This window comes from Raphanus sativus, chromosome 3 (assembly GCF_000801105.2).
Source record: "Raphanus sativus cultivar WK10039 chromosome 3, ASM80110v3, whole genome shotgun sequence".
NCBI lineage: Eukaryota > Viridiplantae > Streptophyta > Magnoliopsida > Brassicales > Brassicaceae > Raphanus > Raphanus sativus.
In genome coordinates this window covers 3808409-3880497 of record NC_079513.1, presented here as the reverse complement: position 1 = coordinate 3880497, position 72089 = coordinate 3808409, and the positions used below count along the sequence as shown (strand labels likewise).

General features: G+C 32.8%; 4 protein-coding genes, 1 long non-coding RNA gene and 1 other non-coding gene across 7 annotated transcripts; 4 read left to right on the top strand and 2 right to left on the bottom strand.

The window, feature by feature from the left end:
- Positions 1 to 11482: 11482 nt before the first annotated feature.
- LOC108844220 (V-type proton ATPase subunit E1) lies at positions 11483 to 13008 on the top strand. Its single transcript, XM_018617441.2, has 6 exons — positions 11483 to 11704; positions 11787 to 11887; positions 11988 to 12144; positions 12230 to 12426; positions 12577 to 12676; positions 12760 to 13008. Exons 1-6 carry the CDS (start codon positions 11603 to 11605, stop codon positions 12793 to 12795), a joined length of 693 nt encoding a protein of 230 aa, XP_018472943.1. The 5' UTR covers positions 11483 to 11602; the 3' UTR covers positions 12796 to 13008.
- A 4911-nt stretch (positions 13009 to 17919) lies between these two features.
- On the top strand, positions 17920 to 25720 carry LOC108846839 (uncharacterized). Of its 2 annotated transcripts, none has more exons than XR_001948829.2 (7): positions 17920 to 18010; positions 18093 to 18427; positions 18521 to 18635; positions 18783 to 18835; positions 18937 to 18997; positions 19111 to 19185; positions 25507 to 25720. It is a non-coding gene; the product is annotated as an uncharacterized LOC108846839 (long non-coding RNA). The 2 variants fall into 2 exon arrangements; XR_001948828.2 differs by having other exon boundaries at positions 19101 to 19185.
- Positions 25721 to 26293: 573 nt separating this feature from the next.
- LOC108844979 (replication protein A 70 kDa DNA-binding subunit B-like) lies at positions 26294 to 28607 on the bottom strand. The gene is made up of 10 exons (XM_018618258.1): positions 28464 to 28607; positions 28130 to 28373; positions 27917 to 28013; positions 27701 to 27825; positions 27541 to 27625; positions 27329 to 27458; positions 27031 to 27224; positions 26836 to 26959; positions 26546 to 26761; positions 26294 to 26443 (listed from the first exon to the last, which is right to left on the bottom strand). The coding sequence occupies exons 1-10, from the start codon at positions 28605 to 28607 to the stop codon at positions 26294 to 26296; spliced, it is 1509 nt and encodes a 502-aa protein (XP_018473760.1).
- A 3445-nt stretch (positions 28608 to 32052) lies between these two features.
- LOC108844212 (myrosinase) lies at positions 32053 to 35012 on the top strand. The gene is made up of 12 exons (XM_018617435.2): positions 32053 to 32269; positions 32371 to 32431; positions 32523 to 32584; positions 32679 to 32754; positions 32860 to 33025; positions 33128 to 33389; positions 33486 to 33601; positions 33686 to 33906; positions 34034 to 34068; positions 34187 to 34301; positions 34416 to 34518; positions 34610 to 35012. The coding sequence occupies exons 1-12, from the start codon at positions 32093 to 32095 to the stop codon at positions 34860 to 34862; spliced, it is 1647 nt and encodes a 548-aa protein (XP_018472937.1). The 5' UTR covers positions 32053 to 32092; the 3' UTR covers positions 34863 to 35012.
- A 5656-nt stretch (positions 35013 to 40668) lies between these two features.
- Positions 40669 to 44301, top strand: LOC108838623 (uncharacterized). Its single transcript, XM_057005610.1, has 8 exons — positions 40669 to 40796; positions 40961 to 41010; positions 41466 to 41601; positions 41707 to 41776; positions 41858 to 42215; positions 42488 to 43540; positions 43615 to 43752; positions 43830 to 44301. The coding sequence occupies exons 2-8, from the start codon at positions 40984 to 40986 to the stop codon at positions 44259 to 44261; spliced, it is 2214 nt and encodes a 737-aa protein (XP_056861590.1). The 5' UTR covers positions 40669 to 40796; positions 40961 to 40983; the 3' UTR covers positions 44262 to 44301.
- A 12342-nt stretch (positions 44302 to 56643) lies between these two features.
- Positions 56644 to 56750, bottom strand: LOC130510361 (small nucleolar RNA R71). The gene has a single exon (XR_008944033.1). It is a non-coding gene; the product is annotated as a small nucleolar RNA R71 (small nucleolar RNA).
- Positions 56751 to 72089: the final 15339 nt, after the last annotated feature.

Below are 72089 nucleotides of genomic sequence, written 5' to 3'. Positions count from 1 at the left end.
TATCCAGCCCTTAATCTCTCTGGAGATAATTATTTAAAATAGGCCATGAACACTGCAATTGTCCTGAAGATAAGAGGACTTGACAGATGTATCTTCAAAGGCGAGTATGCAACTGAAAATGAAAAATATGGGGCAGTAACAATTATTCGCCAACATCTCACTGAGGATCTCAGAGATCAGTATCTAAATATTGAGAACCCTCTAGACCTTTGGACAGAGTTAAAATCCAGATACACAATAGTGTTATTACCAAAGGCTAGGTATGAGTGGATAAATCTCAGATTTCGGGACTTTAAGTCCGTAGATGAATATAACTCAGCTCTAATCAAAATCGTTTCTAAATTGAAACTATGTGATGAAGAGGTAACAGAGGAAGATTTACTGGAAAAGACATTCCTCACAGATGATCCAAGGGATCTATTGTTACAATATACCTACAGAAAAAAAAAGGTTTCACCACTGATACGAATTTGATCTCGTATCTATTACAAGCTGAGAAGAATAATGAGATACTAAAGCAAAACCAGTGAGATGAGACTTCCTGAAGCCAATAAGGCTGGAGAGAATAAGGATGAATCCAAAGAAGCCACGTCCAGAATAATAAAAGGAGTGGCCGGCATATACATTGCCTAAGAATCGAGATTTCGACATTCTGATTTTATGTTTTGATTTGTTTGTCATTTACGATTTTTTTTCTATATAGTAAGAGTTGTTTTAGTTTTATATTATCATGTTTGACTTGCTTGATAATTTCTTTATTGATAAATGACAAATGAAATTTTTTAAAATGAGTATAGTAATTAAAATTATCCGACCAAAGACATTGCCTAAAGGGGGCATGAATTATTCACCCAAATAAAAGACCCATTTGAGTTATAAAATTTTGAAAATGAATGGTTTCCACATTGAACCAATGAGCAAAGGAAATAAAAAGTTCCTTCAAAATTATAAATAAAAATCGCCCAAGGCATAGAAATGGTCGAGACTGTACTCCCGACTGATCTAAACTATGCTAAAAGATCAGTATGATAAAGGCAAAAGGCCTAGGTAACCAGAGAGGTTGACCCACGAAATTTTATACACTTTATGGCATGACTGGACTAGCCATCCAGGTCTTTAAAATTGATGCAAAGATTGATATCGAAAAAGGCACAAAGAGTTATCCCATAGAATCTCACGTTGTGTAACATGTACACAAGGGAAACTCATAAGGCTATAATGTTCCAAGCATCTAAAAGATTTATAGCATGTTCATGAGGGGGAGAAATGACACTCCTGTGGTCCAAGAACAACACTAAAAATCCGAGTGACATGGTATATGACCATGATAGAACTTGGCCGAATTCTTTGTGATACAAAGATCACTAGCTAATGCTTGGGAACACATGGATTTACATGTAATAAAAATATGCATCAGGCCATATAAAGTGAGCATAGATATTCCCATCTAAAGATGATAAAGGGTCATGATCCAGACATAGACCATCCTAAGAGATTATGTTTAGACCACCACAATAATATGTGCCGTCTAGGATGGAACCTCATAAGATGAGATAAGATTGGGAATATATGTTGGATATGAGAAAGCTTTCTCCCACGATTTTATAAGAAACCTTTAGCCAAATATGGGTGATCAGATTAAGGCAAGGTTCACGGATTGTATGATTAAATCCAACTATCCAACATCAGGGGGAGAAAGAAATAAGCTGGTACAAGTACAAAGAGAAATGGAATGGTATTAAACCATCCTTGTCTTGGCAAGATCCTCGGACCAGATAATATGATTTAAGACGTCCAAAGAAAGATCATACAAAGCTAGCTAAAAGAATGCCAGACAGATTAGACCCGAAAAGAAAAGAAAAAGAATGACTAAGTCATACCAGCTTAAGCACCACGAAATTAATGTCCTAGAAGATACATAATCGAGTTGCTATAGAGTCTAAAGATATATCAATATGTTCCATAAGATAAGGAACCTCGGAAATGAAAAGAAAGGTGCATAGAAATGACATATCCGAGGTCATAAGGGAAACCATACCAGACATTGAGATAAGGCTGCGCAGCTAAACATCTAAGGAACCAGACCATGTAGTTTGGGACGCCAAACTGCAAGGTAAATGAAGGTTCTTAGTAAGAATGAAATCTCTAATCGATTAGTTCATGTCTGGAACACAATGGAACACTATAAAAGAAGTGTCGACACATAAAAGATAAAGATGCATAAGGAAATAGCACTTGAGTTTAAAAGATATAAGCAAGGATCAGAACCCACGAGAATACAAGAATGCATTCATAGACTAAAGGAAACCGTGGGGTTCAAAGAAAGATTCAAAGAATCTATAAAAGAAATGGGTGTATTGGCCATATATAGAAACACCATCTGATAAGATAAAACCAGTGAAAAATAGGTCATGTGTGGGAAAGGAAAAGAAATCGTGAGACATGGACTAAGGTGTTCATATTCCTATTTGAAGCATTCAAGGAATGGCTTGATTACACAAGGATACTCACAGAGACCAAAGGAACATATTATAAGGAGATATACTCCTATGTGGTGGATGCTACCACAAATTCGAAAAGGTCTGGATATAAGTAAGAAAGAAATGTAGTAAGTAGCATATTGATCACTGGATAAAGAAATGATAAAAGTATCAAAAAGATGAGAAAGAAATTCTCATAGAATAGTTTTGTTCCTAAGCTATTCATGGACTGAAACAAGGCAGCTGCAAATGATAGACTAAGAAAATACTTAGTACAATCAGTCCGTAGATCCTTATAGAGGATATTATAATTCCTTGTGTTTATGTTTATACCAAACCAACCTAAAGAGAGGTTCAATGGTTCAATGATTTCAATGATACAAGTTATCGATTGATTTTGGACAGAATATGATGGGACTAGAAACCTTAGCCAAATATGAGTATATTGGCGTGTGATGACAAGGTCTATGACTTAACATGTATGTTTTCGAAAACATAGCATTGTCTACGACAAAATGAAAGAAGTCATGAGATATCATCCAGAGATAGTGACCAGAAGAATGTCTGAGTCAATAATAAAATAAAAGTGTCCACGGTATAGCAAAGCCATGAGACTAGAAGAACCGTGGGACATGAGAGGACCTTCAAGAAATATTTAATCGCAGGATAGAGGTACATCCAAGTACTAGTCGAGTACTATCCGAGTACTAATTGAGCATCATCCATCCGACCAGAACATGAAGCCATTGTCGAGTGGTCAGCATCAAAGGAGCACGTCTTGACCATGTCCAAATGAAGTTCCAGAAGGCCGGCGAAATTACAAAATATTACAAGAAGCTCATCGACCAGATAGGAATGCATCGTCCAAAGATCTACAGTGATGCATTCATCAGGGGGAGTTCATGTGTTGTACTCTTTTTCCTGTCCATGGTTTCCCATTTTGCCACATTAGTTTTGGGGTTTTCCAGGAGAGGTTTTAATGAGGCAACATTAAGCATGCAACGAACCAGTACCGGATGTGTCGATCAAGGGGGAGTGTTATGTACCAGATTGTGATCGACATAACCGGACCGACCATGACCGTACCGACCGCAGGAGATAATGCTTATCGACTGTTGTACTTATCCACTTAGGATAAACACGACATGATGTATATATATATATATATGTAAGACCCCTGGTCGAGATTAATAACAAGAAACACGTTTCCCCACTTAGCTTCATAGCACGTCAATCTCAAGAAACTTTTTTCTGTAAAGACATGTAGCCAAACATGAATGTCTTTTCATCCTTTCATTTGTTCTCAAACTGTAACAACACATTAGAGATAATGACAAAAAGTAAAAAAGAAAAAACTAATGAGGTCTCAAGAATCGAAAATTCTAGGATATCAACATTCATGTTAACCCTTTAATCACATTCATTTTATTGCTTTGGTTTGGGATCCCACGAATAAAGAGAGATCTTAGCTTCAACAAGATAATCTCTATAATATTTGATTGTCATTTTCCTACGCTCACGTTAATTTTCACGGTGATTGATTACGATGATATCTTCAATGAATCAAATATTATTTAGGTTTCCTTTTTCTTTTTTATTCAAATAACCTATATAAGAAAGAAATTTTATAAATTTTAAAAAAGGAAAATATCTTTTATATGTAGTGTAATTTATAATAAGGAAAGTTCACAAATAATCTTGATTATAAAGTAAAAAAATAATCTTCCCTTTTAAAAAAGATAATCTTAAACAACATAATATATATTTTAACAGTATTAAGCATTTTATTTCAATCAATCTATTTATAAAATTATTACAAAATAATTTAAATAACATAAACTAAGATATCTTTAATGAATAAAATTTAATTTAATATTTTTATTTTCCCTTTTATATTTTTCAAATAACATATATGATAAAGAAAATATTTATAAAGAAAAGTTTAGAAAAATAATCTTGATATTGAAGTAACGAATTAATATTCCTTTTTAGAATGTATCAGTCATGTTTTTATAAAATTTTGTACCTATCATCACTTTATTTTATACTTTTATTTTTGAAAATTAACATATATCAAATTAATAAGTCCTATAAAATTAACACAGTCACGGGGCTATTTACAACTAGCCAATTCATAAATATATTTACACATATAATATGAAAACCAAACTAATGCAATAAATAAAATAAATATGATTTGGTTGAGTTAGATTATAAATAGTTATACTTGAATTTGACGGAATATATGTAAAAAAATATATCCACAAATGAGTTACTAGACCAATCCATTTTTTTATACAAAGTCAAACATTAAATAAAAATAATATATTTTTATTTATAGTAATATTTTTTATACATATAAATATAGAAAGACTCAACATATTACTAAATAAATATGAAATTCTCAAATAATACTATAAATATGTTAACCAAGTATTACGATTATGTATCATTTTTATATTTATTTATGTAACTTTAAATAGATCAACACTTTAATTTACTTTTACTATTTGATTCTAAAAACAACATATTTTAAATTTTACTAAAAATATACATATACAAATCTAAGACAATAATCAAACTAAATGAAAATAATTTTTTTATCAAGATTTTAATATTTATAAAAATATCTTAGCTGAATCGAAAAATTAAATGTTATCTAATACATCCAAATAATAACCAAAAAGTCGAGATATTTTATATCCAAAATTATACGTCTAATTAAAATCACATTACATTATTTAAAATAAATCATGCATATTCATTACAATATAAATAACAGTATAATTACAACCAAAATATTAATAAATTATTATAATGTAAATAATTTATTATAATCTATTTAATTTATAAATATTTACATATGTGCATGGCACGGGAAAATCACCTAGTGGATGTTAAAACTGAATACTTTTTCACAGTCCTCCCCATGGAGAAACATTTTAAAAGTTCTAATCTGTAGTTTGTACTAATTTTTTTGATGAAAAGTTTGTACTAATTAAAAAAGTGGCATGATGAGTTATCACGTAATTAGAATGCTAATTTTGTTTACGTGGCGGCTTGAGAATCTATTGAGAATTTTGTTAGTCCAAAACTAAATTGCTAGGAAATGTTATATTATATAGTATGTCCATTATAGATCATTTATTTATCAAATTAAAATTTATTATCTATTATTTCCTTAAATAAAACCTAGGGAATCACCTAATGTAATTTAATATATATATATATATATATATATATATAAGGAAAATTAATTATTTTAAATAATAAAGATTTGCTAATAATCTGTATACTTTATATCATTTTTGTTCAATTCTTTATTATTAAAATAAGTTACACAATCGAATTGAATGTGTTCACTAGGTTTCCTAGATTAACTGTCGTTTGTTTTTAGCACTACTAGTTCAATGAGAATAAATTCTGGTAATAGACCAAGCCGTCGTTTGCGTCTAATTATCTAAGATCATAGTTCTAGTTGGCTATTATAGAACACAAGCAATAAGAGCAATTCTAATGATTGATATTAGGTTAAAAGTTATTGTGTCGCTTTCCCAAGTCATAAGCCAAGAAAGTATATTTCATTATATTCAAGTTAATCTATCATATTCTCATAGACATAAATCGACTCGACACTTGCAAGTATAACCAAGCATGGTTTATTATTCAAACAAATGGCAAGCACAAATAAGAGCTTCAAAAGTATAAGGAAAATCGATAAAATAAAATAAAAACAGTCAAGTGTTTAGTGGCAGAAGAAAAATGTTCTTGGGAATCATATCAATGTGGAACTATTGTCCTAGTTTCAGCTTAATAATTTCCTTGCAAGAAAAGACCTCTACATGCAGTGAATACATATATTTACTAGTAGTTACGGACAGATGAAGAAGCAAGACACAACGACTGAGCACATTGGCACATTGCACGTCTAACAACTGAGCACATTGCATATCCATGACTGATAAGAGATGGGTTAATAGTAGTCTGATCATTTATCAGAGTGAAATTCTGTAGGGACTCATTGTCGGCACAACCCTATCCACGAAACATATGAAACTCTAGTTTAAAAAAAAAACCATTTCGTCTCGAGGCAAATAGTTCTCTAATCTCTTCATCTAGGCATGGATATTCGGGTACCCGTTGGCGTTCGGATCGGTTTTTCGGATTTTTCGGGTTTTCTGATTTACGCCTTTAGGTCCCATACTAAAATTTTATTAGTACGGGTCGGGTTCGGATAATAACACTTCGGGTTCGGTTCAAAATTGTATTGCTTCCTAAAACCCATAAAGTAACCATATATCGTTTGGATTCGAATTATATCGGTTCAAATATAACCAAACTAAAAAACAAAATCTTAAAGCAAAACATAAAGAAAAAACCTAAATTAAATATAAATTAATCTCTCACACATAAAATTGATAAAATAATAATAAAATGTTAGATCAAGCATGAAAACAAACATCATTTATAAATAATATACATTATCTTATACAGAGTAGACATATTATTTCAATGAGTAAATTATAAAGTATCTATTTATAACTAATTGTGTACTTAAATCATTTACAATTTTTTTAATATTTACTAGATTTTGATCCGCGCTCTGAAAGCGCGATATAACATTTTGGTTAAATTTGTTTAATTGAAAAATTACTAATTTGTTTTAATGTCTCATAGTGATGACCATTTGGGTTTTAGGTCCGTGTCGGTTTGAGTTATTCGGTTTTAAAGTTATTAGGGTTAGAGTGTTTGGACCCGTTTAGGAATTTTGAATCAGATCGATTAGGGTGATGTTGAGTTTGAGACGGGTTTTTATTTTTACATAAAACCCAAAGTGAACCGAATTAGAAATAGTTTAGGTTTAGTTTTGGTTTAAAGCCAAAAATTCCAAAAATTTAGATTAAATCTAGTAAAACTGAAAAACCAGGTAGTTCATGTAATTTGGGGTTTTGGATATTTTTATTAATAGATTATATTATATATATATAATAAAATTTTGTTATGTTTAAATATTTAAATACCCATTTGGTTTTTAGTTTGTCTTAGTTCTTTGGACTTAGAGAAAGAGGAGCCATTCGGATTTTTGTAAATTTTTATCCAATTTTGGTTCCGTATTTTTTGTTCGGTTTTAGTTTGTTTTTCAGATATCATATAATATTTCCATGACTAGTGTCTCATTAATTTTCTTATTTGTATTTTAATATCTATCTTACTAAAACATGATCACTTTTATGAATTTCCTAAGAATACCTTATAATATTACTTTTTGTAAGGATTTTTGGTCCTTCATCAAATATAATTTTATTATTTTTAAATTGATTCCATAGTATCATTATGCCTTAAATATCATATTTCACTTGTTATATTCAAGGAATGTACGTAACAAATGAACGTGTGACAAACATTTTGCAGTATACACATTTTTTCATATTAATTATCAAACGTAATATTTCTTTTATAACTTTAAATGGTAACTTATCCGACATTAAATACAGTGAAACCTCTATAAATTAATAATGTTGGGACTACACCAAAACTATAATTTTTTATTAGTTTGTTAAGATTATTAATTTATCGAGATACTAATTGAACCAAAAACTTAATTTGGAACTATGAAATTATATTAATTTATAGAGATATTAATTTATAGATTATTAATTTAAAGAGGTTATATTGTAGTATAAATATTTTATACCGACCTATAATCTGAAAATATAAACAGAGATATTTGGTTAGTTGATATCTAAGATTTGTTTGAATCTTACCATAAATAAATTAAAATTTTAGGGTGTTTATTTTTAATATTATTTAGTTGACCAAAAATATTCAATTAAATAAAATTTAATAATTTATTATTTAACTTAGATTTTGTGTCTATGATCTATTTGAATAAGTTTGTAGGTAAGTTGTTGTTAGATTTTGAGTTTTTTACTCATTAAATATAAAATACAGTTATCTATACTATTAAAAGGGAAGCAATCTTAAAAAATCGACTTATACAAGTTGTTTTGGACCCTTTCATTTTATTTTTTTTGGTCTTACCTTATATTTCTCTAACAATAAATTATAAAGAGATAAATCTTATTTTTGGTATTACCTTATTTCTCTAACAATATTTTTTTGGTCTTATCATGTCTTTATTTATTTTAATAGATCTTATTTCTACAATTAACCCACCCACGTATATGATCATATATAAATAAAAAGTCTTTAACGAGAAAGTTAAAAGCTATAGGTCTTTGTTATATGTCTTATTATTTTCTATATTTTATTGTTGTCATAACTATATTGTTTTCAACCTCAGTGTAACGTAGCTTCGCCAGTCCACAAAATCATGATTCCAAAAAAAATGAAGATTGGGCATGTATATATTTTTAGTCGATTCTGATTTGGAAGCAAGTAATTATTAGTTAGAAGCATAGTCTGTATTTTCCATTGCCAGTGAAACAAGTATAATTTCAACGAGATGAAGAGATTGACTAGGTAATAATCATGAAAATAAACAAATACTGTCATATCAATAAGTTTTTTATATTTTTATTTGGATGACATAATAAAAATTCCATAAAAGTTTAAGGAATCACAATTTTATGTAATATTAAAACCTATATCAGAAATTTAATCAAAAAGAAATTATCGAATATTTTGTGTTTTTATCAGATCAATGATATTAAATCGCGGGCTAACAGCGAATTTTTGGGTTTTTACTAGATTCTATCAAATTTTCAATGCTCAATCTACTTTATTAAAAAGGAAGGAGTTCTGATAAATTTACCTAATAAAAGTTGTTTTGAAGTTTTTTTTTTTGGTTTTACACTCTATATTATAAATATGCTAAGCCATCCAACGATTAGTTTCTATATTTATGCATTTCATCATTTATTATCTTTACATTATTTTATCGTCACACGATTTCAAAATCTATTACCCATATATTTTTTTTACCTAAAGGTCAAAATTAAATGCCTCCAAACTACACTATTACCATACATGCATACACACATTTCATCGTAGTGATCTCAGGCTGTCAGCGTTTGTTTGACATCCTTTTCTGGGAAATCAAGATTCATCAAAGACGATAAAGTGTCGTCATTCTCACGCATAAAGAGAAGAAATGGAATACATATGTGTAGTTTTAGTTGATGCTGCTTAGATTTTCTTTTTATTGGACTTTAGATTGTATTTTAATTTGTATATATATGTATATGCTGACCTATTTAAGATTTAAAATATTAATATTAATATGAACGACAAAAAAAACACTAATAGCTTTTACAATATTATCGATGTATTGATACTGTAGTTGTTACAAAACTATATAATACATTTTATATCAAGCATAATACTATATAATATGGAAATTTTTAGCTTTTTATAATTCAGATTATATCTCAATATCCAATAATACTGCAGACGGTTTATGTACGCGTTTTTTATTTGAAAACATATGTTACTGAAATTATTATACAAAAACAAAACTAAATTAAGTTAAAACATTTTATTTAGTTTAAAATAGTATACCCGCCGCTGATACTAAAAGTATATTATAAAACTACATAAATAAAATTTTGAATATTAATTTTTAAAAATTAATTCTTCAAATATCTACACAAACAATCTAACAAAATTTTGAAAATTGATTCATTTTCTTTCAAATATGTATCTAAACAAACTATATCTATATTATAAAAATGAAATCATTACCAAAAAATCTACTTAAAAAAGTTGTTGGACCATTTCACTAACTAATTATTATTGGTCTAACTATTTTAAAATACAGAAATTTAAAAATAATAGTTTAAAATTTAAATCATGTTTTTATTATAAATATACTTTTATAATAATTAAATTAAATATTGAATTAAAAATATGTATATAACCCCCGGAAAACAACAAAATTAAGCGGAGCAGATGCGGGTACAAAATTATTTGTTTGTGGGTTGTGCAGATCATATTTTTAACAAAAACAAACTGAAAACCCGCGGGTTGGCGGGTCAGCGGGGCATGTTCGATCAGCAACCCAGCCTTTACTGTGTGTATACCGGATTAATTTTCAAATTGCTATTATTTAATAAAATATATTTTGATTAAAATTTATACACAAACATGATTACAAAAAATACAAATATAATCAGAAAGAAAAAACAAATATCAAAAACTAAATTTAAAACAAAAATAAGGGTCAAAATCTAGTAATTATGTTATAACTTTAACCCGTATTATAATGTAATATTATTAAAAAGTTGTTATAGTTTCAAAAGTTTGTTATGATTTTTGTTTACATATGTTAATTTCTTTATTTTAATCATATTTGAGAATTTGTAGATAATAGCAAATTTATATCTGTTTATAGTTTTATATATAAGAAACCAGATATATGAACATTCATTACTTCTACATACATACATTGTTTATTGTTGCAGGTTCATGACAATCGAATTATGATTAAACAATGAACATGTCATTGCTGATGTAAATTGATGATTTGAATATAAATTTTCATTTTTTTCGTGCCTATAATGTTGAAAAGGTACAGGAGTCGATGCTTTTATTTTAAAGTTTCACATGGTATTCATACATATAGCCAGAATAGGATATATATTTAAAGTATTATTAAACATAATCATGGTAAAAGTCACGATTAATTCTAAAATGGTTAATATATGCAGCTACATTAAAGCATCGAAATACTTGAAAAAATCAAAATCCACGATTAAGCATCTGAAATGGTTTATATTTCGGGTCTGATAACGGGTCGGGTTTTTCGGTTCGAGTTTGGTTTGGATTTCGGGTTCCGGATTTTATGTCCATGCCTATCTTCATCCATTTCAGAGAGCAGAAGTCAAAGCCGATTACATATATGGGTCTTGGGCCTCTCGGCCTCTAAAATGGCTCAGAAACAATGTCTTCTTTTTAATTTAGACGCCTTGTCGTTCTTTTATCCTATTCAAAACTGTATCCCGTTTTGTTTCTTTCAGTACGCTACAAACAAACAAGTTCAAATAACTAGTCTCCACGTTGCGAGAACCCGATCTACGTCGTCCCTCTCTCCAATCTCCCTCTGCGCCACAGATTTCTCGAAATCTCTCCAAACCTCCGACCGTCAACGATCTCCGGCAAAGATGAACGATGCCGATGTGTCGAGTCAGATCCAGCAGATGGTGAGATTCATCCGCCAAGAGGCTGAGGAGAAGGCAAACGAGATCTCCGTCTCCGCTGAAGAAGTACGTTTCCATTTCTCAGGATCTCTCTATTTATCAATCGCGATTCGAATTTCTGATATTCACCGATCTGAAAAATGTATAGGAATTCAACATCGAGAAGCTGCAGTTAGTTGAGGCGGAGAAGAAGAAGATCAGGCAAGACTATGAGAAGAAGGAGAAGCAAGCCGATGTTCGCAAGAAGATGTGAGTCTCTGATTGATCTTGATTTAGTATTAAGAAGCTGGATCGCCTTGTGCTCTTGTAGATTTGAATTGTTGATTACATTTTTTGTTTTTGTATTCAGTGATTACTCGATGCAGCTAAATGCGTCAAGGATCAAAGTTCTTCAGGCGCAGGACGATATTGTCAATGCTATGAAAGACCAAGCAGCAAAGGATCTTCTCAACGTCAGCGGCGATGAGGATGCCTACAAACAGCTTCTTAAGGATCTCATTGTCCAGGTTTGATTGATGCACTTGTGCAATCTCATTATTTTGTGATTAGTAGCTACGCTGATGTGATGTTTATCTCTTGTAATTGTTGCAGTGTTTGCTAAGGTTGAAAGAACCTTCTGTGTTGTTGCGTTGCCGCGAAGAGGATTTGGGTTTAGTTGAATCTATCCTTGATGACGCTAAGGAGGAGTATGCTGGTAAAGCAAATGTTCATGCTCCAGAGGTTGCTGTGGACACAACCATCTTCCTTCCCCCTCCTCCTACTTCTAGTGATTCTCATGGTCTCCACTGGTATAAAATTCATCTTTCTTATCATTAACTTAGCATCATACAGCAAGTAATTTTAGCGGCTTGTAGTGATTAGTTTTAGAAACGGATGTTTATGGTGATCTAGATCTCTGTTGACAAAGCTGATATGTAATGGTGAACTTGTTATAATAGCTCTGGAGGTGTTGTGTTGGCTTCTCGGGATGGGAAAATCGTGTGCGAGAACACACTCGATGCACGTCTTGATGTGGCATTCCGTATGAAACTTCCAGTGGTATGAATAGCAAATTTCAATTCTTTGTGTTGATGCTTTTTTGTGATCCATAAGCTCTCTGATTCAGTCATCTCTTTCCACAGATCCGCAGGTCGTTGTTCGGCCAAGTTGCTGCCTAATGAATGAAAAGAGACAGAGAAGTGATTCAGACCGGTTTGTGTTTGGTTTTTTACCCATCTGGGAAAGATTTCTATTTGATGTGATTCTTTTATGTTCTCTTTCATGCCATAAAACCCATCGAACTCTTTGTTTATGCATCTGTATTTTTTCCTCATGCCCGAGTGTTATCATTGGCTATAGAAATAAATAAAGAAACGAAAGACTTTGTTTTTTTTTGGTTCTGATGATGACCCATGATGCTATATGTGGATTTTAGGCTCTTATTTGTGTTGACTGAGAAAAACCGAGAAGACAAAAATACTAGGGGTGTGTAGGGGTGGGCGTTCGGATATCCGTTGATCGGGTATTTCGGATTTTCGGGTACAGTTAGGAATATAGAATCCGTTTGGATATTTCAGTATTTTGGGTCGGGTTCAGATATTTTTAGTTCTGGTTTGGTTATTTCGAGTTTGGATATTTAGATTTTAAAAGAATTTTTTTTTAAAAGTTTTTTATATTTAAAAATACAGATTTCACTTAACTGGTTTTCTATTTTATAGATTAAATAATTAATAAATTTGGAGATAATATTTGAATATATATATATATATATATCAATTTAGCTACTTTTTTAAATTTTGGATGTAATTTTTGTTAATACATGAAACAAAATTTTTGACATGCATTTTAAATGAATTTCAAATTATTTTCTTCATAATTATATATATACTATATGATCTTAAAGTACGTGTAACATCAATATAAATATTTTAAATAAAATGAGAGATGTAAACTAGAAATATAAGGGTAAATATACATATGTTCGGTTATCTTCGGATATCCAATTTCGTCTAACTTAATACCCGTTAAGATATTTTGCTACTTTGGTTCGGATTTCGGTTCGGGTTTTTCACGTCAGGTTCGGATGCGGCTTCAGATATCAGGTAAAGTGTCGACCCCTAGAGAAGAGTAAGAAGTTGCAAAAGGTTGTATTTTTGACAATGTCAAAACATAATTGTTTGGGATAATTTGCAAAATACCCTATTTAGGATTTGAAAATTGAAAACCGCATTTCCTATTTTATTTTTTGAAAAATACACTTCTTTAATTATGAAATGACTTGTTTACCCAAGATATTTCAATAATTAATATATTAATTCGAAATTAATATATAAATTGGTAACTAATAAGAATAATATCATTAAAATTATTTTGTTTAAAATAAATCTGTGTGTTGAGATAAATATGTTATTTTATTATTTTAAAATCAGACCACTTCATTTAGATGGCTATCCCCTGCGTATATCATCACATATTTACCAAAAATATTTCATAACAGGAGAATGATTTTTTCAGTGAGACAAGTCAAACAAAATCAGACCAAAAGGCAAAAATTTCATCACGACGGAAATATCTTATCTACTTCCAAACCGAAATTGACGAGCATGAGCTAAGGCAATGCCATCAATGAAAGTGAGCAAAGGATTCCACTAGTGTCTCTTAGTTTCACAAAAACGGAAAAAGGTTAGTGTCTCTTAGTTTCACAAAAAAAAAGTTAAGTGTCTCTTCTTCACGAGACAAGGACGACGAAGAAGACAAAGAAAGAGGGAAGCAAACGAGAGAAGAGAGTGTAGAGGAGAGAGAGCACTCTCTGTTTGGATTCCAGAAAAAAAATTCTTACCTGTCTTTAACCAAATACATATCTTTTCTTTATTCATTAACCAAATTCATATTCAGCATCATAGAAGAAAAAAACATAAGCGTGAACGTAATCAGTGTTCTTTAAACAATATATCTGAATTAGAGAAATATTAAGAATGGCAATTATGTAAATTTATATGTATATAAGTGTATTTTTCTAAAAACTTAAATATAGGTGTAATTTTCAAATTATTTTCTTATTTGAGTGTATTTCTCCAAATTTTCCCTAATTGTTTATCTAAAGGTTATATATTTACAATTCTTGACAATGTTGTGTCCTTGTCGATGTGTTTAGCGTCCAATTATAAAATATGATTGTTGATTTTACTTGAAAAACTAAAATTAAAGTGTAAAATGTAAAAGTTTCATGTATACTTGTTAGTTTTATGGAATTATAATATTAATATTTAGATATAAAGTTGAATATGCTTATTAAAAAAACAAATACATTACTTAGAAAAATATTAAAAATAGTGCTTGTGAAGTACGAAAAAGAACATACAAAAATAAGTGCAGATTTTTGGAAATTTTATACATAAAACTAATTTAAATTAAACAATTGACTCATTTTATTATCATTAAAAATTTGGTACTTAACAAATTTACAATATGGATTGTAGTGGGCTATAAACATGAATCAAAGAATGTTTTGTGAAATAGAAAAAAAAATTATAATGTTGTTTTGTTTTCGGAAAAAGAATATCTAGTTATGATACGTATATTGATTGAGGTTTTCGTAAACTTACGATCAGTCGTATTTGTTTTGTAATGAATTAGGTAATTAATAAAACAATTTGTCGTAGCTTTCTTCGGTTTGGTTTTTCAATAATATAAATAGTAATTTCAATATGGGCCATCGAGGCATAATAAGCCTAAAACAATATTGTTACTAACTAATCCCGTTCGAAATGGAATGGCATAGCGAATATAGTGGCAAACGAAGCAAATTTAGATAAGGATTGTATTTAATGCTAGCGTTTAATTTCAGTGACATAGAATTGTAATTATTGAAGAAAACTTAGGGTCAATTATTTTTTTGTACTTTCGTTTAAATATTTTATGATTCTCGCTCATATCATAAATATACATGGTTTCTAACTTATCAAAAGCTAATTAGACTCCTGCAAATGGAAAAAAGAAGAAGATGAAATAATCATCTTGCCCATGACAGAGTTGAACTGAGTAGGCAACAGTGGTCTGTCAAATTGGTGGTTCGAGCATATTAATTCTTGACAGAACAACAGATTATAAGTTGATGAACTCGCAAACCTTTTAGTAAAAGAGTTTATGGTGAAATGAAAATGAAATGGATATTTTGATTTGTTTCTTAAGGAATTTTTTTTTATGCTGAGGGGTTTTGTTTCATTGCAGATACTGATTGACGTATGAATGCAATATTAGGGAAGAAGGTCATTTTCATACTCTCTTTGCCTTTCAAATTAATCGTTTTTTCTAATCATCAAACTTGCCAATTGTCCATTTAAATAATTACTACTAATGATTATAATTATCAATATTTATATTTTTTTTCCTTTTACTAAGAGAATTAGGAGAGAGTAGATAGTATAAAAAGAACAATAATCTCACCTTTTGTGCTGAACTTTCAAATTCACTTCAACCTTTATCACCAACCACATAAATTAATAATTAAAAATATTTTACTTTTTGAAAAGTACAAAATAACTAGAAAAATATCGATACCAACTCTAACGACGTTAACACCACCCCTAAAATATAGATCTTAAATTATAAATCCTAAACTCTAAATCTAATCCTAAACTCTAAACCAAATCGTAGACCCTAAACCCAAACCCTAGATTCTAAACCCTAAATTCTAAAACGTAAGCCCTAAACCTAAACGTAAATCCTATATCCTAAACCAAATCATAGATCCTAAACCCAAGCCCAACATCCTAAATCCAACTTTAGACTTTAAAACTTAAAATTTAAATCCTAATTTGTAGACCCTAAAGCTAAACCCTAATGTTGGTATTAATGTCAACATTGTTTTTTAGGGTTGTGTCTAGGGTCTAGATCAGTATGTTTTACGTTATACGGTTTGGGTTTAATGTTTAGAGTCTAGGGTTTGAGTTTAGGGTCTATGATTGAGTTTAGGCTCTATGATTTGGTTTATGGCATAGGACTTAGGTTTATAATTTAGAATCTAGAGTTTAAGGATTTTCTGGTGACATTAATGTCGTTAAAATTAGAGTCATTCCCTTTTTTAGTAAACTAGATTATGGACCCGCGCGTCCGCGCGGGTGTAAGTTATCAGAAAATATATGTTAACATTTTTCTTTTTAATATCTGGAATACTGTTTTAGTTTTTTGGGATGATGTATTTTGTTAACTTTGTTTAGTGCCGAATTAAAAAATAAGATGTTTTAGAGGTTTTAATTTTATTTTGTAATGTATACATTAATTTGTTATTAATTTCTGAGTATTATGAAAATAGAGTGGTTGTCTATTTATGTATTGTAAGCATTTTATTGTTTTAATAGATTTTAAAATCAGTTGAATTATATAGTTTTTAAACATTAATAATACAAACTATTTCAAAGTGAGAATAAATATATTTGTGCACCAAAAAATATATTTGTGAATGGGCCAGATTGTGATAATAATATGAATGATTTATCAAATTTGAAATAGAGAAACATGGCGCATCTTCATTCTACAGGAAGCCCATATTTTTTTTTCCGGGAAAAAAACAGAAAACATTGTAGATATCGACGATTTTTCAGTTTCCAACTGAAACAACTCTTCGTCTCTCATCTTTGTTTCTGGAAGTGTCGTATCTTCGTGTTGCTCTCCTCATCAATCGCTTTGTCGAAAAAAGGTCGATTTACTGAAGCATGATTGAAGATAGATCGATTAATAACACCATCCGAATTTTGCTTCCAGGTTAGAGATTTTTTAATAGGGTTTTTTTTTTCTTTTTCAATATCAGTCGCAAGTTCATCGAGTTGTTTTTCTGAGTTATAACGCGGGTTTAATCAATCTCAGGTTTGGAAAAGCAAGAGTCAAAACGTGCGGATAGATAGATCCTGTCTCCTGTTTACTCATGAAATAGAAACATCGTAGAAGCTCTGTTTTGAATCCAGCTTGGGATTGTTATTGTTCAGGAGACTTTGGATCTGAGAAATTTATTCAGGTCAAGGTAATTTCTGTTTCAATCAAACCGTCTTTCATTATCTCTGCACGTCTGATGAAAATTCATTCTCTTAGACCAATTTCTCAACCCAAACTCTTCTCTTCAGTTGACAGTGATGGGTTTCTTCCCGACAAAGCTTTGGAGTTGAATGATGAAGCTGGATATCGGGTTATGGTACGTTATGTTGTGGTTTGTGTTGTGAATGTTTCTTGCATTATCAGAGAACTGTCACTTATATACATATATATTGGAGCTGACTGATTGAGAATTGAAATTTTGGTTTTGTTTAGGTCCCTGAGGAAGCTCGAGAACTTGAAAGGCAACTCGGACAGGTCAGTAAGGAGAAGAATGAAGCTGTAAGAGGCCAAGACTTTGAGAAGGTATCGTCTTAGAGTTTTTCTTAATGTAGATCAAATCCAATTTTACTGTTTTTACAATTCACTGAGTTTCTTCTCACGACAGGCTCGTTCTCACCGTCACCGACAAATATAGGTTAGAGCCGAGATAGCTGCTGTTTTAGCGACAGGCAAAGAAGTGAACAAAGCTGAGACCGAAGCTGGCCAAGAAGGAGGAAGTCGTGAAAGCCATTAGCAGAGCCATCAGACGTCCACATGTTGGTCTCAACTTTTGCGAACCGCCCCATAGCAAGTTTCATCTTCTCAGAGGAAGCAATTACCCGTCTCGACGTGAGTGAGTTCATGGAACGTCACAATATTTTAAAAGGTCAATAAAGTTACACGGAAGGTGGTCAGCTCGGGAGGGCTCTTTGGACGTTTCTGCACAGTCTTGCTGCGCAGGTTGAGTTTTACACTGTCTTTACTATCTCTAAACACTCTCTTTACTTTTTTCGAGTTAAAAGATAGGTGATAGTGTTTTATGGTTCACTTTAGGTTGCCCTCTGTTCAGTAATTTACAGTGATATAGAGACCACATCAGAAGTTTCTTTATTGTCATCTGTATCCAGAAAGACAAAACAGGGAGCAAAAGAAGGATGTTTAAGAACTGGTACAACTGTTCCTACTCTATCTAATTTATAGATGTCAGTTTATTAGATCGAGTTGAAACTGGTAGTAATACAGCCTTTTAGAGAATGATTTATTTCATGTGTTCTTTTATCATTAAGCTTCTTTTGATTTATTTTCGATCTGTTAGATGGAGATACCTTGTAGAGAATATGCGCTCATCACTTCGAACTTCCTCCTGGGGTAAACTTTTTTAAAAGGATAATTACCATTTGCTGTAGTTGATTTTAATCAATAGTTAACTCTTCTTTGTTTGGTTCATGATAAATCGAATACTCCACAAGATGAATCTCAGGAGGAGTTCTCACAGTGGCTTTGCCATGTACACAACACCGTAAATAGCAGGTAAATTTAAAGTACACAGTTATAATATTGTATGTGTTGTAAAATAGATCAATTTTTTATAATTTACATATTATTGTACTAACACTCTAAAACGTATTGTAAGGTTTATGGAGGTGGAGTAACCGAAGTACCAGTAACCAATCTAGAGAAAAACACAACAACTTACGGAACAAAGCACTTCTAATACGGTTAGTGTTATTCTAATCTATTATAACTCTTTTCTAAACTGAAAGAAAAGTAGGACAGTGTAGAATATGTTATTAGGTTGACGAACCCAGGATTTAGTATAGGACTTTCAGTGATGTGGCTTAATATTTACTTGCCTCAGTGATGCATATAGGAGTTTATGATATATAGTGATAGTCTTATATGGTGGTGGTAGTTATGTAGAAATCCAGTGAATAGCAAAGCTTTATTTCGATTAGTTATTGGAAATAAAAAAACAAATGTTCTTCGTATTTGAAAAAATAAAATTTCTGAACCAGCATAAATTCTTGAACGACAATTTCCATCCAACCCATCTTTTGACATCTGCAAATATCAAAAGTTTAAATTTAATTAAAACCTCAAAATTACACAGCAAACATAAACCATAGCAGATTTCAAATTCTCAAAAACACATACCTTATGATCTAAAATGTTAAAGGTTGTTGAAAACTTGTTTGAAAACTACATTCATAGTTTTTTCTGAGGTTTGCCATCTTCATCAAGTATCAAAATTTTCAAACATTTTTTCGAAGTGACTCTAGATACAGCAACATATAGCTGACCATGAGAAAAGACAGGTCTTGGTAGATAAAGACCAACTTTAGATAGTGACTGCCCTTGGCTTTTGTTGATTGTTATTGCAAAAGCCACAGCTAGAGGTAGTTGCCTTCTGCGCATTTTGAAAGGCAATCTGGTGTCTGATGGAGTTATCAACAATCTAGGGATATCAACTGTTTCACCAACTCGTTCCCCTGTTAAAATCTTTGCTGTAACCATGAAATCCATTAGCTGAGTGATCTGCAGCCTCGTCCCATTCATCAAGCCATCAGAAGGCGCTATGTTTCTGAGAATCATAACCGGACAACCTACCTTTAGTCTAAGAGAATGATTTGGTAAACCAGAAACCTTAATCGTATTCAGGAAATCAGGACTTAGAGCTTCGTTGTTAACAGAACTTGTATCAGAGGGATCAATGCTATCGGCACTGTTATAAATTTTCTCCTCACCTGAAAGCAAGTAACAAATTTAGGACTATATGATACACACATATTAAAAGCCACATAAAATAATTTATAAAAGAAAGTTACCATCTAACTGATCGAGCATATACTCATTTACTCTGTTAACATCCTCGTTAGTTGGACATAGGATAGCTCTCTCCTGAAAAAACTTGGGGTCTTTGTGTTCATGCAATGAATTTGAATCTCCATATATCTCATCGCTGATTGCTTGTATAGGATCATTAGATTCCGTAATCAAAAACTCAGAGGGGATTTCAATCTCTGCCTCACCATCATTAGGCTCAGCAATTTTTCCATCACCGACCTTTAATATCCACTCTGAAAATTCCTGTAGATCCTTTGACTCTTCTATTGACAATTCGGCTGATAGCAATCTCATATTCTTGGTGAGGTTGAGCACTTTGCAGTGCTCCCATAGATACGATGAGTTGAGTGAGGCCATCACAACTTCAGCTCGGCCAGCTCCATTTATAACAGGCAACACCTGTCTAAAATCACCACCAAAACAATAACCTTTCCACCAAAGGGCTGTGTGTCGTGCTCCCCACAATATCAGATAAACTTCTATCCAAAGCTTCAAAACAATGCTTGCTCATCATAGGCGCTTCATCCCATATAATAAGTGAAGATGCTTTCACTAAATTTGCTTGATCAGATCCAGGCTTTATAGTGCATGACGAAAACTCGTCTGGATTAAGGGGAATACCGAATCTGGAATGAGCTGTCCGACCCCCTTGCAACAACAACGATGCAATGCCACTGGAAGCAACGTTTAGGACAATATCTCCCCGAGATCTGATAGCTGCAGAAAGCAATTTCCAGAGAAAAGTTTTTCCAGTCCCACCAAAACCGCTAACAAAAAACATTCCACCATCTCTTTTATTAACTGCCGAAAGAATCTGGTCATATATGTTCCTTTGCTCGCAGGTCATTTTTGAAATATCTCTATCCAGAGTTTCTAACAAAGATGAACGGCAATAGCTGCGCTCGTCTAACACCAAGACATTATCATCGTGACTGCTTAAGACTGGCAATTTCGGCATAGTTGTGAATCTTGTTAAAGAAGTACCATTACGCTTCAAAACTTTCTCTATCTCGAGCAAAGCATACTTCTTTTTATCATCATCACTCAGCAATAGACCTACAATAAAAACAAAAAGAAAAGGCGTGTCAAGTAACTTATATTTCACAACATATTAACCACGCATTATGAAACAATCTGTGCCAAAATAAAAAGCTAACCTGGTCTATTTAAGTCTCTTCTCCTGTTATACTCTATATCTTCAGATAAAAACTGCCAAGTGCTTTCCCATACAGTCTCTGGTTTCGATAAAGTGTTACTCATAAGCATCATAACGAACACTTTCCTTAGCTCACTTGCTGTGCTTTCAAAACTTCTTCTTACAATGTCATCAATGTACTCCTGATCATCATCTAATAACCCACGAGCATAACATGCTGCTTTGTAGCTCGGATACAGAACATTCTCATAAGTCTTGATGTCCTCATAACTGGTGGGTCATTTGACAACATTCAACAATACACGCAAGAAATATGCATCTTCCTGCGATCTAGGAGCATAAGTAATCCTTCCTAGAGCAAAACCTCGTTTCCTTCTTTTCCACATCTTTGACTTTTTGTTGTAAGTAAAGAAGTTTGGAATCTGAGCATAGGTCAATGTTCTTGCAAGCTCGTCGATTTTACACAACTCAAACCAAGCTAAAAACATGGTATTTTTAATGAGCTTGCGACTGACGACTGCTTTCAATTTATCTTTCCCTCTGAACGTAACCAGTTGCTTATCGGGGAGGTGGAAACTAAGCTTCTCAACAGCAGTTGAATGATAGTGAATGGGAAATTTGAAAACTCTCCACGTTCCTTCACATGTGGAGACATACCTGCAAGATCAAATTGAAGGTGATGTAAATCGCAGGAAATCTCAATAAATTTGGATACTGCAACTGTCTGATGTTAATATACCTGCAATCGAAGAATTCCTTGAGTTCATTCCTTTTTTTTTCCATCTTCTCCTTAGTAAGCTCAACATCTCCTAACTCACTTGCAACAATATTGTCTGGGGGTTCCACGGCAACTGTGACACGATCCTGTCCTTTATTAATGTATTTGAATAAATACTTAATAGACCCAACTTGGTTGCACCACTCAACGTTAATATGAGCTCTGAAAAGAAGAGATAATTTCCTGTTATAAGGAATGACATATCGATTGTCACACTTCACCCCATTCTTCAAAACAAAGTGTTCCGACTCTTGACGCCTTCTGTAAACAGGAAATCCTTCACTATTAATAGTGGTCTTCTCAGCAAATGGCTTAGGATATGACTTAGAGCAACGTCTATTCTCCATACATGGTGATTTCATATTAGCTGGTCCACATGGTCCATGAATCATCATATCCTTAATCACCTCATAAAGCTCGGGTTCATCTTTTTTATTAGGAATCTCTGCCGAAATGATATTATCAATATCGTCTGTTGTAGGAAGCTTAATTTTCTTCATGAATAAGAGAATGTGAGCATGTGGTAAACCACGTTTCTGGAACTCAATGGTGTACATAGCTGTTTCAAAGGAAAAAAAATAATGAAAATCATAGATACAGAAGTTAAAGATAATCAGCAACTTTAAACGAAAATTTAAGCCAATCCTGAACTTACCAGATCGTGTCTGTCCCAAAATATTCTTCTTGGTTAATTGATCCATCAATGAATCAAGTTTGATCTTGAAAATCCTACAAGTAATGTCTGATCTGTCTTCAGCCTTTAGCTTCCTTGCCTTAACATACCTTGTGATCTCTGGCCATTTGGGATTACATGTAAAAGTGATGAACAGATCTGGGAATCCAAAATGCTTACATATTGTCATAGCATCCAAGTAATTGTTCCTCATATATCTTGGACTTCCAAGAAATGAAGCTGGTAATGTGAACTCTGATCCTTGGTCACTCATATCCACTTTCCCTGCATTCTCAGACTCTTTAATTGAATCATAGCTATCTGATCGCAAGGAAGGTTGGTTTAACTTCAAATATCGCAGCCGATTAGACTCAATTGTCGTGAATGCATCCACCACAAACTGCTGAAATAGCCTTCTAGAATGTAGGAGAGAATGAGACTCATTCTTGCGTTCATGCATCCGAAAAGCAAAGAATTGCCTCATAGAGATATTAGGCTTCTTATGTTTCTTCGTCTTTTGTGTAACTCCTTTCTTAATACCGAGTCTGAATCCATCTTCTCCATATGTAAACAAAAGAGGATACTGAAGCGCAAGATAGGCGGGATGAATCTCGTTTATTCTCAACAGTTTTCCTGATTTTTGTTGTAGAACAATATCCCTTCTGTCCATATCAAGATTAAAATCTCCAGGAATGAGCGCAGCAACCTCTGAGGCTGTCGGTGTGTCATATGTCCTTCCATCCTTTAACCTCTCACTCACAATCCTTATATGAAAAGAATTATCAGGATCTGTGTTAAAGCGATCCCTTGCTGATCTAAATTGCTTCACGTATGGATTGACTTCATTCAACATCTTCATCAATGCTTCAATAATATCATTCCTGAGTTGATCCTTCTTCTTGACGCTGAGTTTCTGTTTAGCAGAGCTGTAAAACATATAAATAAGATCAATTGTTAAAAAGAAAATGAAAAGGTCTGTTAAAGATGATTTCAACACTCGGGTTTCAAATCCATACGTGATCTTATTTTTCATTGTGGATACTTGTGAAAATAGTAATATACCTTAAACATTTAGCACGATTTTCGACTTCATTCTCTGTGTCAACTATGTATAGCTGTCCAAACTTTGGTTCGCCTCCATCAGGTGGTGATAAATTACCCAGTAAATGGTAATTTTCTCCTTGAAGCTGAAACATATCAGGGCCTGTACCTTTTTTCAAAGACCTCTCTACTTTACCACCAAGGGAAGTGAAGGAAAACACCATATTATAAGGTCTTATATGTTTATGGAAATGTCTACTTCTTGGATCATCTCCTTCCAAAAGCTTTTTAAGAACTGGTGGTGGTTCTTTCAATAAAGGTAATTGCACTTGACCTTCCATACAACAGAGTGAAAAGGTAGGATTCTTTGCATTTCTCCGTTTGTTTAGGCGTTCTCCATACCACATGATAGCACCACAATGAGAACATTTGTAGTCAGGATCACCTTCATCTAAATAGTCTGGAAAATTAGAAAAAAAAAAGAAAAATGTAAATAAGACAATAATTGTAAACTATAAATAAGGCATTTATTTTATGATTCATAGTAAATAACACACGGAATTGATACCATTTTCATCGAAATATTTCTTCTTAGCTGAATTAGGCGCCATTACAACTTCACACCGGGGTTCTGAGATACTGTCCTTATTACTGTTTCTGTTTCTGTTTAGCTCAACCTCTGTTTCGAAATCCACAGTATCATCAAAATCAGAATCCTCATCTTCTGTATCAGTATTCTCTAAAGAAGAACAATCAAAAACTTGTTCGTTATCTGCATCAATTAGCCCTGGAGAAATAAAAAGGAGTTAAATTTCCAAAATATTAAACTACAACATGTAAAAAAAAAACTAATAAAAGGACTGACTACCTCCAAACAAATCAGTTCCAACTAAGCCATCATCTTCATCCAGAGTCTGGGACGATGCATTTAAGTTTGTTGAGGTTGCAATCCTTTTTTTTTCCTCAGATGTGTTATATTAGTAATGTCTTTCAATACATTACATGAACTTTTTGATTGATGGCATCCTTTAGATTTCATAGCTTTGAAGCTCCTCTTTTGTAGATCATCTGTTATGAAACCAATTTAGATTGAAGTGAATATAAAAACATACAGATTAGACTAAATATTTAAGCCATAAACAGGCTAAAAGAACATACTCGACAATGAGGTTAAACAACTTCTGTCGAACTCTGGGGTGTCACTGACTTCGTCTATGATGGTATCGATACCTTAGAAAAAAAGAAAAAAAAAATAACATGTCAAATTTTGTAGATTCACCTCAGACTATTTGTAATAACCAAGATTACATGAAACACTTACCAAGGACACGTCTTCTTTTATTTCTTGGTGTCTGAGGTGAATACTTGCTTATTTGTTCATGAGGTGGAATTGTATAGCTTGGAACTGGGCGGTTTTCAAGGGTTTCGAATAGTCTATAATAAATAGAACTTAATCGAATAGGCTGTTTTGAGATGGAAAGAGAATAACTCAGAGTCCTACCAAGATCATGCATATCATCTAATGGTGTGGGTTTTTTTTTTCGCAGTGTCAAATCCGATTTTATCATCCTCTCTTTTCCGGTTCACCATTTGAGAGAGACGATGTAGAAGTGATGCTTCTGTGACGGAAAGACTGAGCAAAAGGGGGAAGGATGAGATTGATTTTTACCTGATTTTTTTGGAGGTAATGATTTATTTTCGGGTAGTAATTATTGATTGACAATATATGGTTAGCTAAAATTTAGGAAAGTAGTTAATATTAGCGGGTCAATTTAAAAAAAATGATTTGAAAATTGATTAGATTATTTCAGTAATAAATGTCTCTCTTCATATGTTAATTAATAAATACACTATAAATCCATCTAATTTAGTTTAAAAATTTACACTCCATGTAAATTGTGATATCGTCATTTATATTATTTTTAATCATTTTTGAGAATCTTTGCAGTCACGTTAAATATAAAAATGGAGAAGTGAGGAGAAGGAAGTTTATTGCACAGATTCGACCATGTCAAGTCAGGCTTAAACAGGTAACCTCTGTTATTAACTCATATACAATGTTATTTTGTGTCTTTAGTTAGGAGGAATGTAGTATATGAGTTGATTGGTTAGTTAGGCTTCCCCTTAACTTGTGTTTAAGACTGTTCAGATTAGTAATTAGGATATTTTCGATTTTAATAAAAATGGAATAAAAAACATCTTATTATTGGAATAGAACTTTAAAAAAGTAAAATCGAAAACACTGCAAATAATGTATGAAAAATCAGAAAGTAGCATAACTAAAAAAACTTGAAATCATAACACGAAAAGAAACTTGGTGAAAACTCGTTGACATTAAGCTGTCTTTGTCATTTCCTGTTTGATCATCTTGGTGCACGGTTTCTTGGAAGTAGATGAATGGTCAAGAAGATCAGCATCTTCTTCTTTGCGTTTTGAAAAGGGAGTTTTAGGATCTTCACTTGAAATTGAGTCCAACATCAACACCTAAAATGAGTAAGAGCAAACAAAATAAATTATCCTTGCAATACACGGTTAAAGTTATAAACTTATAAATATAAAATCGGTTTGCAAATCTAATAAACTTACACCAGCAGATGACATGGTAGATGAAGATGTCCCAATGTCAGTAGTTGCAATAGAATTGGTCTCAATACTTAGAACTTTATCCCCAGAACAAAGCTCTAATACCATGAAGGTATCTGATCCATTTGTGGTATTATCCGCGCATACTGAGACACCAAAACAGAAAGACTTGCCAATCAGACCAAGAATTGGTTCTGGTAGTATCTCTGGATTTTCAATCTATTACACATTTGAAACACTCTGTCAGATTTAGAAGATGTATATTCACTTAAAAACATACAGATCAAACTTACTTCCGCATAGGAGCCATCCCATAGGTCTTCAGGCGAATGGCCAATGATAGACTGTGCAACTGAGCCTAGTAACATCAAATTACATGTCTCTGTGTCATCTTTGACAACCAGATGAAGCTTGAACCTAATCAGGAAAAATAATAATTAAAATTCACTTCTTCTGAGCAAATAAATCTAAAAAAAAAAAAAACTTACTTAGGTCCCACATTAATGATATTAGCATTACAGACTTCACAACGAAACATAGGTTTGTCAAGTTTTGTAAGCTTCTCATAATCAATATTTGGGAGCTTGTTCACACGTTTCCTGTGACGGTTGCAGCCAATGTAAAACCATGCATAATCAGTGTCAATTTCTTCAATACTGCAAATGATTTTACAAATCTCCACCTACAAATGTATTTCAGTTGATATTAAAATTTAGTAATTGGCAAGGAAGCAATAAGATATGCGTTTAAAACATGACAATAATAATAAACTGAAAAGTTTTGAACCTGACTCCCGTCTATGATTTCAGAAATGGACCTGATCTCAGCATCATTCCAGTCATAAGCTATGCGTTTACCATCCTTCTTTCCAATAGATTTCTCAATAGGAGCAAGTTGTAAATGAGCATCAGATAGGCTACAAAAAAATATAAATCATTAAGCATCATTAGCGCAATAGTTTGTGTAAACAATATAATGTGAAAATACAAATCACAAACCTTTCTGTCAACTCCAAAACTTCAGGTTCTGTTGGATTGAGATAGAGGCGTGATGCACCAAAGGCGTTTGTGATTTGTGCCTCGCCTAGTTCATATTAAAAATTAAATTTAAACTCAAGCAGAATAAATCGTACAACAAACTTATGATGAATCAAGTTACCTCTGAAAAATTGGATCTTTGCAAACCTTAGCAAACAAACAATAGTTTGATCTTTAAACTCATCCACAAATGCTTCTATTTGCTCAGCATAACTTTCCCACAGACAACATGCAAGGTCGTTTCCCCTGTATAATTAAAGGTTTGACATCACGATCTGTAAAGGCAAAAATGTTTTATTGGAATGTCAAGTCAAAATAGAGGTAAAATCGAACTTACTGTGAGTCAATTAACCTAAACTCGACCCTTTTCTTGTCTACACCTTGTGCTCTGACGGTTTGAACATTACCAAGCTCATGAACTCTACCTATCACATCTGAAAGAAAACCCAAATATATCAATTTTCGCCATAGTAAATACATCTTACAAAATAAGAATAAGTAGAGAAAATATAGATAAATTTAATACATATAAGGTAGGGAACCTCTTTACTTGTTGCCTTTTGAACGTCCTCATAATTGGCAGGAGAGAGGAAGAGACGATCATCCTTTAGATCAGAACCTCTTACCACAGTGTCATCAGCAATGGTCATCTTGTAGCGATGTCTGGTTGTTTTGAACTTGCCACCAGCTGGATTGAGTTGCATATTTTCAATAACTCCCCATTTTCCTTGAGATAGCTCTCGTTGAACACGGTACATAAGGGTTTTTTTGCAAGAGGCCTGAATTTTATTTCCCTATGAATCATAAAAATAGTATTATTAGGTCATGTTCTAAAACCGTTAGGTGAGTATAATCGAGAAAACATATAGAAACTGATGACTTACCCATTGGTCTGCTAAAACCATCTCAAATGTATCACCAAAAGCAGTGTTCTGCCTCCAAGAATGTAAACACTTGACCTGAACTCGCCAGTTACTCTTAAAAGGGCGTAGTTTTGTGAGAGGATGAAAAGTAGTGAGAGTTGACATTTTGAGAGAGGCTTTGTGAATGATATGGTTGAGACCCAACTTTATCAAAGGTATATATAGGTATGTAAAATTAGGTTATCAATCTTGCAAATTACGCCGTCGGTAATTATTTATTGCATTAGTTTTTATTAATTAGCATTATACAGCGAATATACTAACAGATTTTATTCCCAAATCTGTAAATTTGTTAGAAAGTTAACGTAATAAGAGGAAGATATGATTTAAAGGTATTTAGTTAGGCGTGATTTGCAAGTATTGTAATCAAAAAAAATATTCTTTAGGTAGTAATGTAAAAGATATGATATTGTATTTGTTAGGTTGATTGGCTATAATCTAGGAATTATTTGTGGAGGACAATCTAGTTTAGGAAAATCGTAAATATAGAAGATTTTTTCAGAATTTAATACATGCAATTGGTTAAGAAATATATTGTTATAAAATTTTAAATATAGAAAATATGATATCTCGGTTTACATTAATTTATATGTTTCTAATTGATTGTTATGATTCTTCAGTGAACCGATGCAAACCGGAGGTATGACATCTTCAGAATTGGAGATTGGCAAAGAGGAAGGTAATATCACAAATTTATACAATGGTTGGTTTAGCAACGATTTCTAATTGAATGGTTTAGTAATATTGGAAAACTTTGTGTTTTATAAATTACAAACAATGATATGTAAGGAACCAATGATGTAGTGGTTTAGTGAAAGGTTATCAATAATTTAAAAGTGGTTCAATGATTTAGCATGGTTTATTAATTATGAAATCGATTTTGGTTTCATAAGAAATGGGCTTCATCGATTTTAAAGGAAGCAGCCTACGATTTTTTAAAATTTAAGTCACTCAGTGTTTTAGTATCAGTGGCACAAACATGTAATTTTTGTGCAAAAGTCTGGGCTAAGTACATTTTGTACTCCTGTTTTAATAGTTTAGATGAAATCGATTTTGGTTTCATAAGAAATGGGCTTCATCGATTTTAAAGGAAGCAGCCCACGATTTTTTAAAATTTAAGTCAAAACTCAGTGTTTTAGTATCAGTGGCACAAACATGTAATTTTTGTGCAAAAGTCTGGGCTAAGTACATTTTATACTCCTGTTTTAATAGTTTAGATTTGTATTTTTTAAAAAAATCTAATATTTTTATTTATTCATCTAGGTGGCACATTGACTGGTAATAAGAAATGAAATGAATTTGAATGTTCATTATAGAGAGGGAATCTAAGTATTGTTTGTATAAAAATAATAGTCAATAGAGAGAGTTAATAATTTAGTATTCGTGGTTTACTCTTAACTCTATATATCTGTGAGATGCAATCATGTCGTCAAAAGTTAGGGCAAGGAAGGAGCAATCACCGGATAATATCCACAGTCACTGATGATGTCACTTCCAGGTGATCTCATTATTGATATCATGGCACGTGTGACGTGTACCCATAAGCTATTATCGACCGTCTCTCGGTTTCTAGAGTTTCCAATCAATTGTCGCATCCCCTGAACTATACATGAGATATCCTTGTTAGGTTGCACCGAACAATGTCTATATGCTATTCTTTTCAATTTTGAAACTGAAGACGACCGATTGTATATTCTCCACCGGAAAGTCAACAGGAATTGCTTGGTCCTCCTAATCCCATCGCTTCCTCCTATGGAACAGTTTGGATTCTATATTGCCATGGGTCCCGAGATATATGAGGTGACTGATTTATGCATCGACTGTAGATATCACACAATGCAGTTCTTATCCGACATCCCTATGCTCATGAGGTATGATAAGGTCGCTGACACGTAATAATTGCGAGTCAATGTGTTTGATAAAAAACAAGCGAGAAACAAATAACACTTGTGTTTGTCTAGTTGGATAATACAAAGATAACGGCTGCTTGTTGTTCCGTTAAGATGATTGTTGTCCTTAACTCGTAGCTTATTTTTCATGGCAGTTTGAACATGTTAGTATTTACCGGAAAATCCAGTACGAATTCGTAACGTAAATGTTACTTTTTTTATCATGACCTTGTATCCGAATGTCTTGAAAGGAATCCGACTATCGCCTATTGACCGTTTCAAAAATCTGGGCATTGCCCGCCAGAGAACCCGTCGAAGGCATCCATAAAGGCTAATGATCATCCCATATTAAGTCATCAGTGGCCACGCGCAGCAGATTTGAGCTTCTCTTTATTGAATTCAAAGGTCTCTCAAGACAATCACCACAAATTTACGAGAGATAACCTCGAACCCTCGACCTTGCGGACAACAGTAGGAAACACATACCACTCAACTACTGACATGTGGTTAACGTAAATATTACTTAAACTGAAACTATTATTTATGGTCAGTTTAAGTGTTTTTTTTCTTAAAATATGAATAGTTTATTTTAATTCATGTTTGAATTATTTTATTTTCTTCTTAAAATATGAACAGTTTATTTTGTGATATTTTTGACTGAATGTATTTTTGAAAAGTAATGGTAAATTTAGGATATATTAAGCAATTTCTCTTAGAATAAACTATACACTTATTTAAAATTGAAAGTAAAACATTAATTAGTTATTATATATATTTAATTCATAAATACTTATACTCATTGTAAGAGTACATGATAATCACCTACTGCAATATTACTAAATACGAGTTAGTGTGTATATATGTGCTACGTTAATAATTGATTTCAAACTCAAGTTGGTAGCTCGTAAGCAGTAATAATGTTATCTATAGAAACTAAAGATATGTATTATGGCTATTTATAACAAAACGTATGAGTTGTAATTTATAGAGCAAAAAACTATGGAACAAACTATAGCTTAATACACATGTATCAATCTATCTATCTGGAAGTCACGGATCCGTATCCGTTCCAACTCTTTCAATCCTTTTAAAACGATACCAAAAATGCAAAAAAAAAAATTGATTGTTTTTCGTTGTCTTTAGTCTTTCGGAGGCACCCGTCTCATGTGATAAAGCAGAAATAGAGCGATCAAAACCAATAAGTTATGATGTGATCTTGTGAGCGGTAACGCTCGTAATAAATATGGCTTTGCACCAGTGTTATCCAGATTCAACACTTGATAATATTTCGATATACATTTTCAATAACGAATCTTGACGTTGCGTGTCGTTATAGTTTTGCGCAAATCTTACATGCTGCATTGCATCATTGCATGACTGTTGACGGATCCATTTGAAGATGTCTCAATTTGTGTTCCTGTTAAGGAACACAGCTATGTGCTGTCTAACAAAATTTTGCGATAGAAAATGAAAGACTAAAAAGTGGAAACATAACAATCAGAAATATTAAAAAAATCGGTGAACATAGGGCTAAAATAAGTGAACCCACGGGAGTCATGATCCCATCTTCACCTTCCCAAACTATCAAGATACTAAGACAAGAGACTACATATGTCACTCTTCTTTTGGAATTAAGGCTATATAAACCCTAGATGGGCACAAGGTTCCATACAACACAACACATACACCAACAGATTAAACATGAAGCTTCTTCATGGACTCGCTTTAGTTTTTCTATTAGCTGCTGCGAGTTGCAAAGCTGATGAAGAAATTACTTGCGAAGAGAACATACCATTCACATGTAGTAACACTGCTAAATTAAGCAGTAAAAGCTTCCGAAAAGACTTCATCTTCGGTGTTGCATCTTCTGCTTACCAGGCATGTAACAAATGTTGATATACCGTACTTTTTGACATATAAAAAATACAATTCAAAAACACTAAAATGAAACTTTGCATGGTTGTCTCTTTTCATTTCAGATCGAAGGAGGGAGAGGTCGTGGTGTTAACGTTTGGGATGGCTTCACTCACCGATACCCTGGTATGCCGTTTGCACGGTGACATCTATATTTATATGTGAGATGAATGTTGGTTACATATACACATATTAATGTATTTGTAATTAATATCAGAGAAAGCTGGGTCAGATTTGAAGAATGGAGACACTACTTGTGAGTCATATACGAGATGGCAGGTTAATTTCTCAGTATACTCATGACTGAACTATATATGTATAAAAACCATACTTGTGGATTGAAATGATATTTAAATTTATATTTAAATTGCAGAAAGATGTAGACGTGATGGGCGAACTCAATGCTACTGGCTACAGATTCTCCTTTGCGTGGTCAAGAATCATTCCAAGTATGTACATATTATCGATCAATGTATATATGTATATTTTTATTTTTATTGGGATCATTTAGTTGAAAGAGTACTAATTAATGTGTGATATATATACGTGAGCAGAAGGAAAGGTGAGTAGGGGAGTGAACCAAGGAGGTCTTGAATACTACCACAAACTCATAGATGCACTCCTCGAGAAGAATATAACGCCTTTCGTTACCCTCTACCACTGGGACCTTCCTCAAACACTCCAAGATGAGTATGAAGGTTTCTTGGACCGCCAGATCATGTATGTGCTATGCTTCTTAATTATATTCGAATTGATAGAAGAATAAGATTTAGTCTTAATTACATATATTACTGAAATGATTATATACTAATATGCACACAGACAAGATTTCAAAGATTACGCGGATCTATGTTTCAAAGAATTTGGTGGAAAGGTCAAGCATTGGATCACGATCAACCAGCTATACACAGTACCTACAAGAGGCTATGCCATCGGAACAGATGCACCTGGTCGATGTTCTCCTATGGTTGATTCCAAGCACAGGTGTTACGGCGGAAATTCTTCAACAGAACCCTACATCGTTGCACATAACCAGCTTCTTGCTCATGCCACCATCGTCGATCTTTACAGGACCAAATATAAGGTGAGTTGTCTCCATATGTGAAAAGGTTGTCTAAATCTAACATATCCGATTCTAATGTATAGTTATATATACACACATATATCACGTGATGAACAGTTCCAAAAAGGGAAAATTGGACCTGTGATGATAACTAGATGGTTTCTTCCATATGATGAGTCTGATCCTGCCTCCATAGAAGCAGCTGAGAGGATGAACCAATTCTTCCATGGATGGTATATATAATTTTATATATTACCAAAAATGAATCAGTATGTATTTTATATATTTATAATGAAACAAAAATATACATGGATCAGGTACATGGAGCCGCTAACAAAGGGTAGATACCCAGACATCATGAGGCAGATTGTGGGTAGTCGGCTTCCTAACTTCACCGAGGAAGAAGCCGAACTCGTTGCTGGTTCATATGATTTTCTTGGTCTCAACTATTACGTCACTCAGTACGCCCAGCCGAAACCGAACCCATATCCTTCAGTGACACACACTGCCATGATGGACGCTGGCGTAAAGCTCACATGTACGAGAACATTACCACTTAGTTACAACCTTTCTGTATATAAATATATATATATATATATCTCCTTTTTGTTACAACATACATACTTTGTGAGTGACCGTCAGTTATTTCTTCCTTGTGTTTACAGATGATAATTCACGTGGTGAATTTGTTGGTCCACTGGTATATATGAATGATCATCGTCCCCTATGATTTCTCTTTTATTTTTTCTATTTGCAATATAACACCACTTAGGTTCTTCTTATTGATATGTATGTATGTGTTTGCTTCCTTTTCTCAGTTCGTTGAAGACAAAGACAACGGTAACAGCTATTACTACCCAAAAGGGATTTATTATGTAATGGACTACTTCAAAACCAAATACGGCGACCCATTAATCTATGTCACCGAGAATGGTGAGTTATACATACTACTCTTACATACATGTACTAATTAGTGTATTTCGAAATAAATCCAAGAAACTTACTTTCAAATATTGTGTACTTTTTCATGTTATGGCGGTTAATTAGGATTTAGTAGTCCCGGTTCAGAAAACCGTGTGCAAGCTATTGCCGATTACAAGCGAATTGATTATCTATGCAGTCATCTATGTTTTCTCCGCAAGGTCATCAAGTGAGTGGATGCTATTATAAATGATTTTCTTCATACTGTTATCTTCTTCTTTTCTGGTAACATTTATATACATGATTTTTCTTGTTTTCAGGGAGAAGGGTGTCAACGTGAGAGGATACTTTGCATGGTCTCTTGGAGATAATTATGAATTCTGTAAAGGTTTTACCGTCAGATTTGGACTCAGTTATGTTAATTGGGACGATATCGACGATAGAAACCTCAAAGAATCGGGTAAATGGTACCAGAGATTCATTAACGGGACCGCTAAAAATCATGCGAAACAAGATTTCCTCCGCTCAAGCCTTTCATCCCAGAGTCAGAAGAAGAGGCTTGCTGATGCATGAAACACTTTCCACCATCAGATCATCTCTGTGTCTCTCACTCTTCCTACTTGCTCCATAGTTAAGGAGCTTCTTCTGTCTACAATGTACTAAATAAATAATCTTAATAAAAAGATGATCAATTACTAGTGAATAAAAATAATTTATCTACAACTACATTATGACAAGTCAAGAGGATGAGGAAAGATGGAAATAACAAAATTTAAATAGAAAACAGTCAGAAATCGCAAACTAGTTTAATGTAAAAAACATTAATAAACCGATTAGCCTAAATTCACTAATTAGTTTAATAAGTTCAACTTGCATAATAAAATGTATATTCAACATAATAAACAATAACCAAATCTAAGACAACGTCAAAAGTAACTAACGCAAAGGTCTATCATCCTCAACTGAAACTTAATGGGATTTTACATATGATATTTTATTATTCATATAAATTTGAGAAATTAAGGGTCATATACATAGCAGGAAAAATATTAAGTATATACACATAACAATAGGATGGCTATGATATTGTCTATATACTAATGAATAAACTATCCTGCCCGTGAGTTTTATTAACCAAATGATTTTTTTTCTTTTGATATTTTGTTTGTTGTGATAAGAATTACAAATGGAATCGAACTGTATCTACATCATATATAACTCACCTGAAGAATGAAATAAGAAGAGTCATTGAGAAAAAGAAGAAACAACGACCGCTCCATCAATGGTGGTCAGCGGTGGTTTTGTTCATATCAATCGAATCATACAAGTTAACTGATATCCACAGAATCCATAAATCATTATTAGAGGAACTAATGTAAATATTGTATCGTATCATACGATATACAAAGATTTCTGTAATTATGTTAACTTTCCTTTATTGTCTTTAGGGTTAACGTGAAACATGTACATGTATATAAACTGTTTCGTATGGAATAAGAAAGGCACGCCATTCTCTTCACTGTTTGACAATCATAATAAATAAATAAACAATATTTCATCTCTTTTTAGTTAATTTTGATAGTATAAAATTGTATATTATAAAAATAACTACATATTCCATGAGCAAGAAGCTGGTTATGAAGAAGGAGATTCATGCTGACTCTCAAACTAGTGAGGCATCAGAACAGCCAGCAGACACGGCGGCGAAAGTTTTTCTAGAGTTGGATCTCACTTAGCAAAACTGGCGATTGGGCCGTGTTATGACTCTGAAGGTGTCTCTTATTGAAGGTACACCACTAGCGGATCTAGTCCCGGTCTCGGATACACTGGCCGTTGAAGCCACAAATAACTGGATGCTCAGCCACCAGTGTTCATTCGGAGAGGGCGGTTTTGGCTGCCCAATGATTCTTCCTCACTTGATTGTTTTTGTTGCTTGTGTTTTTCTATTTAGCTTAGTTTAAACTTTTTGTAATTTAAATAAACCGTTTTCGACTAGATTAACTTTACTGTACCGATACAATATTCATTTTTGGGATAAATTAAATATATATATATTTTTTAAAAATGCGGTTAATAATTATTATTTAAGATTAGGAGATGAAGTTAGATTTATAAACTTTTATTAATTATTCTTAAATATTTATAAATAATTTATGAGAGTAAATTTAAATTTATCACGAGTTTAAGATATTTATAGAAATAATTATTTTTATTAATATCTTAAACTCGTGATAAAAATTAAATTAACTCTCATAAATTATTTATAAATATCTTATTATATAAAGCTTGGTTCTTCAAAGTTACTAATTAACATGATCGCGACACGTGTCATTAAAACTTTAAGATTGTGACATGTGTTAATCTATCTAATAATTAAAAACCTTATTATAAATATTATTAATAGTAATTTCTATTTTTAAAATTCTAAACAAATGATAATTGTAAAAGATTATTGATAGTAATTTTCTTCTAATATTTTTACTTATGTTTAAATATATAATGATTAAAATATATATGTACTTATATAATAAATACGAATTTTGAATAATCTAATTGTTAAAATTATTTAATAGTTAAAATTCATTTAATATTAATTGTTTCAGAATTTTTCCTTTTTCAGAATTCTAAACAAAAAAAAATTCATATTATAATAAAGCTTTTTTCTTCAAAGTTAGTAATTAACACAATCGCAACACATGTCAATTAAAACTTTAAGATTGTGACATGTGTTTTAAACTAAAATCAATTTGTAAAATATTTAACACTAATTTTCCTTTTCTAAAATCATAAAGAAAAAATAAATGTAAAAAATATTTAATCGTAATTATCCTTTTTAAAAATCTTAAACCAAACAAATTGTAAAAAAATATTGATTAATGTTAATCTCCTTTATTGAAATCATGAAGAAAAGATAACTGTAAAGAATTAAAAAAAACTGTCAAGAAATATTTGATAGTAATTATATTTTTTGAAAAAATCTTAGACCAATGAAACTTTGTTTTTCAAAGTTACTAATTAATATGATCGCGACACATCTATCTTATTAAAACAGAAACATTCTGTTGGACCTAACATTTATTTTGTAAGTTTTTAAATTAAATACACTTTTATACTTTATAGTTAAACATACATTAAATCACTAATGTTCTTTTCTTTATATTACTATCCATGTTTCCAAACAATATACTTATTTCTTTATAATACTATCAATGTTTCCAAACAATATACTTATTTCTTCATACTACTATCAATGTTTCCAAACAATATATTTTTTATACTACTATCAATATTTCCAAATAATACAATAATTAATCTTAATTATTTTATATCTATCATTTTCTCTTTAAAATTTTGTAGAAACGTCATAATTTCATAAATTGCAAAATAGAGAACTTTAAAATTTCGATTATAAGATTACAAATTATGAAACTTTTACAATTTAAATCCAATTAGATTACATATCGGTCATCCATCAGTTCAATCGATTAGTCTCGGTAGTGATTTTTTAATATGAATATTTTAAAAACATAAATTGAATTGTCAGATCTCCGGATTAACCGGTATAATCACAATCGGGTTGAATTTAAAAATACTGATTTAAATACAAAAATATTTTAAATACACACTCTTTAAAAATTACCAAAATATTTGTTAAATTATTAGTAAAAATTTTCATCGTAAAATATCCCGCGCTTCAAAAGCGCGGGTCAAAATCTAGTGATAATTAAAAGTTTAAGATTGTGACATGTGTTTAAACTAAAATCAGTTTGTACAATATTTAACACTAATTTCCTTTTCTAAAATCATAAATGTAAAAAATAAATGTAAAAATATTTAATTATAGTGATCCTTTTTAGAAATCTTAAACCAAAAAAATTGCTTAATGTTAATTTTCCTTTGTTCAAATCATGAAGAAAGATAACTTTAAAGAAATAAAAAACTGTCAAAAAATATTTGATAGTAGTTATCTTTTTAAAAAATCTTAGACCAAAAAATGTAAAAGACTATATAATGTTAATTTTCTTTTATTCAAATTATAATTAAAAAGATCATAAACCAAAAAGAATTACAATCATTCACATCTATTTATATAGAACTAAACTCTCTCATATTTGATCACCAAATATAGTTATTGATTCAAGAAAAATACAAGGTATGGTTCTGTATCCTTACCTTCGCATATTCTTTTCTTCTTACTAACTCATGTTAATTTCTTTTGTCATTATTGTCATGCTGCCTACGTAAATTAATTATTGCAACAATAATGATTAGGCGTTTGTACAGTAATAGTTATCATTCTATAAAATTATTTGTTTATTAACGCAAATGTTGATTCTTAAAATAATTATTATTATCTTAAAGACGTCATATATAATTTTATATATGTAAAAAATATTAAACCTAAACACTTAACATTACCCCATCTTTCAACTCTAAATCCTAAGTTTAGATTAGTTAACCTTAGTTTTTTTGGTCGATGTTCATTCTAGGATTATAAATGTTCTTTTCCTTTTTAAAAGTGAAAATATAATAGTGGTTAGTGTAAACATGAAAAGTAATAATATGAATGTAGTATTTTTGACAATTTTTTATTTACTTTAGAAACTGGAAACCTTACATTATGATGTATTCACTGCTCCATAAAATATCCTATATTTGATAGTTTTTAGTTTTATGTTAATAACATGTATTAGAAAAAACATGTTCAAAAGAGATAAAAATTGCAAATAAAAGAAGATAGAGAAAAAGATAATTTAGTAAATGACATTTCTTTAACAAAATTCTGGATAAAATGTGCATTTAAAACTAGAGTAAATAGAACAATAATATTTTAATTAAAAAATTAATTTATTATTAATAAATTATTTTATAAATATTTTTCTAAAGGATTTTTAAAATAGAATTTATCTTAAAATTGCTACTAACTATTTTTAAATTTAAACATAATATTTAATAATTTTGAAATATTTTTTTTTAGAAATTAATTTATAGTTTCGTAGTATATATATTTTAACCATAAAATATTCTAAAATATTTCACAATATTTAAAATAAAAATATCATCAAATATTATTTTGCAATTATATTTTGTTTAAAATTTTAAAAATAGAAATTACTATTAAATAATATTTATGATAAACTATTAAGAGAAATCATTTTTGTTATCTTAGTATATATTTATTTATTTATGAGATAGTTTAACTCATATCACATTTTAAATATATAATTGTCATGTGTGACAATCATGTTACCTATTAATTTTGAAAAATTAGGCTCAATATAGTATTTTATGATAAAATTTTAGAAAAAGAAAATTAGTATTAAATAAATTATTTTCTAAATCTGTTTTTTCTGTTAATTTGAAAAGGAAAATTTCTTCAAGTGACTATTAAATAATTTTGAAATTGTTTTTTTTTTTACATTAAATAATTTTTAAAATTAGTTGTTTCAAACTTCATTTATTTTATTTTCATGGTACATATATTTTTAATCATTACATATTTAAAACACATGTCACAATATTAGAAAAAAATTGTTATCAAATAATCTTTTGCAATTATATTTTGGTTAGGGTTTCAAAAATGGAAAATTACTATTAAATAATATTAATAATTACTTTCTAAATTTTTTTTGTTTTGGTTATTATCTTAGTATATATTGGAACAAGTCACATTTTAAATATATAATTGCCATCATATTAATTATCTACTTTGAAGAACCAAGCAACTTTTAAAAAACTATTAAAGAAAAATAAATTATAAAATTCAACAATATAAGAAATTAATTAATAAAAATAATGAATAAAAACTATCAATTAAATAAATAAATAAAATTCATTTACGTATCATGATTATAAAATAAAAATTTTAACTTAAAATTATGTAAATTTTTTAATTATAAAATAAATCTCACACCACATATGCAAATCAATCATAAAATTATAATAAATTATTATTGCTTTATGTTCTTTATTAAATTAAAACATCAAAAATCCCGTTGCAACGCAACGGGCTTATATCTAGTTTAAGAATAAAACAAGTTCTCATCTTTATGGGAAAATAAAATTATGGGGATTTTTTTATTTTACCACAAGTTTAATTATAGAAATAAATTATGGGGAATTTTATTTCCATCACCTAAAAGGCTAAAAGGCTAAAAAAAAGTTCTTATCTTTATGTTCCTCTCGCTTTCGTTGGTTAAGACTTAAGATTGGTATATGATTAACTTGTTTTTTAAATGCCAAAATGGTTTAGAGCAGAACAAGAAAAAAACTCGGGTAATGATTTTATTTGTACCTAAGAATTGGTATGGATTTGGGTCTACCCAAGTTAAAAGCCCGAATACATTTCAGGAACATGAAGTCAATGACAAAAAAAAACAGGGTAGGTTTTATGCTTCCTCTCCAAGTTTTTTCTTATAAGTTCCGACCACTCTGACAAGCTTGTCCGAGACAGACACAAGACTAGAGATTTCCGTCTGTCGATCATACTTTTCAAGGTTTGATACAGTACGTGCGCTTAATTTTTGTATGTGTTTTTGGTTTTCGAGTTTGAAAACGCGCAAAGTGTTAGTTCCTCTCACGTTCTGTATTTTTTTTTAATTGCTGAGGTTTGGTTTTGTCTCTAAATAGAAAGTTTTATGCTTATCAACAACGGACGGTTTTTGTTTCAGTGCAGAGACTGATTGATGTATGAATGGCACTAAGGCACTTAGGCAAGAAGGTACCTTTTCGCATTCTTCTCTCTTTGCTCCTCGACTTTTTCCCAGGCAAAAAAAAAAACAGATTACAGCTTTAGCTTACAATTGATTAACTTTTGCATAGTTTTAGTGGCCAGGCTATATAACAGTTTTTATTTTCTCCATGGGAATTGTTGTAGTTATGTTTGATGTTGGATTCTTGGTTCTCATGCTGTTTCTCTTTATGAGTTACGACATTAAGTCTTTAGCTTAGGATTCCAAAAGCTTTCATGCCGTAGTGAAGCATATCTGCATTTGCTTGAACGTGATTATACCTACGAGTATGTTGTAACGTGAAGCGTCTTTTAATCAGCTCATTGTCTAAAGCTACTCCTATTTGATTGAAAAATTAGATGTTATGAAGCATTTGTTTCATTTGGCATATATAAGGTCTCCATATATGTTTATGGATGTCTCAAATGATTCAACGTGTTTACAGAGTATTCAAGCCTCTTTTAAAAGAGGTTTGGTTCTTCAGCGAGTAGCAGCAGCACCTACAGAGAAGCATATTTCCTCTACGTTTTTGAAAAACAATTCTGAAGGTGTTGCTTTTTCATTCGCTCGGTACATTAATGGTAAGCATAGTGAATAAGATGGTTTCAAGATTTGCTTTCTAACATTGCTGAAAATGGATAGAGAAAAATAGTTTTCTAACGCTTATATATGTTTCATTTTTTTAGGTTTCGGGTTTAGCACACTACCAAATTTGTCTTCTAATGGTGAATCTTCCCCAAACTTAACATCCATGAGGTAAACCATTCGCCTAGACTTTTTGATTCTTTCTTATATTATTCATTATGACATGTTGATCGGTCTGTGTCTTTTGAACAGGTACTTTCATGCAAGCCGAAAAACACTGGCGAGAAGAAAAGAGGATCCAGACCGTCCCCTGAGCCATCGTGAACGCAAGAAACAAACAGTGAAAACGAAAGCAAAGTACTCAAAACGGGACAAGAAAACCGATAAGCCACCCGCTGAAGCTCCTTATGTGCCTCCTAGGCAGGAAATAATGGAAAAGGAGAGGGCTGAGAAAACAGTTGAGGTATTCGAAGGCATGACATTACTTGAGTTCTCCAAGCGTACTGGTGAGTCATTCCCGGTTTTGCAGAGCATCGTCCTCGATGTTGGAGAAACCGTTACTTCGGAGTTTGATGCTATCAGTATGGATGTCGCCGAGCTCCTTGCAATGGTAAAAGTGCTTTCTTTAATACATTTTCTAAAAAATTATATATATAAAAAAAAATGGTAAACCACATTCCGGAGAGAGAATGTGAGAGTCCCGGTGTAGCCACGCGTGTAAAAATCTGGTGTAGTGAGGATTCGAATTCGAGTCCCTTAGAGATCCACGGAACCCTTTGACCACGCGACCACAGACGCGTAAAATATATTAAAAAATCCGGAACAGGCCTCAGTCTAACAGACGGAGAAACAGTAATCTTTAATGCATTTCTCTGTTTGCAGGAGACAGGGAACAATGTAAAGAGGCAACATACTACAGAAGGATCACAGATCATTCCACGGCCTCCTGTTGTAACCGTAATGGGACACGTCGACCATGGGAAAACCTCTCTGTTGGACGCTTTAAGAAACACCTCCGTGGCGGCAAGAGAAGCCGGTGGGATCACTCAGCATGTAGGTGCCTTCGTTGTAGGAATGCCGGAGTCAGGCACTTCAATCACCTTCCTAGACACGCCAGGTCACGCTGCGTTCAGTGAGATGCGTGCTCGAGGAGCAGCTGTGACTGATATAGTCGTCTTGGTTGTTGCTGCTGATGATGGTGTGATGCCTCAGACTCTCGAGGCTATTGCTCACGCTAGATCGGCGAATGTTCCGATTGTTGTTGCGATTAATAAATGCGATAAACCGGGGGCTGATCCGGAGAGAGTCAAGAACCAGCTCGCAGCTGAGGGGATTGAGATTGAGGATATTGGAGGGAACGTTCAGGTTGTTGAGGTGTCTGCGGTTGAGTGTACGGGGCTAGACACGTTAGAAGAAGCTCTGCTTCTTCAAGCAGTGGATATGGACCTTAAGGCACGTGTGGAAGGACCAGCTCAAGCGTATGTGGTGGAGGCTCGGCTAGATAAAGGACGTGGACCGTTAGCCACTATTATTGTGAAAGAAGGGACTTTGATGAGTGGTCATTACGTGGTGATTGGGTGTCAGTGGGGAAAACTCAGGGCTATAAGGGACATGGTCGGTAAGACAATGGAGAGAGCAACACCTGCGATGCCTGTTGAGATTGAAGGGCTTAAGGGTCTTCCAATGGCTGGTGACGATGTCATTGTGGTGGAGTCTGAGAAATGCGCGAAGATGCTTAGTGAAGGGAGGACAAGGAAGTATGAAAGAGATCGGTTGTTGAAAGCGGAGGAAGATAGAATAGCTGAATTCGAGAAGAGAGAAGCAGAGTCTGAACAAGGGTTTCTTCGAGTTGAGTTACCGATAATAGTGAAGTCTGACGTGCAAGGAACGGCACAGGCTGTTTCCGACGCGCTTAGAACGTTAAATAGTCCACAGGTGCGTATACTCTGGTCTAGTGGTTGTTGCTTATTGGCTCTCTGTGTATGTGATTCTTTTCTTTATATGGATAGGTATTTGTGAACATTGTTTATAGCGGAGTAGGAGCAATTTTTCAGTCTGATTTAGCCAGGGCACAAACTTGCCATGCATGCATCGTTGCGTTTAACGTTAAGAGTTGTAAGATATCCAGAGCTTATGCCAGCGTCAAGGTATCTAGTCTTTGTTCCAAATACTCTAGTGTTTTTGTGTTTGGTTTAACGCTGTAACCAATAATGATATCTCTTAGGTATTCCATCACCGTGTGATATACCATTTGCTTGAGGATATAGGGAACTTGATTGTGGAGAAAGCACCGGGAGTATCGGAGCTGGAGGTGGCTGGTGAAGCTGAAGTAGTGGGCATTTTCAAGGTGTTGGGAAAGAGAAGAGAAGAGGATGGAGTGAGCATTGCGGGTTGCAGAGTGATGGATGGTCGGGTCTTTAGAAGTGGGCTGATGAGGCTGTTAAGGAGTGGAGAGGTGTTGTTTGAAGGGTCGTGTGCGTCGCTGAAACAGGAGAAACAGGACGTGGAACAGGTAGGGAAAGGGAAAGAGTGTGGGCTTGTAATGGGAGATTGGAATGATTTTAGAGTTGGAGATGTGATTCAGTGCATGGAGCGTGTCGTTAGGAAGCCTAAGTTTATTTCATCTGAGAGTGGAGCTGTGAGAATAGAGTGCTGAAGAATCTTTAAACACTTATCAATTCAATATTATTTATTGTTAGGGTTAGTACGTTGATGATATTTTTTTCGATGTTACAGGAACTGTAGTATTACACTGATCGAAACTGACAAACCAATAACTCGAGTTAACTTGAAAACCTAGTTTTAAATTTGCAAATTAATTTTCTTACACTATGAAAATTTAGTTATTTATCTTTTCTATTTTATCTTTCTTTATACTAATAATTTAACCTTTTAAATTTTTTTAATTATGATTATATATCTTATTTTAGTTTTAAAAACATCGAAATGCGGTTAGAGCGATCGAACCAGTTGGCCAATCGATAGATAGCTACACACAGCCTGGTAGTTTTTTTTACGTAAAAGGATTATTCTATTAACTAGGTGTCTAGCCCGCCCGGCGGGCATAATCTCTTTTTAAATATTTTCTTTGTATTTTTAATTGGAATTACATAATGATAAACTATTGATCATACTATTAGAAAAGAATAGTAAGAAATCAAACAATAATGTTCACCTGACAAAACGAACTAAAAATATGGAAAATGTTATTAAAATCTACTTTCAACTATGATGTAGGTTTCTTCAAGTGTCTAGGAGACATTTGCAAATTAGAAAATGATATCCTTTAACAATAACTATTGTTATTTCTAAAATTTTAATGTACTTGCACATAGTATATGTTTTGGACTATTATATTTATTTTTAACTTTCTATTTTTCTCCTATAACTAACTTAGTTATTGTTAAATATAAGTCTTATCTAAACTGTTATTTTAGTATTTTTAAAATAAAATATCTAAAAATATATTCTTAAGTATCTTTTCTAGATTGTATGTTTATAAAGATACTTTAATTCTTTTTTATTTAAAACGTAAATATAAAAAATTATATTTACTTTTACATAATAAAATATATACTCTCTATGTATCAATATAAATGGGTTTTGCAGTTTTTCCACGTAAATTAAAAAAATACAAACTTTTATACAATTTACCTTGACTATATAAATGTATCATTAAATGGAAGTTATTCAACCAACAAAAAAAAATAAACAGTATTTTGTAATTAGTCACAAAATTCAAATGCTATTGAATTCTATCAATAGTAGCGAGAACATCAATTATTTTGTAACAAAAAAAATTCCTTAAACACCACTTAAAGTGATACGGAGGGAGTAATTAACATTAACTATAAATATAAACGATTTTAATCCTTTTTGTTTATTGAATAAGAAATAACATTCCTATAGTATTTATATTCATAATTAAATTAATACACCAATTAGTAAAATAAAGTAACTTAATCCATTTATTAACTATATTATAAATTATAAAATGAAAGAATAACTTATATTCATGAATTTTAAAACATATTTCAACATATTAAAACAAAATATTAAAATAAGATATAAAGACTAAGAAACAATTATATATTTTAATATACATAATTAAATTAAAATATTAAAAATAATTCAATATATTTACCAAGTATGAGTGTGTTGAATGACATATAGTTAAATATTAATAATAATAAAATATTTTTTGACCAGTATAAGAAATTAAAATAAAATTTTCCTATAATTTAACACTTTAAAATATAAGTAAAATTAATATGGGCTGTTATGTAATTAAATTATCTTATTTTCACAAAATTGTTATATAAATTTTAGTTTATTTATATATACTTTAAAAAGTATTTTTAAAAATATATGTATATAAAATTCCTAATTTTCAGTAAACAAAATTTGAATAACAATTATTTCCACGCTTTTATTTGATGTAAATTTTTACAGATATAATTATTTGAAATATAAATAAAGAAAAATTTACACATTATCTCTCTTCCTCTCAAATGGCTGAAACAAAAATGTAATATTTTTCACTCTAAAAATCTTTAACCTCTCTCTAATCTCTTTGAACTTGAGAACACTAAACTTTATATCAATTTCTCATTTTTGTCTCATGTCTTTCTCACTAATTTATCTTGTTTTTGTATGTTTTTGATCACATGATTCTTATCTTTCACTCTTTTAAAAATATATCTATAAATTTTAGATATGTATTTTCTGTGTTCTATAAAAGTATATTTATCTAATCTCCCACTCATTTTCTCTGTTTTGAAGTCATTTAAATGTTTTTGGATATGAAAGGTTTTCAGATCTGGGTTTGGATATTCATGTTTTCAGATTTGGAAGACATTAGAAGATTTATGGGAAGTCTTCTAAAATATAAAGCGTCAGAATATTTTCAGAAAGTCTTCCAGACGACTTCCTCGAAGTCTTCTGCGGAGTTTTTTCCCATGTCTCCTCTTTCATAAAAGATCTGAGGATTTTGGTAAAATTTTATGTCTGATTTTTTTCATTTAATAACCTCTTGTTGCATAAAGCTCTTAACTTTTTCTCAAACTAAAATTCTCCAATCTCTTTCTAATATCTTTAAACATGAAAACAAAAAAAAATTATATCAAATTCTCATTTTTTTCTCATGCTTTTCTTTGTAATTGATCTTGTTTTGCAGTTTTTTATCACATGGTTTTCATCTTCCACTCCTCTAAAAATAGATGTAAATTTTTTGGATATGTATTTTGTGTGTTATTTAAGGTAGATCTATCTTATCTTCCACATATTTTCTCTTTTTGAAGCCATTTGAATTTTTTTGGGTTTGCAGTTTTTTAGATCTGAGTTAGACTTTGGAAGTCTTATGTAATTTTTTTTTCGGAAGTCTTCTAACATAATGCGCTAGAAGGAAGTCTTCTGACGAGTCTTCTACCATATCAAGTGAATTCCAAGTTTTTCTTTAGGTAGTTGGTTTTTATTTTGGTTCATTATTATATTACTCATGAACAAAAAAAAATTACTAATTTGTGTAACAATTTTAAATTTTTGTACAAAAAAAAAATTACAAAGCCATACACAACAATATACAGAACAATATACAAGGAGATCAATTTGAACTTGAAGATTTTAATGAATTCTATAAATATTCGAAGAACTAAAATATAAATCCAAGAAACTTCATTGTTTTAAAAATTTAAAAAACTAATGAACAAAAAAGAGAAATAAAAGAAAGAAGCAGAATGAGAAGAACTTACACAAGGAAATAGACAAAGAGGTGAAGATAACCACGGGGTGGTGGGCTAGTGGTCTTGAGGCAGTTACAATGCCAATAAGGACCCGGGTTCGAATACCTCCTGTGGTCACGGAATGCTTTACACCCTCTCCCAGTTGAGTTAAGCGTGGTGTAGGTGCCATCGGGTCCCTTGGATAATGGGTATTAGTGCAGGTTGGTTCTGGGCCAGGGGATTAGTCGGTTGAGTTAAGCGCGGTGTAGGTTCCATCGCGTCCGCCTTCGAACCTCCTGTTAAAAAAAGAGGAGGTGAAGATTAACAAGGAGAGAGAATCATCAATGATTTTGGTAAAGATAAGCAGTGAATTGAGGCGTTGTTTGAAAAAAAAAGGGGCAGTGAATGGAGGAGGATGGAGAAGATTAATGATAAAAAGAAAATAGGTTTTTCTTTCAGTGGAATTATTAATCATATAATAAATAAAATATAATATGTAATATAAAAGGAATTAGGGAAATTGCCACTAATACCATTTTCATGGTACCACTTTTCAATTATACACTAACCAACTATACCACCATATTTTTAATGATTCAAATTACTGTTGTACCCTTAAATAATTAAACCTCTCCTTCTCCCTCACCACATGTTTCTCTCGCCGGAGATATCTTCTCCGATCTGTGACTGTGAGATCAAAAAGTACGCCTCAAATTCAATTTAGAATTCGAATCTGCATCTTGTCACTCTCACGAGAATATCCACAATGAGAGTGAGGCTCCTCCTTCGAGCATTTGATTTCACATCTTCGAGCAACTTCTTTTTTTCTTAAGAAATCGGAGACTGTGTTGAAGATAGAGACCGGAGTAGTAATAGTGGGTTCTTTGCCGGAGAAATTGAGAATAGAGATGCGACAAGTGGGAGAGAAGGGAAGAGAAAGCAGCTACTGCAGCTCAGATTTTCTGATTTCGGAAGCGACCAGACAAGAGGAGGAGCAAAGCCCTAGCAGTACGGAGGATTTCACGCATTCCCCGGTGTCGTCTCGTTGGTCGGTGAAGAATGTCGACGGAGATAAGAGGAAGATTCTCCCCGACTCTTTGGAACCATCGACAGTCTCAGGTTCGTCCACCAAGTGTTCGCTTTTATTCCTCACTGACACTTTCAGAATTAAAGTTCGCAGCTTTGACTAATGCAGAGATTGAGATGTTTTGTATTTTAATGATGTTTCTTTTTCTTGTTGTTTTGACTAATGCAGAGATTGAGATGATGAAGGAAAGGTTTTCGAAGCTATTACTTGGAGAGGATATGTCTGGTTCTGGCAATGGTGTCTGCACTGCTTTAGCCATCTCTTACGCCATCACTAATTAGCTTAGATTATTTGTTTTCTGCTATTTCTCAGTCTCAAAACGAATCTAATTTAGTGTTTTGTAGATTGAATAGCTTTGCTGGGATATCTTAATAATGGCGAGAAGGCAAGCTGGTTCAATACGGCGTGTAGAAGATGGTGCAAGCTTCCTTTCGCTGGAGCTTCCCACTCCAAGTCTTGTTCTTCTCCTCTTTTTCTATTTACCTTGTTCTTCTGTTATATGCTTCCTTTCTTCCTTATTCCTCTTTATGGATCTTGTTTCAGTTTGTTAATAATCAAATTGTTCTTCATCTTTGTTGATTTCCAGGGGGCTTCCCTACTCATTTAGCACAATCACTACACCAGTGTTCTTCAGCCAACATCTGCAAAAAAGATTCCAATTAAACACATACATATTTTGTGAGCTATCACTTAGAAAAGAGAGGACCGGATACACTGAAGCAGAAAACCATGCTACAAAGAGTTTTGTATCATCAGACCTGATTAATAAAAGGCTCCATTCGTTGCAGAGGCTGATTTCCCTGAAGAAAAAGAGCCAGTTTCAGAGAAAGGGAATCTAGTGGTTCTTGCCAGGAAACATGAAAAGAGCATTGTATGATATGGATCCTTGCGAAACCAAACTCAATGGTTCAAGTTAACAGAAGTATTTGTGTTGAGTGTTTCTTATAATTGCTTTGTAAGAAAAAATCTTCAGTATTTGAAGAAACAACGGTCCTGTTGACTGCTAACCAAAAATCAAAGCTTTTGTATTAGAGAGTCTACTAATCTGACCAGGAAGAAATAATCCAAAATTATGTACAGTTGTAAAAAGAAAATAGATTGGAAATTATTGTAGAATTAGAAGACAAAGTCATCACCTTGCTTGAAAAAAAATGTTCTAGAGTTATGTAAGTCGTGACGAATATATATTAAATATTGATAAAGGTTTATAAATGATTTCTAAATCTTTAAAAATGATTTATAAACATTTATAAATTATTTGTAATCCTTACAAAGTCTTATAGATTGATTTTATAAACTCTTATAAATGAATTATAATTTAATAATTTATTTAGAAAGCCTTATAGACTGATTTTATAAACTCTTATAAAGTCTTATTAATTGTTTTATAAACCATTAAAAATATATAAGGGTTTATAAAATAATTTATTTAGAAAGCCTTATAGACTGATTTTATAAACTCTTATAAAGTATTATTAATTTTTTATAAACCATTAAAAATATATAAGGGTTTATAAATCATTTATAGAAATATATATTAAATATTGATAAAGGTTTATAAATGATTTCTAAATCTTTAAAAATGACTTATAAACATTTATAAATTATTTGTAATCCTTACAAAGCCTTATAGACTGATTTTATAAACTCTTATAAATGAATTATACTTTAATAATTTATTTAAAAAACCTTATAGACTGATTTTATAAACTCTTATAAAGTCTTATTAATTGTTTTATAAACCATTAAAAATATATAAGGGTTTATAAATCATTTATAGAAATATATATTAAATATTGATAAAGGTTTATAAATGATTTCTAAATCTTTAAAAATGATTTATAAACATTTATAAATTATTTGTAATCCTTACAAAGCCTTATAGACTGATTTTACAAACTCTTATAAATGAATTATACTTTAATAATTTATTTAGAAAGCCTTATAGACTGATTTTATAAACTATTATAAAGTCTTATTAATTGTTTTGTAAACCATTATAAATATACAAGGGTTTATAAATCATTTATAGAAATATATATTAAATATTGATAAAGGTTTATAAATGATTTCTAAATCTTTAAAATGATTTATAAACATTTATAAATTATTTGTAATCCTTACAAAGCCTTATAGACTGATTTTATAAACACTTATAAATGAATTATACTTTAATAATTTATTTAGAAAACCTTATAGACTGATTTTATAAACTATTATAAAGTCTTATTAATTGTTTTGTAAACCATTATAAATATATAACGGTTTATAAATCATTTATAGAAATATATATTAAATATTGATAAAGGTTTATAAATGATTTCTAAATCTTTAAAATGATTTATAAACATTTATAAATTATTTGTAATCCTTACAAAGCCTTATAGACTGATTTTATAAACTCTTATAAATGAATTATACTTTAATAATTTATTTAGAAAGCCTTATAGACTGATTTTATAAATTATTATAAAGTCTTATTAATTGTTTTGTAAACCATTATAAATAATCTTTTATTTCTTATAAATAATTTACAAACATTTATAATATAGACACTTATAATAGCTTTATGAATATTTACTTCTAAAGTTTTGTAAAGATTTATAAACTCTTATAAAAGATTTATAACCTCTTGAAAAAAATTTATTAATTTTTATTAATTGTGCTATGAAGAATATTAAACTCTTATAACACGAATCAAGAGGCTGTGACAATGGACACAAGAAATGGTGCAGCAGTAGTTTGATTACAGAAAACCTAACAAATTCTAGTTGTGGGAGTGCACTGATCAATGCACTTCATACAAAAACTAAACCCAGAAGCACAACAGAGTTTGGAAACAAACTAACAAAGTCATTTCAACGCTGTGTTGTGGAAGTCTTGAAACGACTTCGTCAAGTTTTGAATTGAGATAAGAAGCTCCTGAGAAAATTCAATTTGGAAACTGCTTAAAATTATTATGTAATCAGCGTAAAATAAGGTACTAGAGAAACTGCTTAATCACCTTGAAACCTGCTTCGAACAATTTGTCCTCTAACGAGCCGCTGAAGCTCTGTGGCTGCATGCTTGTAGCCATGAAACGACATAATGCAGTCAAATTCTCGGATAGCACTTTGAATGCAAATTGTTGTTTCTCTCTGAAGATAAAACTTCCTTCTCGCCAGCCAACCACGGCAATATCTCTGCAGTTAGTTGCAGAAAGTTAATAAAAGCAGGGGTAGAGTATACATGGCAGCAGCAAGTCAGAGACATAGTTTTTAGCTTTATGTTCTATTATAGGATTTTAGATAATTTTCAAGCGAAAAAAGGTAAATGATACAGGAAGAAGAAATATCAAAGAGAATAAAAGAAGTGACAACTTGGGACACGCAGAGGTAACACAGAGCACGTAACTTAACCAAGAAATCAACTGAGAACTGAATAATGGATATTATATTTGCAAAACAGAGAAGACCTGACTATACTTACTTGAATAAGTACGGAAGACAACTTGTAATTGCAATACATTCTACATCTGATCCATCCACGAACATAAGATTTGGTGGTGGAAGAGATAACTTTGTCCTTTTAACTGGTGATGAGATCAATACAGATATCCAGAGAATAACAAACAGAACTAATAACAAAAAACACAAGAGGCATATATACATAGCTCTGCTGCCTCATCTCGTTGTTCTCCACCACACGAGGAGGAACCGGCGATCTCTTCCTCCAAACCGGGATCCCGCACTTCGTCGACTCTTCGATAGGATGAATCACGGATTTCACCGTCTCTGTCTCGAGTTCTACGACCATCTCTGGTTTCTCCATCGTTAGATCTCCCACGATGTGATACAATCACAGGAACACCGACGCCATTTTAGGATGAGAGATGTGAAGATTTTTTCGCTATTGAAATTATATGAGGGAGTGAAGAAAGACGAGGAGGATGTGAAACCACTGGATAGATCGAAGACGACGAAATCTCGACGGCGGAAGTTTGACAGAGACGATGAAAAAAATGAATGATGGATTGAAGATAATGTAAGGTTAATTTTGTCTTTTACACATTAATGAAATGTGTATTTGTGAAAATGTCCTTCTATTGATGGTATTGTTGAATTGTGGTACTACACAAAGTGTAGTTATGAAATTTCCCCGAGGAATTATGGTTATGAAATTGGAAATAAAGCTGAGTCATCCGTTCAGCAGTTATGTATGCTGCCTCTTAGAATGTTAAATCCTTGATGATCTTGTCTGATTCTTTGTCCCTGGTGAAGCTGTCGAAGGGAAAATGATCAGTACTATCATTGTTCAGCATTTTTCGATATCTATCAGTTTACCTTTTCTTTTGATGTTGTTTTCTTTTCGCTTGTACCTCGTTTAAGTAATGTGATGGCTGATTCGATGGCGAAATCACTCCTCTCATTGCTGAACTCGTCCTCCATTAATGGAGTGTAGTCTTTTTATGATATGAATGAATAAGTGTTTGATCAAAAGAAAAGATGAGTGATTAGATTATCAGATTTCAAATGAAGTTTTCTTTTGCAATACAGATCTAAAATACAAAAATTAAGTGAATAATTATTTATGTTCATCGTGATTTTCTGTTTAATTTTTTTAGCACCCAGATTAACCTAAGTAGTATAAGAGAAACTCAGTCATTACTAACCGAGAATCATCAAACTTGAGGAATTTTAGTGAATTTGTGATTTTAGAAATGAAAATTTTAGTTTTCTTGCAAGAAAATGGATAAAAATAAAAGATATATAGTTATGTGTTTAACAAAATGAGAGAAAAAGCGATAAAATATTTTAAGTTATTTGAATTTATAATTCTGGTCGTTCATAGTGGTTGAAAAAAATTAATGGCGATGATATTTTCGTAAATAAGTGAAGATATCAAGATTGTTTGTGGTATTCGTTTGATTTTGAAGAAAAAAAAGACAAAATGGTATTTCCGTAAACAATTTAAGATGTTATAGGTTGTATAGGAAAGAAATTATATATCATTTCTTAAAGAAACCCTCGTCTTTTGTGAGAAAATTAAGTCTAAATTTTTTGTCGCCGTTATGGTAAATTATAATTTTTGTTATATCTTATTTAATTCTATTTTATATGTTTTTTAATTTGTAATCATGTTTAAATTTTTATAACTTTATTGTTATAAATAGTTTTGTATTTAGTTTTCAACTAACATAAGATATTAAAAAAATACAAAACATCAAGAAAGTATTTTTTAAATCCTAGTTTTTCAAATATTTTAGCATCAAAAAAATCTCTAGTTTATATTCTTAGAGTCTTCACCTTCATCAAGAATCCATTGCACGTCTAAAGTGTATTCTTCTTCATTCCATCTACAATATTTTTCCCGTATGCATTAAAATTTTAATCTCAAACTCAAAACCGAGAAAGCTTAACATAAACATATTTTTGTCGTTCGTTTTAGCCAGCTTAAATAAAAAATGTTCATATTTTTTTTAATTCACACCGGATTATCAGCTTACATGTAAAGCAATAGAGGGGATCGTGTTTGAAGATCTCATATCATACACCAAGATTAAAATAGGCACTATTTTAAGTATCACATATCTGGCATACCTACAATAGTGAAGCTTTCTACTTTTGTCTGTTTGTTATTTTTTATCAATCAAAGTATTGCTGAGTGTCGTGAATGTTACTTCATATATTCCTAAAGGAAATGATTTGTGTTGAGCAAATTTTATATGTTTAAAGTAAGAGTCTTAAAGTAACCGTAAAAGGAAGATCAAGAAATTAAAGTTATCTGATTTTAATTAACCACGGGCCTTTTCATATTTATGATTGTTTAAATTCAAATTTCTATCCGGTTATTTTGAATCTCGAATTTTTTTTCTTTGGTTTATCAAATAGAAAACGAAATATAGTTCGGTTTGATGTGTTTTGCTTTATATGAGGATTCACATTTTATTTTGGAAAATTTATTAAAACATGTTTGGAATTGGTGAATTTAGTGGCTGAAAACTCTGAAACGATTGAAATAGTCTGCTTTTTATTCATTTAAAGGAGTGATATCTTGTGTTTTTAATAGATTTTGTCATTCTTTTATCTTGCATTTTGATCATTTAGGATAGCATTTAGACTTGTTTAGGTTGCATTGCATTGTATTTGTCCATATCAGGTGATGAAAATATCAAATGGTAACTTTGGAGCATTTGGAGGTAAAATGGGAGCAAGATTAGTGATTTTCAAGATCACCAAGCGTCCCAGCGGCATAAATGACCACACAGCGGCCTTACGACCTTGCCAAGAAGCCAATGCACAACACCCAGCGGCCTAGCGTCACCCAACGGCCTGGCGTCATGACGAGAAGCCGGTGCAGAAGTTCTGCTGAAAATTCTAAGTGTTGGAGCGGCTTTTGGTGCAGCGGTTTTACCAAACCGCTGGAAAAAAACACACCTCCCTGCCCAACTTCGACTTCTCGCAGTGGCCAAGTGACGACGCGTCAAAAATCAGCTGTGATGTCACAGCGGCTTTTTGCACCTCCAGCGGCTTATTGGACGCGTCAAAAACCAGCTGTGACACTTAGAAAAAATATTCACATCTGTTTTTACCAACTTTTACCCAAATTATCTTGGGTCAACCCATGTTTGTTGGATCGACCCAGCTCGTTTTTAGGCTACTATAAATACTCTTTAGACCCTAATGATGGGATTATCTTGTTTTCTCTTAAGAACACATTGAAACCTTGAAGAAAGATTGAATCTTTAGTCTCTTTTCTTCTCATTTTTTTGTAATTGTTGGATTAAACTTGCTTCTCAACATGATTTCTCTTAAATCAACCATGGGTTTAAGGTTAATCATGAAGATTAGTGAGTAGACTCCTTTTGGATTCATGGATTAGGGAGACCAAGGGTGATTAAGCTAGATCTAAGGTGTTTTAGTATAGATCTCTCTTGTTCCTTGCTAGTAGAGTGTTCTCAATGCATCTTTTGAGTTAGCCTCTCAAAAGTTGAGCTTTAGGCATTTCCCACCCACAAGGTGTTTGATGAAATGCCTGAACCAACTCTCCTAAGCTTTTAACATACTTTGCCAAAGAGATTTGTTGTTAAAGGTGTTAAGATGACTAGTAGACTTGTTCTCCATGATTGCTTTTGTAACATTCAACCAAAGAGATTTGATGCTTGAGTTGCCTTAGCAAATGAACATTCATCTAGAGATAGAGTTTGTTTAGGCTTGTGTCTAGGCTTAAGGTTGATAGATTGATTGAAAAGCTGCCACCTTTAGATTGAAACTTGATCACCCAATGTCAATTCCCTAATCCCATGAGTCCTCTTGCTTCATATTGAGAAACAAAGATCATTTCGTTATTGCATTTATACTCTAGTTCTTAGTTCACTTCACTTCACTCAATTGGTTGCACTTAGATTAAGTATAGACTTGCATTCTCTTTGCATTAGAATCACTTAGGATTGGTTCGACAATCTTTTATACTACATCATTTGATTAGGAGCCTTGAAAACTCCTAGCATCAAATTGGCGCCGTTGCCAAGTTCTATTGTGATTTTGACATTGGGATTTAGTCATTTGCTTGAGACTAAGTCATTTTTATTGTTATTGTGATATTGGCTCTGCTTTTTCCTCTTTCTTTTTCATTTTAGGTGAATGAACTTGAGAAGTAGAGGGACTACAAACCTCACTCCTCTAGTACCAGACATTCGGGCTTTGGAAAGAGAGAATACAAGCAGAAGGAGAGAAGAGGAGCAACATGCTCATTTCAACAGATTGGGTTTTGATATGGCTCACCATCAGAACCAGAATCAAGATGGAGAGATCCCTTTGGGAGCTGCCCAAGAGGGAAATGGTCAAGGAGCTGCCAACCTTCGACCACAACACCCACAGCGCCAAGCTCGCGCCATTGGAACCTATGATCGCCCTCACATTCATGGTCATAGGTTGGGAATCAGAGCACCACCTGTGGAGAACAACAACTTCGAGATCAAGTCAGGGCTACTCAACACCATTGAGCACAACAAGTTTCATGGCCTGGCAGCTGAAGATCCTATTGATCACTTGTACAAGTTTGATCAGTATTGTAGTTTGTCCAAGACAAATGGTGTCTCTGAAGATGCATTCAAGCTGAAGTTGTTTCCCTTCTCTTTGGGAGACAAGGCACATCAGTGGGAGAGGTCTGTCCCAAGTGACACTATCACCACTTGGAAGGGATGTAAGGAAGCCTTCTTGGAGAAATTCTTCTCTACCTCAAGGACAGCTAAGATAAGGAATGAGATCTCTGGTTTCCAGCAGAAGAATCTAGAGAGCTTCAATGAGGCATGGGAAAGATTCAAGGACTACCAAGCTCAGTGTCCTCATCATGGTTTCAGCAAGGAGAGCTTGCTTAGCACTTTCTACAGAGGAGTTCTCCCATCTTGCAGAAACAGGCTTGACACTGCTAGTAATGGTTTCTTCTTGGGCAGAACTGAGCAGGATGCAGAGGAGCTGGTGGAGAACATGGCAAAGAGTGACTCAGTCTACAATGAAGAGTATGATAGAGCTAACAGAGGGGATGACCAGCAGACAAGGAAAGATATCAAGTCTTTGCAAGACAAGTTGGACTTGGTTCTTTCCAACCAAGCCAAGAAGGAGCAGGTTAGCTTTGTTGGTGATCCTAGTCAAGAGTTTCCTCCTAAGGTGAATGAAGTTGATGGTTTGGAAGGGAAAGAAGAGCTTTGCTTCATCAACAACAATGGTACATGGTACAGAAAGGACCCCAACTTTCAGCAAAACAACTACCAGCAAAGACCTCACTACAACAATCAGCAAGGAGGATACCAGGCCACGCAAAGCTACCCTCCTGGTTTCAGCAATAAAAATAATCAGTCTACTCAAGCTCAAGGCAGTTCTTCTCAAGCTCCAGCTTCAGATTCAAGTGTGGATTCTATGTTCAAGAAACTCTTGGAATTTCAAGCCAGAAATGAGAAGACAATGGTTTATGAGTTCAAGAACATCCACACAAAGATTGATGGGAACTACTCTGACCTCAACAACAAGTTCTTACAACTCGCATCTCGCTTTAACACTTTGGAGAGTCAGGTCGCCTCTATGCCATCATCTTCCAAGAGCTCAATGGGATCTCTACCAGGAAAACCAGAAAAGAATCCCAAGGAGTCTTGCAATGTTATCATCTCTATTACTTCTTCAGAGATTGAGCTGAGTGATTATGAGAAAGAGGTAGATGAGATTGAGAAGCTAGTGTTTGGGAAAGTTGAAAAATTGGTTGTAGCAACCGCTGAAGCACAGATGGTGGATAAAGTTATGGAAAGGGTTCAGGTACAAGCTGAAAGGAAGGTTAAAGCAACGAATTTGCAGAGAGCTGAGCCTAAGGCTGAGAAACCGGTAGAAAGGAGAGCTGACCACAAGCTGAAAGAGACCAAGCTGGAAGAAGCTCCTGAGGTTGAGCTACCACCATATGAGGTCCCACTCCCATTTCCACAAAGGTTCCTCACCAAAGCTCAGAAGAAGGTGATCTCCAAGTTCAGAAAAGATCTTAGTGATGTTGGGGTCAGGCTCCCAGAAATCTCCGGTATGCGTGAAGCTCATGTCCAAATGATGCTCATCAAGGGCATTCTACACCACCAAGCAGAAGTGGCTGAGCTTTTGGACATCTCCATTTTGAAGATTGATCCACCAGTCCCTCCACAGTCCCTCCCTAAGCTAGAGTCTCAAGGGAAGTTCACATTGTCTTGCTCCCTTGGTAAGATCACTATGAATGCTGCTTTGGTTGATTCTGGTGCAAGTGTGAATGTGATCTCATTGGAAATGGTGAAAAGTCTTGGTATTGAGAGCATGGAGCCAAACACATCTTCTCTCATGTTTGGGGATTCATCTTCTACAACCCCCATTGGCCTCATCAAGGATTTCCCTTTGAAGATTGGAGCATGCACAATTCCTATAGACCTTACTGTTCTGAAGATGGCAACTGAGAAGAGAGTTCCTTTGATCCTTGGCACTCCATTTCTCACAACAGTTGGAGCTTGCATTGACTTCCCAAACAAGAAGGTCACACTCGTCAATGTGAACAAAGCTGTCTCCTACCCAATTCAGTCTTCAATGGATGTTGGGTATTGTGGAACAATCACTTGTGAAGAACCATCCATTGAGAATATCCAAGCTGGAGTGGCTGTTTGTAAGGAAGAAGGTCTTATTGGAGAGTCTTCTCGAGAGCTATGTGTTGAGCACTTGGAAAGTGCTAAAAAGGAGGAGGTGAGTAGAGCCACAAAGGCTGCTCATGACATGAAGAAGATAGTGAAAGAAACTCATTCTCCACCTCTTGATAAGACTCCTCACACTCTCACTCTCCACCCAATGAAGCTCAAGAATGGAGCCATTGAGTACAAGATCAAGTGCAAAGGCAGGTCCAAGCCATTCTCAAGTGCAAGGGCCATCATCACTCCTCAGCTTCAAAACGACCCCATCAAGCTCCAAGAGCTCCTCTCTCAGGTCCTCACCATCACTCTTGAAGGTGGGAAGGATCCTCTTTCTCACTAATATAAGAGAAAAGGTAGTCAAGCTAGTGACTCAAAACAAGCTCACTTGGGAGGAATTCTCATGGTTATCCTTGTATATAAATCTGCTATTTCATTTCTTTATGTTTTCAATTAGTGTGGCAGAAGTTTAAGGCCAGCTCAAAGCTCAAGCTATAGACACGCATTACCACACTTCACTCTCCACTTGAGGTATCACTCCAACCTTTCTTTGTACATACCATTGCCTTTATCATATTTTCGGTATCTCCTTCTCTCTTACTCACACAGAGACTGTGTGATTTAAGTTTGGGGGAGGTACCAAGTATTTAATCATGTTTGTTTTGTTGATTGTGAGTCTCATGCATTGCATTGTACATTCATATATGCATAGAAAAAACCATAAAAATTAAAAAAAAAATTGAAAAATGCATAAAGAATCATGTAGTTGCATCACTTGCATTCTTAGGATTGAGTCTAGATCATATAGATTGCATTCACTTGCATATGGAGCAGCTGTTGATAATGCCTTGTAAAGAACACTTGTTTGCACTGAATTTGACACCCTAATTAAGCATATCAAGTAGCTTGTGCATCTTTTGAAAGCCTTGCATGCTTCGTGCCTTGAAAACTCTTCTTGAAACTTGTATGCTTGCTTGTCATTGACATTGTTCTGAAAACCAGCTCCGAACTGAACTTAGGCTTAAATGAACTTAATTTCTCTCACTTATGGGCATTTGCATACTTGATCATGGTTCCCATACACATTTGGGTTATCTTTTTCCATTGTACCACTCTTTGTTAACCCAAATGGTACTCCCTCACCCTTGAACCCTTACCTTTCTTTGAAGCCAACATTGATTTGCATGAGTGAGGCCTTTTCTGATAGCTTGTCATGTGCAAAATCTTGAGAGTATTGGAGGCGACATGTATTTGTTCTCATCTCTTGCTAGCATAGGATCATGATTTGAGCTAGCTTCTAGGATGATGGTTGGGTTTATGTCCTTTATAAGCTTGTATCTTGGGTTTGGATAGTGAGAAAGTTGAGAAAGATGAACAAAAGAGTGTAGATTGATAAGAAAAGCCTTAGGGACCTTAGAATAAAAAGAAAAGAAAGCTCTAGATTGTGGTCTTTGACTCCTTCCCCCTTAAAAAAAAAAAAAAAAAAAGAAAGAAAAGAAAAGAAAAGAAAACAAAATGATAAGAAGATTTAATAAGATAGTGGGGAAGGGAAAATAGAAGTAAGAGCTAAGCATTGAGCAAAGATTGTCCCTTGTTGACTAAGTAAAAAGAAAAGAAAAAGAGATATTTGTTCATTGGGTTAGACATGAAAATGAGTTGCTATTTGGGTTGTGGAATGAAGTGAATGGGGGTAGAACTTGTAATCACTTAGGAAAAGGGTAGAATGATGAGAATGGATCCATGTATGCATGAGTTGCTTCTAATCTTAGATAAATTTTGCATAATGATCAAGCTCCTTGTTCTTGAGTGATAACCACTTTAGAATGATGCATTTGAACCCTTCTCTTCATTCACTTTAGACCATTTGTTTACCTAGCCAAATGATTGAGATCATGTGCCCATTTGTGAGAATTCACCTTGTGTATGTGTGTGTGAATCAATGTGAGAGCTGGTAGGAAGACTTGTTGGTTGATGAGTATTGCATCTTGTGTAAAGGCATAAGAGTATCTTGATAGGCCTAGAGAAGCTAGAGTGTAATAAGAGAGTTGCTCATGCTATTTGCTATATTTCTTTAGGATGTCAAGTTGAGTGTTTTTGGTGTCTTTTGGCTATGAGATCCCACCTTCAAACCTCTTCTCCAAATAAGTTCTTGAAAGTTTACTTGTGGACAAGTAAAGGACAAGTTTGGGGGAGTTGATATCTTGTGTTTTTAATAGATTTTGTCATTCTTTTATCTTGCATTTTGATCATTTAGGATAGCATTTAGACTTGTTTAGGTTGCATTGCATTGTATTTGTCCATATGAGGTGATGAAGATATCAAATGGTAACTTTGGAGCATTTGGTGGTAGAATGGGAGCAAGATTAGTGATTTTCAAGATCACCAAGCGTCCCAGCGGCATAAGTGACCACACAGCAGCCTTACGACCTTGCCAAGAAGCCGATGCACAACACCCAGCGGCCTAGCGTCACCCAGCGGCCTGGCGTCATGACGAGAAGCCGGTGCAGAAGTTCTGCTGAAAATTCTAAGTGTTGGAGCGGCTTTTCGTGCAGCAGTTTCACCAAACCGCTGGAGAAAAACACACTTCCCTGCCCAACTTCGACTTCTCGCAGTGGCCAAGTGACGACGCGTCAAAAACCAGTTGTGATGTCATAGCGGCTTTTTGCACCTCCAGCGGCTTATTGGACGCGTCAAAAACCAGCTGTGACACTTAGAAAATATATTCACATCTGTTTTTACCATCTTTTACCCAAATTATCTTGGGTCAACCCAGGTTTGTTGGGTCGACCCAGCTCGTTTTTAGGCTACTATAAATACTCTTTAGACCCTAATGATGGGATTATCTTGTTTTCTCTTAAGAACATATTGAAACCTTGAAGAAAGTGTTGGGATTCGAGACTACGTCAGAGACTACCTCAGAGACTACGTCAGCGAATACTTCAGGGACTTCGTCAGTCAAGATTTAGTGATGGAAATCAAACAAGATCGCATAACTTAAACCAAGACAAGGATATCATATTAGGAAAAGGAAATATCACTTTATGGAAGGTGATAGGTTCCTGGAAATATTACTTCTCATGGAGTTATGGAAGTTGCAAGTATTTTGGAATATTTCCTAATAGGTTTATGGAAAGGGGCGAATGCCCTAATCCAACTAGTTTAATGTAATAAACTCCTACTATATAAGAGGAGCTCGTGTGTACTCTTCTCAAAAAAACCTTAGCAAGGTCCGAAAGGTCCAGATGTGACCAAGCAAGCTGACTTGTGGCTTGTGAGAGAGAGAGAGAGAGAGGTGCTATGTCTTTGTACTTGAGATTATAGTGAATTGCCTCATTGCCAGGCCCCAGGGACGTAACCACATTTAGGTGAACCCTGGGATATCAAATTCTTGTGTCTATCTTCTATAATTCCGTGTTCTTCTTATGTTCTCCATAGATCTACAAACTCATACTTTCTAACGTACTACGACAAGTGCATCAGAGAGTGCTTCATCGAGTTTGTGTGGTGAGTTTTCCCAACAAAGTGGTATCAGAGCCTTAGGTGGTGTTAATCTCAATACCTAAAGTAAGGATTGAGGTGGAGCGGTTCGATGGGAAGGGAGACTTCTCGTTGTGGAAGAAGAGGATGCTTGTGCATCTGTCTGTCCGTGGTCTAAAGGATGTATTAGAAGAGTCCGGGTCACCTTCTGTCTCAGCGATGAAGAAGGATAAAGACGAGGATGTTTACAGGGAGCGGTTGGTGAAAGAGGAATCTGGAAGGCTTGGAAGATCAGAGACGGTGATGAATTTGATCAGTCTCAGTGTGGGAGATCATGTGTTAAGGAAGATCAAGTTGTGTACTTCAGCGGCTTCTTCATGGTCTGTGCTGGAGATGTTATTTCTTTCCAAGACTCTACTGGATATAATTCACTTGCATCACATATTATATATCTTCAAGATGGTTGATACTCGGAGTATGAGAAGATCAATGGCTTCTGGAAGATGGTGTCTTACCTGTCAAGCGTGAATGTAACTGTGTCAGAGGAGGTGCAAGGACGATTTTGTTGTTTGAATCTGCTACCTTCACAGTTCGGCTCTCTCAAGGAAACGCTTAAGTACGGCAAGGATGTTTTGTCGTTGTAAGAGGTGACGGTGCTGCAAGGTCTAAAGATCAAGATCTTTAAACCTATAGGATTTCACATGATGATGGTGAAGGATATTATGCTAGAGGCGAGTCTGAGAAAAAGATCTTGTGAGGATTGATAGGGTCGGTTCTAGATCAAGTTCAGGGTCTAGAATTACCTGCTGGTTCTGTGAGAAGAAGAGGAACACCAGGAATAACTGTTATGTTACAAAGAAGAAGTATGACAAAGAAGCTGAAGTAGTGGGTGTGGTAGATCCTGGTCCAGAGGGTGATGCACTATCGGTAACAGATATGCAGCGTCATGATAAGTGGGTGATTTGTTCTGGATGTTCTTACTACAGGTCGTGTAGGAAGGATTGTTTTTCACATGGTTCAAGAGCTGACTTCAGGAAAAGTACTTCTTGGTAATGATTGCGCGGTAGGAGTGCAATGGATTGGTACAATCAACAAAGCTTATGGAGGTTCGGTTAAGACACTCACAAGATGTCAGGTATATTCTGGAATTAAGAAGGAGCCTGGTATCTACTGGAATCTCGGTTTATTAAGCTTGGAGCATATTGGCGGACGTGGGAAGACTAAGTTTTACAAGCATGGTAAGCTAGCTCTTCAAGGAACTGTGTCTCAGTCATTGTACTTGTTAGATGGAGAAACTGCATCAGGTGGAATATATAGCAGTGGCAGAAAGAAACCATCTATGAATGAGACAGTCTTGTGGCATAGACGTTTTGAGCACATGAGTATGAAGAATCTACAGATTCTTGCCCCAGAAGGGGGTGATCGATAAGGAGGACGATTGGAGTTTTGGAGTTCTGTGAGAGTTTTGGGAAACATGATACATGTAAAGCTCTCAGGTATGTACATGCGGTTTTGTGTGTGGATCTCCAAATGTAACTTCAAGTCTGGTGTGGATGTTACCCTCAAGGTGACCTTGCGAATGGTACCATGTGGTCTTGTTGTCGAAAGTCTTCTTAACCAAGGGAGTTAAGCGGCGTGTTCCGTTGGTACAGACGGCGGTGCAAGATGGGTATGTAGTATTTTTTCTGGAAGGTTGAAGAATCACTGGTTTAGGTGGTCCTTGTTTTAGGAGGGTGGTTATAATACTGTAATCCACGGTTTTATATTATTGATGAAGACACTACGTCAGACCAGAAGTTGAGACTTCAGGTGGAGCTGTTGACGAAACGGCTGATATAGTTGCTGACGTAGATGTTGAACAAGGTGACACTGCATCAGACCGGAAGTTGAGACTTCAGGTGGAGCTGTTGACGAAACAGCTGACATAGCTGTTGATGCAGATGTTAAATAAGGTGAAAGTCTTGAAGGATGTCGGCTAGGAATGGACAGAGTATGAAGAAGATTAGTGCCACATGCACGGTACTCTGTATCCAAGGATGTAGCAGGTTTTATGCTATATGTAGCTGATGAGGTATGTGCTGAAGAACCTCGAGACAATCATGGAGCGATGAGCAGCAAAATAAATTGGTCAATAGGATGAATCATGTGGTGAAGAGATGACTTCACTGGATAAGAACCAAACCTGGAAGCTTGTGAGAAGGCCTGAGAAGCGTGAAGCGATTGGCTGCAAGTGGATGTGTTAAACTGAAATCTGGTACAACTGGTGTTGAGAAGCCTGGATTCGAGGCTTGGTTAAATTGCAAAGGGATATTCTCAGAGAAAGGGAATTGATTATCAAGATGTGTTCTCACCCATCGTGAGACATGTATCTGTGAGGTTTTCTGCTACAGAGAACTTTGACCTTGAGCAACTTGGTGTAAACCGGCCCTTCTTCATGGAGTATTTGAAGAATGGATTTACATGAAGCAACCAGAAGGATTTCAGCTTGATGGAAGAGAAGATCACGTGTATCTACTTCATAAGAGGAGTGTTGTAACACTTGTTGGTGTACACTTCAGAGAGTCTGCTGTAGTAGATGATGAAGCAGATATGAATGGATGATATTCTATGTACAAGGAGTGATCTGTTATATGGGTTGGTTAGCAGGTTTATGATTAAGCCTTGGATGGTTCATTGGACTGCGTGGGAGATGAGATACCTCACGGGAACACAAGATCAGACTATGCTTCAGAGAAAAATGAAGTGTTTATAGTTGAAGGATTTTGTGATTCGGATCTTTGCTTCCTGTTTTGGACAAAAGATTGTTGATCTCGGATTATGTTTACATGGCTGGTGGTGATACAATCAGCTGGAGATCAAGACTACAAACTGTAGTGACTCTGTCAACGACTAAAGCAGAGTGTATGGCGCTGGTTGAAGGTGTCATAGAAGTGGCGCTGGTAGGAGGTGTCATAGAAGGAATGTGGTTAAAAGTGGCTTAGTGTAAGAGCTTGGATTCAAGAAAGACACGGTGGTGATATCGTGTGACTCTCAACGTTCATTGTTTCCAGTAAAGAACAATGTGGATCGTGAGAAGGCTAAGCACGTCAGTAGAAAGGTGCACTTCATCAAGGATATCGCTCAAGGGTGATGCAAGTGTGTGGAAGTTAAATACTTCAAGAGATCCTGCTGATATTGTAACCAAGGTGGTTCCTGAGTTTGAGGAAGCTGTTAAATTTCTTGGGATGGTCGAGAGCATCGACTTCATCTGGCAAAGCACGAGTTTGCTTAACCTAAGTAGTGGATCATGTTTGATGTCATTAAGGTGGAGTTTGTTGGATTCGAGACTACGTCAGAGACTACCTCAGAGACTACGTCAGCGAATACTTCAGGGACTTCGTCAGTCAAGATTTGGTGATGGAAATCAAACAAGATCGCATAACTTAAACCAAGACAAGGATATCATATTAGGAAAAGGAAATATCACTTTATGAAAGGTGATAGGTTCCTGGAAATATTACTTCTCATGGAGTTATGGAAGTTGCAAGTATTTTGGAATATTTCCTAATAGGTTTATGGAAAGGGGCGAATGCCCTAATCCAACTAGGTTAATGTAATAAACTCCTACTATATAAGAGGAGCTCGTGTGTACTCTTCTAAAAAAAAACCTTAGCAAGGTCCGAAAGGTCCAGATGTGACCAAGCAAGCTGACTTGTGGCTTGTGAGAGAGAGAGAGAGATGTGCTATGTCTTTGTACTTGAGATTATAGTGAATTGCCTCATTGCCAGGCCCCAGAGACGTAACCACATTTAGGTGAACCCTGGGATATCAAATTCTTGTGTCTATCTTCTATAATTCCGTGTTCTTCTTATGTTCTCCATAGATCTACAAACTCATATTTTCTAACGTACTACGACAAGTGCATCAGAGAGTGCTTCAGCGAGTTTGTGTGGTGAGTTTTCCCAACAGAAAGATTGAATCTTTAGTCTCTTTTCTTCTCATTTCTTTGTAATTGTTGGATTAAACTTGCTTCTCAACATGATTTTTCTTAAATCAACCATTGGTTTAAGGTTAATCATGAAGATTAGTGAGTAGACTCCTTTTGGATTCATGGATTAGGGAGACCAAGGGTGATTAAGCTAGATCTAAGGTGTTTTAGTATAGATCTCTCTTGTTCCTTGCTAGTTGAGTGTTCTCAATGCATCTTTTGAGTTAGCCTCTCAGAAGTTGAGCTTTAGGCATTTCCCACCCACAAGGTGTTTGATGAAATGCCTGAACCAACTCTCCTAAGCTTTTAACATACTTTGCCAAATAGATTTGTTGTTAAAGGTGTTAAGATGGCTAGTAGACTTGTTCTCCATGATTGCTTTTCTAACATTCAACCAAAGAGATTTGATGCTTGAGTTGCCTTAGCAAACGAACATTCATCTAGAGATAGAGTTTGTTTAGGATTGTGTCTAGGCTTAAGGTTGATAGATTGATTGAAAAGCTGCCACCTTTAAATTGAAACTTGATCACCCAATGTCAATTCCCTAATCCCATGAGTCCTCTTGCTTCATATTGAGAAACAAAGATCATTTCGTTATTGCATTTCTACTCTAGTTCTTAGTTCACTTCACTTCACTCAATTGGTTGCACTTAGATTAAGTATAGACTTGCATTCCCTTTGCATTAGAATCACTTAGGATTGATTCGACAATCTTTTATACTACATCATTTGATTAGGAGCCTTGAAAACTCCTAGCATCAAGGAGTTTCATAAATTTAAAAGATATATCAATTCCTTTACAAATCACATATACCTTGCACCACAAATAGTAAGACGGATAGACTCGAACACAATGCACGAGTATACTCGTCTTATGTTGTCAACGTTGATGTGGAGCTTCCTGTTAAACTTAACAACTCTATTAAAATAGAGTCACTATTTTTATCTACCACAAAAAAAATCATAGAACATCCATTTTATTAATAACATCTACTCAGTTATATCAACAGAATACTCTTTCTTTTTAAACTAATATTAAATGATAATCTGCGCTCTGCACGGAGTGATTTATTACAAAATACATGGTATCAATACTATTAAAATAGAAAAAGTCTTAAAAATATACTTATGAAAGGTTGTTTGGACCTTTTTACTAGAAATTTAATATTTACCTTAATCATTAAAAATATATCAATTTTAAATAAAACACTATCTTTACTAATATTTACTCCTACAATTTAGGTATCTAAAAAATTAATTTTGTAATCATTCGAATTATTTATAGTTTTCTCTGTTATTCAATTCAATTAATTACCAATATAATTATACATATAACTTCCACGCCATATCACATAGACACATATATATTGTTCGATAGTTACATGCATAATTATTTTTGGTCATATCATTAATTAATTTAACTATATAATATTTTTAAAAATGTTAACTTAATCATATTACTCCTCATTTCATGCTATATACTTCTTATCTAATATTTTAAATTTATTTTTATAAAGAGTATTTATAATAAACAAAACTGATATTTAACTAAATTTTAAAAACTATCAAAAATTATGTAAATCTATACCATTAAATTAGTCAAAAATCTGCCAGATAAATCTTAAATTTCACCAACTCAACAAGAATAACTTATAAAATGCAAACAAAATTTAATTGAGAGAGTAGACATGTGCTTTCATGTCTTAGGGTCGAATACGGGCTGGTTCCTTTCAGTTTCGGATTTTTTAGGTCATAGACATTTAAAGCCAAACAAAATTTAGAAAATATTCAAATAAAAAACCTGCCCCTCCCCCCAAAACAATTTACCCAAAATCTGACAGAAGAACAAAAAAACAAACTCAAAATTTTACCTTAATACCAAAATATATTTTTTGAAATTTTATCCAAAATTCGAAACTGTACCTAAAACAAGTCTGAAACTATAAAAAGTATTTGTAATGCATATGACATATTCTAAATACTTGATACCTATTAAACACAAAATATTTTAGGTGCCCAGTCGGGTCTCGGGTAGGACCTAGACTCGAACCGAGATCTGAGACAGACTCGAACTGAGATCCGACCCAGATTCGAACCAAAACTTGCGGGTCCAAAAAATAATCAATTCCATGGACCCGATTCGAATCAGATCTGTATTTTCAAGTCAATTTGGTTTTGTTTCTTGGGTCCGGATACATACCTAAAAATAGTTACATAAGAATGTATATATAAAAATCTTAAATACAATAATTCATAAATTATATAGTTTTAAACATATTCAGTTTTTAAATATAATACGACTTTGAAACATAAATATATAACAATTACGAAATACTTTTTCATATTAAATTATGTTTATATTCATAATTACCGCTCTTTCGAATCGCGGATCAAAATCTAGTTTAAATATTATAAAGATATGCATTTTATTATCAATAACCTTTTTTACATGATTATAGGTGGGTATTCGAGTATAATTTGATTCGGTTCGGTTCGGATCCTTGCGGGATTGGTTCAGTTCAGATCTTTGCGGGTTTGGTTTGATTCAGATCTTTGCGGGGTTGGTTCGGGTTTGGGTTCGGATAACCTATTTAATTTGTTTTCAAAATTTAAAGTTCATATATACTTTATATATTTCAAAATATAAAATAAAAATAATATATAACATATAAAATTTGAATAATGTATGCCAAAATACTTAAAATTACATAAATTGGTTTAGCTTAAATATTTGGATAAGAAATCAATAGGTATTTTAAGTATTTAAGGTATTTTAAGTATCATTTAGCTATTTTAAACATGCACTTATATCTATTTATAAATATTTCCAAGTATTTTGGACAACTTAGAAACATCTTATGTATTTTGTATATTCTTTTAGATATTAAATATAAAATAATAAATATATTTAACTATATAAATCTAGTTCGGATATATTCGGATACCCGAAATACTACGGTTCGGATCAGGTTCGGTTCTGGTTCTCTAGATACAAAAGTTTTGAACCTATTTGGATATCTAAACAATTTTGGTTAAAGTTTGGTAGTATTTATTTGGATCGGGTTTGGTTTGGTTTATGGATTTAGATTTTTTTTCCCAAACATATATCTTTATGTAACCAAATTTTAAACTAAAACACATTTTGGGTTTAAATTTATCTAACGAAAATTTGGTTTGGTTAGATCTCCATTTTGGGTATGCACCAATTTTTAAACTAAAACACATTTTACTATGTACGTGGCCCATTTAGTTAATCATTAAAAACTGTTCTAAGCCAATTTAAAGAAAAAAATGGTCCAAACTTAAAAAAAAACATTATCATTTCAGATTGTCAATCGACACTTTCATATATTCTTTGTCTGTGGGGAGACAGATAGAAAGGGGGGGGGGGTTAGGGTTATGAAAGCAATCTTTTGTGAAATGCATGTTCTCGTTAACTGATTTCAATAGTTTCTAAATAAATATTTGTTGTTCGATCTCTGGTAAAATTTTCAAACAATATTAATAAATAAAATCTTACACTTGCTAGAGTAATAAATGTTTTCTCAAATAATATATGAGATTAGAGTAATCAAACAAATCAAAATAATAACTCTTGTTTATTTACAATATTTTTACAGTAAATAAATCAAAATAATAATTTATTAATTGTAGATGGTATATAATGAAATTTCAATGATATTGAATATATAGTATATTTTTAATATAAATATTTATTACTGAGACTTCCTACTCGTATGGTTTATAAACATTTGTATATTTGATGTAACAAAAAAATTTAAACCATTAATCCCAAAATTTTCAATGATATATTTTTTCAATGAAAATTTCAAAATTAAAATATTAAGTTCTCAATCCTTTTTCAAAGAAAATTTCAAAACTAACATATTTATGTATTTTAAATGGTACATAGTTAAATTAAACTATATATATATATATAATATGAATATCTAGTAAATGAAAATTCAGATTAATTTTTTTTTGATCATTTGTATTTTGTTATGACAAAAACAATTAAGTCATTGATCACAGAATTTCAAAGTGGGATTTTTAATTTTTTTTTTGTAATTTATAGTCGTTCAAGAAAATTCGAAACATAATATATAAGAAAAATATAATTTTTTAATTATATAGTTAATGTAATTGTTTAATTTCTTTTAATAATATAAAATTAAACAAAAATGAAAAAGAATACAAAAAATTATTATCAAATATTATTATTTATAATCATTAATTGTCATAAATATGTTAATCATATTAGGTAATACCGTAGCTTTTATTTAATGAAAGAATACATGTTTCATATATTTTGGGTTAATATAACGTTTCCTAACAATTGAAATTTGGACCTACAAATTATTCAATTGATTTTATGCTGTCACGTAAGTCAAATTGACATTATAATTAATTGACACATCGTTAAGTCTCTTTTTGTAATTAGTACAAAATAAATGTTACTTTTAAATGATTCTTGATTAATATATAGAGGATGAATCCTAATGAAATCCTAAGTAAAAATTACTCAATATCCCCATTATTAATCTGAAATCAAACCACATATCGTCTAATGCCTATATGTACTGCTTTTTTGGGGAAATATGTACTGTATATATCCTATCAATCCCAGAACTTTAACAACACATTATATTTTTACCATGGTGCCTCCTAAAAGTGTTGTAAAGAATTTAATTAATTCACACATACGCATTTCAAGAATACAAAATTTTAAATCCAAAATTCCTAGCAAATTATTAATAAATCATCTAAAACAAATGTTTTAAAATATTTTTTTAATATGATGTTACAATTCAAAATAAAAACAAAATGTTAACAAAGACCATGACATATAAATACCGAGACCCAAAAAAAAATTAAACCAAAAAAAATTTCATAAATAATAAAACGATGACTATATTTCTAGACCAAAAAACCAAAGACCTAAAGAACCAAATCGGAACCGAACCGAATACCGAACGTTGAATAAATGGAAGGTTTTTAAAAAATAACTGATGTTAACATATGAATATTAGATTCATCTAAATATCCTTTTCACCAAATATAAAAGTATCAAAATAAAATTTTATTTAAAACACAATTTTTTTTACAAAAAAACTTATATTTTCAAGATTTTTATATTAAAAATTTTATTTTAAAAAAATATATCCGCATAAGTGTGCGGTTTCAACTCTAGTTTGTCTTAAGTTTTAAGTTTCTTTTGCTGTAAAATATATAGATATTTCAATAAGTTAAAGTTGTGGGGCTTGCGAGTACTACAAATTGCTTAAGGCCAATTTTACTCATATATCTTATTAAAACAGAAACATTCTGTTGGACCTAACATTTATTTTGTAAGTTTTTAAATTAAATACACTTTTATATTTTATAGTTAAACCTACAGTAAATCACTAATGTTCCTTTCTTTATAGTACTATCCATGTTTCCAAACAATATACTTATTTCTTTATATTACTATCAATGTTTCTAAACAATATATTTTATATACTACTATCAACGTTTCCAAACAATACAATAATTAATCTTAGTTATTTTATATCCATCATTTTCTCTTTAAAATTTTGTAGAAACGTCATAATTTCATAAATTACAAAATAATAAACTTTAAAGTTGGATTATAAGATTACAAATTATGAAACTATTACAATTTCAATCAAATTAGATTACATATCGGTCATCCATCAGTTCAATCGGTTAGTCTCGGGTTTTAGTGACTTTTTAATATGAATATTTTAAAAAACTAAATTGAATTGTTAGATCTCCGGATTAACCGGTATAATCACAATCGGGTTGAATTTAAAAACACTGATTTAAATGCAAAAATATTTTAAATACACACTCTTTAAAAGTTAAAAAATATTTGTTAAGTTATCAGTGAAATTTTTCATCGTAAAATATTCCGCGCTTCCAAAGCGCGGATCAAGATCTAGTGTATTTTTTAAAAAGGTTGAGCTAGGCTTGGCTGGATGTATCCTTTCTTTTATATATATTTTTTACAAAAAGTTAGTAGTTGGGCCAATAATATAATGAATTTTGCCACATGACGCCGTAAATTT

Bases quoted from the DNA above. Each gene is read 5' to 3' on its own strand.
- LOC108844220 (XM_018617441.2), top strand. From the start codon at position 11,603: ATGAACGATGCCGATGTGTCGAGTCAGATCCAGCAGATGGTGAGATTC. The intron at 11,705-11,786 runs GTACGTTTCCAT...AAAAATGTATAG, and splicing joins TCTCCGTCTCCGCTGAAGAA to GAATTCAACATCGAGAAGCT. The intron at 12,145-12,229 runs GTTTGATTGATG...TAATTGTTGCAG, and splicing joins TTAAGGATCTCATTGTCCAG to TGTTTGCTAAGGTTGAAAGA.
- LOC108844979 (XM_018618258.1), bottom strand. From the start codon at position 28,607: ATGTCAACTCTCACTACTTTTCATCCTCTCACAAAACTACGCCCTTTT. The intron at 28,374-28,463 runs GTAAGTCATCAG...TATGATTCATAG, and splicing joins TGGTTTTAGCAGACCAATGG to GGAAATAAAATTCAGGCCTC. The intron at 27,826-27,916 runs GTAAGTTCGATT...TTAATTATACAG, and splicing joins TTTAGGTTAATTGACTCACA to GGGAAACGACCTTGCATGTT.
- LOC108844212 (XM_018617435.2), top strand. From the start codon at position 32,093: ATGAAGCTTCTTCATGGACTCGCTTTAGTTTTTCTATTAGCTGCTGCG. The intron at 32,270-32,370 runs GCATGTAACAAA...TTTTCATTTCAG, and splicing joins TTGCATCTTCTGCTTACCAG to ATCGAAGGAGGGAGAGGTCG. The intron at 33,907-34,033 runs GTACGAGAACAT...TTGTGTTTACAG, and splicing joins CGCTGGCGTAAAGCTCACAT to ATGATAATTCACGTGGTGAA.
- LOC108838623 (XM_057005610.1), top strand. From the start codon at position 40,984: ATGGCACTAAGGCACTTAGGCAAGAAG. The intron at 41,602-41,706 runs GTAAGCATAGTG...TCATTTTTTTAG, and splicing joins ATTCGCTCGGTACATTAATG to GTTTCGGGTTTAGCACACTA. The intron at 43,541-43,614 runs GTGCGTATACTC...TTATATGGATAG, and splicing joins GAACGTTAAATAGTCCACAG to GTATTTGTGAACATTGTTTA.